The sequence below is a fragment of the Melitaea cinxia genome, chromosome 13, assembly GCF_905220565.1.
Source record: "Melitaea cinxia chromosome 13, ilMelCinx1.1, whole genome shotgun sequence".
In the NCBI taxonomy this organism is placed as follows: Eukaryota; Metazoa; Arthropoda; class Insecta; order Lepidoptera; family Nymphalidae; genus Melitaea; species Melitaea cinxia.
This window is the reverse complement of record NC_059406.1, coordinates 11,121,094-11,193,182: the sequence shown is the minus strand read 5'-3', so window position 1 is coordinate 11,193,182 and position 72,089 is coordinate 11,121,094. Positions and strand designations below refer to the sequence as shown.

The window sequence follows — 72,089 nt, the reverse complement described above, 5'->3', positions numbered from 1 at the left end:
GCCGCCAAGGCATGTAAAAGGACGTTACGCAGGACTAGATTCAACCATATCAGCCGCATTGGGGCCAAACTAGCTTCTTACCCTTCTGGGAGCAAAGCGTTTTGGTCCCTGGCAAAAGCCGTTGAATCTAACTTTTGTCGGCCGTCACTTCCACCATTGCTGAGGACTGATGGATCACTGGCCCACTCTGCGAAAGAGAAAGCGGATTTGTTTGCATCTCTTTTTGCTGAGAACTCGCGTCTGGATGTTGCAGGAAAAGCTCCACCAATCTCAACTCGTGCTGACTGCATTATGGCAGAAGTACGCATACGCCAAAAAGAGATCCTTAAAATCCTGCAAACTCTAGACGTGAACAAGGCCAGCGGACCGGATGGTATACCAGCGATAGTCCTGCGTACCTGTGCCCCTGAGTTGTCTCCACCTCTTACACGCCTGTACCGCCTGTCACTTAAGACTGGCAAAGTGCCGAAGTCTTGGAAGCTTGCCAACGTGCAGCCTGTGCCCAAAAAAGGTAGTCGTGCAGACCCTGTCAATTACCGTCCCATCTCGGTCACATCCATACTCTGTAAGACTATGGAACGTGAACTTAACAACAAACTCTTGGCCCACTTGGAAGGTAACGATCTCCTCAGCGACCGGCAGTACGGTTTCCGCCAGCACCGTTCGACTGGGGACCTTCTAGTGTATGCCACACATATTTGGAGTGAGGCCATTGACAAACACGGCGAAGCACTTGCCGTGTCTCTCGATATCTCGAAGGCCTTTGACAGGGTTTGGCACGCGAGCCTTATAAGCAAGCTTCCTTCATATGGTATTCCACCTGGCCTTTGCACTTGGATTTCTGACTTCCTGAGCGAACGTTCAATACGAGTTGTCATTGACGGGTACTCGTCGGACCAAATGGCTATCGACGCTGGTGTTCCTCAGGGATCAGTCTTGTCCGCTACCCTCTTCCTGCTGCATATTAACGATCTGCTCGTCCCCGGTACCTTTGGGTACGCTGACGACTGCACAGTGACGGACAGATACTTTTCGAGTGCAGGGGCTAGTAAGGATGTTATCCAGTCTTGTCGAGAGGATATGGTCAGCCGCTTGAACGTCGCCCTCCAGGCAGTCTCCGAATGGGGCGATGCCAACCTGGTCACGTTCAACGCTACAAAAACACAGGCGTGTGTGTTCTCCTCTAAACGGAGCCCTTTACACCTGGCTCCGACTTTCCGGGATGTTTCTGTGGAAATTACCGACTCCCTACAGCTCCTCGGTGTAGAGCTATCGTCCAATCTGAACTTTGGGCAACACATCGAGTCCAAAGCAAAAACTGCAGCAAAAAAACTAGGTATTCTCTCTAAGGTCAGGCGATACTTCACTCCAGAACAGCTGCTCCAACTATACCAAGCACAAGTTCGGTCTTGTATGGAGTATTGCTGCCATCTTTGGGATGGATCCGCCAAATACCAACTGGCAACTTTGGACTCGGTGGAAAAACGAGCTAAGAGACTCATAGGTGACCCTACTCTGACAGACACCAAGTTGCAGAGTCTCGATCATCGGCGTAGGGTAGCTCGTCTGTCGGTGTTCTACAAAATATATTTCGGTGAGTGTGCGAAGGAATTACACGATCTAATTCCCCCAACAACCTTCCGCCATCGGGACACTAGGCGCGGTCGATCGTTCCATCCTTATGTCATCGATATGCCACCTACGCGCACAAAACGCTTTGGCTCTACTTTCCTGATGCGCACAGCTAAGGAATGGAACTCGTTGCCCGCGTCTGTGTTTCCCGAACGATACAATCTGGGTGCCTTCAAGGCCAGAGTGAATAGGCTGTTATTAGGCAGGCATGCTCCACCTTCGACCGCATCGTCACTTAACATCAGGTGAGATTGTGGTCAAATGCCTGCCTATTTGTCGTAAAAAAAAAAAAAAAAAAAAAAAAAAAAAAAAAAGATGTTGTCCTGTGTTGCCAACTGTCAAACCGTGAAGTTTAAATACGCATTATTTTCTGAAATTTTAAATTTTGTTATTGAAGAATTTCCTCAAATTTTCATAGCATAAAAACATTATAAAAAGTATTGGTGGTATTTAAAAAAAAATAGCAGATTTGGTTCAGCCCCTCAGTTTAATGGAGTATTATCGTAAAACGCTATCATTTTTGGTGTACATTATTGATCGTAACTCATAAAAATGCAAAGCTCTTTCTAACAGAACATGCATAAGATTAATAAAATAAAATTAGTGTAAAAAGCCAACTACACCATATCGCATTGTATATATTGCTCTTTAGAATATTCTGGAATTACGTCGAATAACCTAATTATTATCCTATACACAAGGCACAGAATACTATCGTAAACTTGCCAATAAATTCTTTTACCTTTTAATAGCAGCAATAAAATGCCTCCCGTAACTCGCCTTAAACTCTAGAATTTTCCTCTTCGGATTTCTTCTTAGCTTGAAAACTGGCGAACCTTTGAGAATAAATTTTAAATTCTACTTTAAATTTAAGAAAAATCTCCGATTTTACGTATATTGGAAAAGGTTTCGCGAATCAGACAGTTGTCGAATCCAAGATGATTTTTTTTTCTTTCTATTTCCTTGACTTTTTCTAAATTTACAAATTTTCAAAATTTCTATGAATATAAAAGGAAACAAAAATTCTAAGCCTAAAGTACCATAAACAGCAAATTTAATCTAATATTACTATCACACTATCGACTGAACATAAAAAGACATTGAATTAATGGTATTTTTTCTGTTTTTCTATTAAATCACATTCTTGACACACTACTGCCTACTATTTTTTACTTTACATAAATCTTGTATATTTTTAAATGATATATTTATTATCTATCCAATCGTTTTTTTTCTAATTTTCATTTATACAAACCTTGTCGTGACAATAATGAACACTCTCACTATCTCACTGCTTCATATCTGTCTAATAGAAACTAACTCGTATCAATAAACGGAACGAAGTCTTCTGGATGTGTGCTAAAAATGGGCGTTCCACAGAGATCGGTACTAGGTCCCTTTCTTTTTTTAATATATATAACCTAGCAGCTGTGCCCAAGACTTCGTCCAAAGGGAATTTAAATATAATTATTGTTCAGTTCGCAGAATTATAAAATAAATAAATTTCTAAAATTAAAGTAGCCTAAGTTACTCCTTATTATATCAGCTATAAGTCAGATATGAAGCAGGCCAGTGAAAGATCCGGTAAAATCGGTCCAGCAGTTTCAGAGATTAGCCGGAACAAACAAACAGACATACAGACAGACAAAAAATTGTAAAAAATTTTATTTTGGTATATGTACCTTGTATATATCCTTATGCATTTAATAAAAAGCGGTTATTTTAATATTACAAACAGACACTCCAATTTTATTTATCTGTATAAATGATCTGCCATTTTATGCTGAGGATATTTGTGATATAGTACTATTTGAAGATGACACATCGCTTATATTAGGTCTTTGCCTATGAAATTGTCGTTTCGTCGTACTGGCTATTTCAAAACTAAAAAAAAATTCGTTAAGAACTTGGATTCCAAATAATTTTTATTTTTAAAATATAGAATTCTTTTTTTATAATTAGTCGTTTGATTAATGGTTAGCGTTATAACTTAGGGATATGAAAAATAGATGTTGCCCGATTGTCAGACCTACCCGATATGCAGACAAAATTTCAGCGGACAAAAAAGCCGGTTCCATATTTTGAGCAAGGAATTTTCTGCTGTGCCCTACACCTTAGTTAAGTTATGTGCGTACACACACATAAGCGATTCATTTTTGTATATATACATTACTTTCAGCAAAACGCTGCTCACATACACCTTAAACATCTACTTTTCAACTACATTAAAATATATAGTTATGTTTACTCGCTTATCTGTTTCTCAAAACAATATCAAATTAAAATCAGTTTAGTAATTTCTAAATAAAAAAAATTAAAACAAATGTACATACTTTCCTCTTTAAGGACAAGATATGTCGTAAAGGTTACAGTCTCGGTAGTTTCACAATGAACGGAATCGCCTCTAACGTTCGCTTTTATGACGAAAACCTTTATAAAATGTTTCATTTTGACACATTACTTTGAAAACATGTATCTTGTTACAGTGTTCAATAATATGACCAGAGCTTGGCAGAATATATTATACTAGCTGTTGCCGTGTCTTTGTTTTTTTTTTTAAATTATTATCTATACGACTAGGTCGGAAAACAAGCGCTTAGTTACCGTAACCTATAGATGTTGAGCTCGGCAAAATATAACGATTAGTACATTATTTTAGCTGTAGCCACGACTTCGTTTGCATAGATTTTCATATTATCTCATACATTAGGAAAAGGGAAAATAAATTTCCACATTTTTGCAACATTTTTCATAAATGCTCTGCTCTTATTGTTCGTAATGTGATGATTATACAGCCTGACGCCTTCCTAGATAAATGGGATATCGAACACTAAAAGAATTAGCGAAGTAATGTAAACAAACTTCTCAGTTTTGTACTCGTAATATGTATTAATACAGATACACATTTTCGGCATTTCTAGCCCGTTTTAACTATTTACGACTTGTAATCTAACCAGTGGCTTTATACGTAATAAAATGAACCTAGCAGTAACACGTCGCACGTCTTGCATTAGACTAGGTTATTAAAAATAGCCTATTATACATAATATTTTCTTTTCAAATGTTGTCGGAGGTGTAATTGTAGTAAAATTGAGATGATTAGTTTCTAAGTCTGAATAATGGTATAAAATAAACATACATATTCCGTAAACATGCAATGCTGGCTATTTGTTTTGAAAAAAAAATGAGCCCTTCTATTGTTAGTAAAGGTCGCAAATCGTAAAGTTAAATCTTGTATAAGTTGTTTGCGCTGTTACCTACAGCGATTGCCACCCTTGATACTGGGTCCCTGACATAAGACGGAGCTAGCATGTCAACGTAACTTGTGCAACACAAAATCATCTGCCATCAGTTAAGTGATTTGAAACGTTAGAAAAGATGCGTTATTAAGTGAGCAAAACAAATGAGCGGTAATTATCAGTTGGCCATTGGATCACGCCCCATACTTTGTCTTTTTATTTACTTTCTGACTTACTTTTAAAAATCATGTTACTTCGAAAAATATATCACACATAGCGACCCATATTAAAAATACATGAATGAAAACTGTTCTCGTGAAGATTGATTACTTCCATAAATTAATCGTACCAAATAAAGGAACCGATATGGCAACCAGGGCCTATGACATTTAATGATAATTTATTATATTTTTTAAGTAGACATGAAAAATTTTAAAGAACTTGATCATAGTGATTTGAACTTAAAAGAAAATATTTTTATTTTTTTACAAAAATTGTACTTATTAAATTAATTCATCTTCTTAAAAATGTAAGATTATTTATCCTAAGGACATCACCTAGTTACGAACAACTATTATTATTTATCTATGTGTATAAAATGGTTGATTCATCACGAAATCTCAAAAATCGTCGGTCGCATAAAGATGATGTTTTGCAGGGAGGTAGTTTATAGTTAGTATACGTTCGCTAAGAGCGGATTTTTCAATAGGGCTGAATTAAAGGGGTCTAAAAGTTCTCACAAGTTTATAATGAAAGTACTTAATTTTTTGTGCTACAAGCTTGAAATTTGCTTATTAACAATTTCTACGCGAGCGAAATGGCGGGCAACTACTAATATGTATTATGTATATATATGGTATAATAATACAATAAAAAAAAAACTACAAACACAAATATTTTTCTTGGTCGTTTGATATTTTGACAATCCGTAGAACTTGATCATGTATCATAACATCAAACCTATTCCAGTGTTATATTTCCGTATCAACTTTTTATTGTCTATAACTTAAAAAACAAATAACTATAACTGCACTGAGACCAGGCACGTTTTTAAAATTAATTTTTATTTCAAAAGACTCTTTCTCATGCAGATATGAAAGAAAGCTCCTTACTCTCCCAAGAGAAATCTAACGCTTCTACAGACTTCAAAGGGAAATCGTAAAAGAAAAAGAAGCACCAACATTAATTATAGCAATTGAAATGGCGAGTGATAACTATTGATTTAGAAAAAAGGGTATATGACTTTTAAGCAAAACTATATGTGTATTACTCTTCTGTTTCAAATATTTTTATATCGAGATAAACTACCACCACTTTAAAGAATAGTGTTTTAACCATTACCATCTTCTAAATAAATTTCCAATAAAGTTAATTGCGTTATTTTCATACTGAATAGGTATTAAAAGATAAAATTGGAGTCCTTAATGTAATATATGTCCAAGGTTCCAGTATATCGAAAGAACATATAATAGTTAATAATTTATCACCTAGCAAGGGGTCGCTATTTGTGTGAAGCAAAGCTAATTTCAGTATTTAGAATTTCGTCAAATGAGAGAATCTTTATTACATCGTTCATAAGAGTCACAGTTAGTTTCACTAAGTAGTACTATTTAGTGATAGTCTACGATATGAACTAGACGTAATCTTCACCCATCCGTTTAATGAATAAAAATTAAACAATTATCTTCTTTAACATGTTAAAAATAAATCGCGAAAAAATTTTCTAGAAAATTCCTGGCGAGGTTATATTATATTCGGTAACCACTATTCAAAACGGACTTAGCAAGCATCCCTATGTCATCGTATTTGCAAGGAAATAGCGCTTATTTTGGTGTAATGTTTATTTATTAAACATGAGGGTGAAAGTAGCACAATATATATTAATATACCTGTTCATACCTGCCAAACCAGTAGTTATGAGAGGCAAAAATAGACAACCTAATATTATCTTTTTCTACTGGTTTCATACGTCATTTCGCCGACAGGTATTATATTTATTCTGTATTCGAATTAAGTATACTGGCCAGGATTTTCCAATTAACGCTTACCACGATTATTTTTCTAATATACTAAAAATAAAAACTTATTCTTCACTACTTTGGATCTCCGACTATATTATATAATAACTAGCTGTGCCCGCGGCTTCGCCCGCGTTGAAATCAGTTTGTCACAAAGTTTTCCCGGCAAACTTCCGGTGAAACTCTCATCAAAATCGGCTTTGCCGTTCCGTAAACCTTCCTCTTGAAGCCCTCTCTCCATTTGTGAAACCGCATGAAAATCCGTTAAGTAGATTTTGAGGGAATCGGTCACATACGCTTTTGGGAACTTTGTTTTATAATACACTAACTGTTGCCCGCGACTACGTCCGAGTGGTTATGAAGATATGCATTACTATTAAGATGCTTAACGCAAATTATTTTTTTATTTCAGTCACTTGAAATGCTTATCACTCTGAGTAACTTTTTCAAAGGCACAATTTAGTATAATTTAATAGTTATTTTTATAAAACCTCTCTATACACCACATTTTTAGTTTTATTTTCAGGCTGCAGTATGAATAACCTATCAGGCGAACTTGTTGCTACTGTATATGTTTCATACAAACTATCAACCCCAATTAAACCCCTTTAGCGATGGAATATCGCAAAATCCGTTCTTAGCGGACGTCTACTAACTATAATCTACCTCCCTGCCAAATTTCATCTTTGTCCATCTTGGATGGATGGACCATCCAGCGGTTTTTGAGTTCTCGTGATGTCAATCAGTGACCTTTCTCTTATATATATATAGATTACGATGTATTATTTGGACACTTCCTTGCCATCTATAGAGCATACATTTTAAATTTCAAGTCTCTTACCTTAATAACATATGACTTTCATATAAACTTCCAACCCCCGTTTTATCCCCTTATGGATAGAGTTTCGTAAAATCCGTTTTCAACGGATGTTTACGCCCTATAAGGAACCTATCTGCAAAATTTCAAGTTTGTAGCTGTTATAGTTTCAGAGATTTCGTGATGAGTGAGTCAACATACCATACCCCATTTTAACCCCAAAAGGGAGTTGATTTCTAAAGATACATTATTTGAACACCTTCTCAACATCTATAGAGCATACATTTTAAATTTCAAGTCTCTTACTTCAAAAACATAGGACTTTCATACAAACTTCCAACCCCCGTTTTATCACCTTAGGGGTCGAGTTTCATAAAATTCGTTCTTAGCAAATGTATATGTCTTATAAGGAACCTACTTGCCAATTTTCAAATTTGTAGCTGTTATAGTTTCGGAGATTTCGTGATGAGTAAGTCAACCTACCATCCCCCGTTTTAACCCCAAAAGGGAGTTGATTTCTAAAGATACATTATTTGAACACCTTCTCACTATCTATAGAGCACACATTTTAAATTTAAAGTCTCTTCCTCCAAAAACATAGGACTTTCATACAAACTTCCAACCCCCGTTTTATCCCCTTAGGGGTAGAGTTTCATAAAATTCGTCTTAGCAAATGTATACGCCCTATAAGAAACGTACCTGCCAAATTTCAAGTTTGTAGGTATTATAGTTTCGGAGATTTCCTGATGAGTGAATCAACCTACCATCCCCCGTTTTAACCCCAAAAGGGAGTTGATTTCTAAAGATTCATTATTTGAACACCTTCTCATCATCTATAAGGTATACATTTTAAATTTCAAGTCTCTTACTTCAAAAACATGGGACTTTCATACAAACTTCCAACCCCCTTTTTACCCCCTTAAGGGTCGAATTTTGTAAAATTCGTTCTTAGCGGATGTCTACGTCCTATAAGGAGCCTACTTGCCAAATTTCAAGTTTGTAGGTGTTATAGTTTCGGAGATTTCGTGATGAATGACCTTTCGCGTTTATATATATTATAGATAATATTAATAAATAACTTTATTGCACACATTAACATATAACAATTACATAAGAATAAAGCTTAAAGGGAAAAAATAATAATTACGTCGTACGATGGATAGTACATTTTAAATAAAACGGGAACATTATCTAATAATTACGTATATTATTTATAACTATTACTACTACTATTACTAATATTAATTATTTATTTTCATCACTTATTTTTTTCAGAAAGGTTTTTCGTCTGAAATAAATATTTCAAATAATAAAAACGCTTCACAAATTGCGCTCGAAACCTACGTTACTGACACGTGCCCCAGTTGCAAGCTCTAAAAATTTAATTTCAAAATACTTATACAAATTTGTTCGCTACAGCCAACCGCAATAAACTTAATTCATTTATAATTATAAAAATAGCAGAGCAGTGTTTTTATTAATTATTTTCCTTATCGATATCATATTCGATTACGTAACTGATATCCAGTAGGCTTAAGACATAGATAAACAATACGAGTAATAATACGTCAAATGAGGATTATGTCGAAGTACATAAACAGCTATAAAAATTAAATCGCACGTTACATGCGCTGATACAATACATACGATGATTACCTATCGACAATAACTCAGTCAGTCATTCAGTCAGTTCAGCCTTTTGCACTCCACTGCTGGAAATAGACCTCCTCAAGCTCGCGCCAGACATCCCGGTTTTACGCAATCCTCCTCCAGCCTACACCGGCAATCTTACGTAGATCGTCCGTCCAGCGGGCCGGAGGACGTCCCACACAGCGTTAGCCAAGACGCGGTCTCCACTCAAAAACAGGTCTGCTCGAAAATAACTCAGTAATAATTTTTTTTTTTTAGTTTAGTTTAATTTTATTTTTATCACGATTAATAATAATCATGAATTCGACACTTTATCAGTCGCTAACAGTTCAAATTTATAAATAAAAAATTTATATTATTACCATAATAATTAATTGGCGTTCAAAATGTAAGCTCCAATTAATCAAAAATGGAAGCCAGACGTTGCTGTTCCTAAATGCACCGAATAACGTAGCAATTTTCCAACCCACAATTTAGAGGACGACAAGCGAAATTGTGCCTAGTAGGTTTATTTTAAGTAAGTATTTACAATGGACGCGTTGCACTGCGGATTTTCGGAGAGTACCTAACAAGTTAGACAAATAAATATGAATTATATTCGTTTTCGTATAGGTCGTTCAACTCGTATGCATTTGTTATTAAAAACGTTACAGATAGTTAATATTAACAACTGAACTATTATTTATTAATCTCTCTCTTCTTCGTTACATAAATCGTAAATATTGTTCATGGACTAAAAATTGTACCAGTTACTTGCCGATAAAGACAAAATTTCGTAAAGTATTGGCGCCATTTATTCATAGAAGCTTACTGAAAAACGACTTTATAAAGTTCGACGACAAGGAGGCTGAACAATCATTGCTTTTTTCGGCAATGAGATTTTATCGAAGACAAAATAAAATCGTCACCTAACGCATTGAACATGAGACAAAAAGTAATGTCTTATGAATTAATAAACATTTACTTCGTTCCCGTTTGTAAAAATACATTCTTTAATTATATAAAACCGTCAACACTAATCGAACCTTATGAGAGTAATGAGTTAGGTAGTTGGTGGATTATAAAAGATTATTTTACAAAAGGTAATATCAACTATGCTTGTATGAGCTTTAAATAGGGGAAACCATTAAGCGAATGTAGAGGCTCGAACAACCTACATATTTACGTAGGTATATAAGTGTTGCTCGCTGAAACGATGAAAGAACACAGAATGAAAAAAAAGCCTGCAAAAAGGTTTCGTTCGATATAAAACACTATGTGAGACAATTTATCAATCTGCATTAGTCGTTTTCGTATTTATGTATTTATACTTGTATGAATCTTTAGGCACGGTGTTACTGTTTTATATTGTTGTTATACTACTATAATAAGTTCGATATTACCTACGCGTCGATAAAAATACTGTGGTAAAATTCCAATCAAGATCTGTATACATTTTGAATGAAAAACAAATGAAACAAGTTTAGCTACATCAAATCAATGGTATTGATATTTATTTATTTTTTTGTATCGCAGGGGAAACTATTTACGGGTGATATCCAGGATGCCCGGGTAGGCATTCTTAGACCGTATGTCAGCTTCAGCACTTGGGGGTGCAATACAGACCAAAACCTCTGTGGGAGCCTTTAGCCGCTTTAATTGGAGGGTCCCTGCTCTGCAGACAACAGGATCCCTCCAGCGACAGGCTGGCCTCGGTATTCCTTCTTACATAATCAAATGAACTTTTTTAGTTCGCAATTTGAAGCATGCAGTGTTGAAAATAATACGCCTCAACGCTTTGAAAATTAAAATGTAAATAAAAAAGGCATGGGCATTTAACAGTCCATGGATGTTAAAACTTAAATAAAAAATCAAATGAACTTGTATCTGTCATGAGCTTAGAGTTCGTTGGTAACGCTCACGTTATATCCAATTGTACAAGCTTTGTAGAAGTATACGATTCCATAACGACAGAAAACGATTTCTTGGGACGAAAATACAAAGCGGCTACATAGACTCAGTAAAAACGGCGCGAAAACATCATTACACACCTGTGACGCTGAGCAAGGACATGATGGGACGAGTGTCCGTCTGGCCTGGCTGGCCCGTCGACCCGAGGCGGTCGGCGGGGCCGGCGCCTCACCGGCCGCCGCGGGGCGCCATATCTCGCACACGCGCGCCCGGCTCTTCGCGGCCCGGCGACCGACTGACGCCCGGCGCCTCGCCGCCGAGCCATCAACCTACAAACCGCAGGACATGCCTCCGCCGGCCGGTGCCCCTTCGAAAGGCACGACTACCACTCATCACAAGCCTCGCACGAGCGCGCACATGAAAAACTCACTGATATGTCCTCACCGATATAGTCACACTCGCGACCGCGCCACCACGGATTCGGATGCGACGAAAGCTCGTCGTGTTAGTCCGAGTAGTAATAAGGCTTCGAAAGCGCATCCACACATTTTTACGTTCACGTTCACTACGCAGGCGCACTGGAAACGTCTTCTGACATCACCGGCACCCGGATTATTTTCGCCCGGCGAGGTAAATACCCTCACATCGATCGGACCCGGTTAAACTGGATGCAATTATTGCACTGGCCTAGTCTCCTTACTGTTACAGTTTTAGGTACGATGGCGTAACATGCGGATTTTGAATCTTATTAAAAAATACACTAACGATATAAATAAAAATAATTTAATGATGCGTAGCGGTCTCGTAGCAAAGTTCGTAGAGGGACAAAGACTTTGAGAATCTTATAACAATTATAAAAATTAAAATTATTTTTAAAATGATGTGACCCAAAATTAAATTATGTAACACACACACTTTGGTTGTTTATAATTATAACTATCATACTTGTTAATCATACTTTTGCGGTTATTCAATTTCTATATATTGCTTTAATTCCATATTTTATACCATATTATTGAGAAAATATAACTTAATCAAAATAATATTTAATGACCTATTATACCAGTATATGTGTACTGTAAAAGCTATTAAGTTATATAGCCTTTTGATAATAAAGTCATTGTACATAAACACTTATCACCTACCACGTAAATGCATGACTCGCAGTTTTTGTGGAACCCTTTATTTTAAACAAGTAATAAAAATGTTTAAGTGTCAATTAAAAATATGTGGTACATCTGATCCAGTTATAAGAACAGAAATATTGTTGAAATATTGTTAGTAATAGATGATAACAACTGACTCTAAAATAAGATTTCGCAACAACTCATTATGCATTTGTTTCATATTCTTTCTAAATAAACAAAATAAAACTTTTTTGAATAATTGATATAGTTTTTTAACATCTGTTACTTTAACAAACTATTTACCTACACGTCGTATAAATAGCTTAATGCTTACTATTTATTTTTCTTGCTAATCCAAAAATTTTAATATGAATAAAATTTTAAAATCTCTCAAGTATTTGCAAATAGTTTATTAGTGCCATTAGTGCGAATGATTTTTTTTTCGTCTTACGTATAAAAGCTTAAGCTTGGTATTTAGTTACGTATACCTACTGTTCAGTTATTCGTGCATAACAAGGAAACTTAGCAGGCCTGATTAAATCGCAGCTACTCGAGACATCCTTTCATTATGCAGTAGATGTCGCTGACACTACATGCATTAATATCATTTTTTATACGAAAAATCTCAGTGAATCATTTCGGTGATGTGCACTGACCAGTAACATCACTGCTTCGTTATACAAATAATATTTGTCAATGAATTGGTGTACCTGCCAAAAGTGTTACGTAATTCGCACGTGGTGTCAGCGTCACTCGGCCCTTCCGACTTTCCACGGAATCACTCGAAGTCTAATAAGAATATCGATCGAAAGCCCGCAAACGCGCGACACAGTCGTGACGTCACAAACAGTATGAATCATACGATATTATGTACACCAAACCAGTATTGTATTCACGACCCTTTGTAATAGGGCGAGCGTTCAAAGTTGAATCATCAGTTTCAAAACATAATCGATTGCAAGGAGTAGTAGATGCTCCAACGATACTACCAATATGCGAGCCTCCTGACCCATATTAACATATTTAACTACCCTAATACTGCGTAACGCATGCAATCTATACGGCTTGTGTTACATATATTGACTACGTAAATTCTAGACATCCAAAGGTAAATGTGATATCAATTGTTAGTATGTACTTTCAATTTTTTAATACAGCGAGCACAAACTTCTCAATAATTTTGCTCAAACTAAAATACATTTATTCTTTTTTTTTTATTTAAGATATAGTTACTCTTTTAATGTTTGTGATTACAGTACATTTTAGTGCAACAAATACCCAATATTTTTTTTTTTGTTTGAAACTCATAATTTAAATGTTTTGCATTAAACTGAACTCGAGTTTTTGTATATTTATTAAAAATAGATTAATTTGATTATTACATAATTCAGTACAAAGTAAAAATTAAAAAGTTATATATGTGTATATAATTATTTCGGTACAAAATTAAAATATATACTCTATATATTACTAGCTGGCCTGGCGAACTTCGCACCGCCATATTTTTCTTAAATATAATAATTACATAAATCAGAATAAAATATAGTCTATCTTTCAACTGCACACGGTGTGTAAATTTGATTAAAATCGGTTAAGTAATTTAGGAGTCCATCGCAGACAAACAACGCGACGCATATTTATAAATATTAAGATTACTATAGTAATTAAGTGAGTGAGTAAGTGAGATAATAATTAAATATATTGCTCCAAGTAATATAAAGCGATATTCACAATATAAGTTTGTTTGACCGTTTAATTTTATTATTTTATGAAAAAAAATTATTTTTAAATACATTAGGCAAAGTCAAGGCAAGAAAGGAAAAACAAAAAAACGAACGTGATTTAGACGACGCAACTGAAGTAAAACTTACGAAATGTAACTTTCTCTCTTTCTATCTTCACTAAATTATATCTCCCTCTCAACTTCCGTTCGCCTCGCCTGATCACACTTTTCGTAAGGCTCGCATCACGCATACACCAGCTTACTCCTCAAGTCAAGCGTGCACAAAGTAGTTTTATTTCAAAAATAATATTACTTACTTTATTTGGATGATATTAAACTTTACACTGTAACTCGAAGAGATCAAATTAGAAAATGTGCCTTAAAATATTATTGCGCGGTTTTTTAAAGGAAAAGCACAGTTAAAAAAGATCTGTATGAAGAAAGTGGAACTAGTGGTTAAAAAAATTACTTTATCATACAAATAATTAAATTGAATTTAAATTTCAAAAGAGCCATACTGACGGACAGTATCCATAAAAAGTAACAAAAATCACACTTTTTCTAAAATTAATTAAATGGTTTAACTATAATAACATTAATATACTTTAAAATACATACTTTTATACAAAATACATATCAAACTATAAATTTAATATCATTTAAAGTCTTTTTTTAATACTATTATAGTAAAAAGAATCGATTAAAAAATATTTTTCTGGACCTCGACGTTTTGGGTGTACGGATGGATAGCAAAATAACACGAGGACCGTTTGGTGAAATGAGCTGCTATTTTTTAATGTCAGGAAATTAGAAGCCTCTTGAATGTCTCAAATTTTTTACAACATACATTTTTACGATTCAACCACAATAAATAAATTTTTGATGATTACAGAATAAATCTCCATTAAATTATCTGTATAATGATATGCAAACTATCCTGGTTCCGTAAATTAAAAAGCGTAAAATTAGAAAAATAGTTAAGGAAAACAGGCAAAAATACTTTCAATCATAATGCACTCTCTAATGCTTCGCATTATAAGTCGTGCAATGTTTAGTTCAAATTAGTTGAATAAATGCTTATTAATAATTGTTTAGTGATTGAAAACAAAAGTCTTCGAGCAATGTGCGTCCTGCCTGTTTTAGCATACGGAGCCGAGACGTGGACACTGATAAACTACGACGACTACTACACTGACGACTAGTCAACAAGTTTAAAGTCGCTCAATGGAACGGGCTATGCTTGGGGTTTCTCTTAAAGATAGAATTAGATATGAGACTATCCGCGAGAGAACGATGGTAACCGACATAGCCATAGAATTAGCAAGTTAAAGTGGCACTGGGCTGGTCACCTGTGCTGCAGGACCGATGGCAGTTAGAACAGACGTATCCTGGAGTGGAGACCGTATCTCGGCAAACACAGTGTGAGACATCCGCTGGACCGATGTTTTATGTAAGATTGCCGGTGTAGGCTGGATGAGGATTACAGAAAACCGGGATGTTTGGCGCGAACTTGGAGAGGCCTATGTCCAGGAGTTTACTGCAATAGGCTGAACTGACTGACTGATTGACTGAGTTTAATAATGTTTAGTGATGGATAGAGGGCAGAAGGGAGACATTTCATCACATTGAAGGTGTGCACTTTTGGATTTTCCAAACTTTTGTTATTGGGACGAAGTTCCTCACGGCAGGCTTGACATTTGGATGGGTGACCGAACTGGAAAAAACGTGATACTAAAACGTAAGAAATATATATAACGGAAGTGACGTAATATTAGTCACACGACTGTATAATATGACGTTTGTAAAACTAAAATATTACTAGTAAACTTTTTTTTAAACTCTTTATGTAATTTTATACTGTCGACAAAAATAAATAAAGACACATGCTTTTTTGTTTCACTTAATAGTTTGAATTATTTTTATTTTGTTTAATTTATTTTATTTTACGGTATTTGTTATTTTTTAAATACTAAATTTCCTAAATACTTTTATGTAATTAATTAAAAACCAATCAACAAATTTAAAAAAAAATCAAGAACTAGAAAATAAATATGAAATTCAACATTATTTTTTTTCAAATTGTGTTGCTTCTATACTATCCGAAGTAATTTCGTTCCTACCTGTTGTCCCATGACACCACATAATTTTTTCTTTAAACATATTGATAATTTATCGATAGCTCTGCTATAAGCTCATCACTAAGAACAACCACAGAGAAAATGGTTAACAGTGACCAACTAGGGTGACCAATAACGTTAAACGTCAAATTTTGAATTTCATTCGGCTAGACATTTGATATCAGTAATTAACTGTTTTCCTAACATAAATTATATAAAATGAGAGCTATTTCATTAAAATGATGTTGTTTTGACATAATATGCTTATTTAAAGTACGGCTTGAGTACATAAATTAGTTAATTTATATTAAATGAACAATGGAAGAACCTACGTTACGTTATGAAAAGATAGACTTTTTGGGAGAGGGTCAGGTATGTTTATCAAATTAATGTTTTCATTTGTCACAAACATATTTTGTTTATTATTGTAATACAATTGACAATAAATGTTTCAGTTCGCGACCGTATATAAAGCGAGAGATGTGAAAACTGACAAAATTGTTGCTGTGAAAAAAATCAAAATTGGTTCAAGACTGGAGGCACAGGATGGTATTAACAGAACAGCTCTCAGAGAAATCAAATTGCTACAAGAATTACAACATATCAACCTCATTGGACTTCTAGGTAAAAAAAGTTGTTTAATCTTACCACACAAATTAGTATTTGTGAAACTACTTAACAAAATACCATGAAATATTTTGATAAGTAACCTCTTAAACTCAGATTTTTATAAACACTAATTCATTTCTAATAATAAAAATTGTACTTGCAGACGTATTCGGACAAAAATCGAATGTTTCTTTAGTGTTTGACTTTATGGATACTGACTTAGAAATAATTGTAAAGGATAACAATATTGTACTTACACCGGCCAATGTAAAGGCATACATGATTATGACTTTAAAAGGTAAGCAGAAGCGTATACATTAAACTAAAAAATTAAATGATCTTTGAAAGTAGTAAACTATTTAAACCGCTAATTACTTATAATATAACATTACACTTACTACTTACGGTAACTTAAACTAAATGTTACATGCCAAAAAGAACATTATGAAAATTTAAATTAGTAGAAACATAGCATGAAATGGCTATAATATAAATGTCCTACTGACATTTAGAACATATTCCTGTAATCCTATTTTTTATTTTTGTCTTCAAATTCTAAGTCTATGTAAACTTTTTTGACTATCATGCTTATCCACACTGAAATAAAAATCTCTTGAAATGTTTTTGTATGGATTCGGGTTGTAGTGATGCTATAGATACAGTTGAGTTTGTACCTTTGTAGTACATTAACATTATTAATCAAGAAGTACATAAGGTTTATGTTATATAGTTATATTGAATAATTTACTATTCATTTGTTTAACAGGTATAAAATTTACAATTATTTTGTAGTAAATTTTTTTATTATTATTTGAGATTCAGAATTATAGTAATTAAATGACTTTAGTCTTAATTTTATTGTCTTTAATCTCCCTATGAAGATCTCTTCCTTCTCACAAACACAGATTTCAGAGAGCTGACTTTCAAGAAGTTGACTTTGCATTTAAGATTTGTGAGCTAAAACTTAATAATAAATATTATATATCCCTACTAATATTATATATGTGAATGTAAGCTTGTTTATTACGCTTTTACGCGAAAACTATAGAACCGATCATTTTGAAACTTTGTACACATATTTTTGATGCTATTAGAAATAACATAAGATACTTTTTATTTTTAAAAAAATTCAATGCGAGTGAAGCCGCGGGGCAGGTAAAAGCTAGTATTTTATAAATTAAGTCTCATAAACTTTAATAGACCATTACACCACAAGCCTGCTCTACGGAAAGAAGATGGTAGCTGGGCTAGGACCGCACAAAGCAAAGCGGAAACCTTCGCAAAACATCTAAGCGAAGTGTTTAAGCCGAATAATATGCCTGATGCAGACGAGTCGGACATTGACGCTATTCTCAGCCAGGATTTCCAACTTGATCGCCATCTAAAGTTGGTTACGCCGGGAGAGATAGCCCGGCAAATCAAATGTCTAGCGAACAACAAAGCACCAGGTTACGACCTCATTGATAGGAGGGTCCTTGAAGAACTGCCACGTAAAGGAATAGTCTACCTCACCATGCTGTTTAATGCCATCATGAGGGTGGGACACTTCCCGGAACTCTGGAAGGTGTCCCTGATTACAATGATACACAAACCTGGCAAACCTGCACACGAAGTCGCTTCTTACAGGCCTATTAGTTTGTTGCCGACTATGTCAAAGCTCTTTGAAAAATGTTTTCTACAGAGACTTAGCAAGGTTCTGTTGCAAAATCGTATCGTCCCCAACCATCAGTTCGGATTCCGGAAAGAACACTCAACCGTAGAACAGGTCCACAGAGTTTGCAAAAAAATAAGATCTTCATTTGAGAGGGGCGAATATTGTTCAGCTGTCTTCTTGGATATACAACAAGCCTTTGATAGAGTTTGGCACAAGGGGTTGCTGTGCAAAATAAAGTCATTGTTGCCTCACCCTTTCTTTGGAGTACTGAAATCATACATTTCTGATAGAATATTTCAGGTGAGAGAGAACGATTCCACATCGAAATTCTACGAGATAACGGCAGGCGTACCGCAGGGCTCCGTCCTGGGACCAGTTTTGTACACTATATACACGTCGGATTTACCACAGGGCTCGGACGTTACTGTTGCAACCTTCGCGGACGATACAGCTTTATTGGCGTCGAGTGAAAGTCCGACTGAGGCGTCATCTATACTCCAAAACTCTCTTAACGAGATAGAAGAATGGTTGGCCAAATGGAGAATGTCAGCTAGCACCACCAAATCCATTCAGGTTACTTTCACGCTTCGCAAGGAGAACTGTCCACCGGTCACCCTAAATGGCACACAGCTCCCACAACATGACACTGTCAAGTATCTAGGCATGCATCTTGACCGAAGACTCACCTGGAAGAAACACATTCTAACGAAAAGGGATGCAATCAACCTAAAGTTCAAGGATCTCCATTGGCTTATGGGTCGAAACTCAAAGCTGAGCATCGACAACAAGCTGCTCATCTACAAAGCCGTTCTAAAGCCGATTTGGACCTACGGCATACAACTGTGGGGAGTAGCGAGCGCCTCTAATTTGATGGTACTACAAAGAGCGCAAAATGGCATACTACGGCAGATGTCGAACGCGCCATGGTTCCTCAAAACCTCGGAACTCCATGAACTGCTCCACATTACAACCATCAAAGAGGAAGTAGCTTTCTCGTGTCGTAGATACAAAACACGATTGCAGAAACACCCAAATCAACTTGCGGGTCAGCTGACGATACCGGAAAGTAATCGCCGTCTGAAAAAGCGACGGGACATGTTTGACGATGAAGACGGCTGGTCAACCTGATTGGCTGTAGCATACTAGAGGGCTGAACTTCGATGGGAGTTGCACCCTACACATGATAGACCGACACCGCATCTGCTCATGGCCTACCAGCCGATTGCATGATTAAAACCAGAAAAAAAAAAAAAAAAAAAAAAGTCTCATAGACAACAAAATCTACCAATGAAATAAGTGTGAAAACTACTTATTTACTATATGAATTGTTTTTTGTTTCAATTTGGTTAAACCTTTGTGTGAGTGTAAAAAGTATGAGGAAGTGTAAATGAGACTGTTATACACATTTTATTTTGAAACACAAATAAAACAGCATTGTGTAAGAAAGTTAAGTTAAATATTATGACATCTCTCACTTGTACCATTAATAATTAGAAAATAGTCTTTAATTATGGCATCTGTAATGTAGCATTTTTTTTTAATGCAGAATAAGCAAATATCCTTACGGTGTCCAGTGAAAGCGGGCTGAAAACAATTTGCACAAAAAGTTTTTACTTTTTTATTCTGTTTTTAGAATATCACGTAAAGTGACTCCTAATTCTTGAGGCATATTTGTACTCACTCATAAGACACCTTATGTGCAATTCCGCCAATTGTAACACAAATTTCCTGAAATAGTCATTTCAGGAATTAGAAGAACAAATTTCCTGAAATGACTGCTCCAGTATTTATTAGCAGAAGTTTTTGGTTTTGCGTCAATATAATATAATAACACCATAGAATTGATGCCATTGATCCAGCATGCCATAGTCGTATCAAAGTAGCCAAGATCTGGTGTTACTAGAGCAACTATGCATTTTTAACCGACTTCCAAAAAAGGAGGAGGTTCTCAATTCGACTGTATTTTTTTTTATGTATGTTACTTACTTCAGACTTTTGACTGGGTGGACCGATTTCGACAAAAAATTTTTAATCAAAAGGTGGTGTGTGTTATTTGGTCCCATTTAAATTTATTTGAGATCTAACAAGTACTTTTCGAGTTATATCTAATAATGCGTTTTTACTTGACGCTTTTTTCGTCGACCTACGTTGTATTATATCGCATAACTTTCTACTGGATGTACCGATTTTGATAAGTCTTTTTTTGTTTTAAAGTAGATATCCCTAGTTTGGTACCATGATAAGGAAACTAGGATCTGATGATGGAATCCCAGAGAAATCGAGGGAAACTCACGAAAATCCGCAATAACTTTTTACTGGGTGTACCGATTTTAATAATTTTTAATTAAATCGAAAGCTGATGTTTATCATGTGGTCACATATAAATTTTATCGAGATCTGATAACTACTTTTTGAGTAATCTTTGATAACGCGTAGTTACTTGACTATTTTTTCGTCGATCTACGTTGTATTACTACGAGGTAATTTAAGTCGGTCTTTTTTTCGTTTGCGAGCAAACAATTATTTACATAACACAACTGAATCAATAATTGGTGGCTAAATAAAATTATTATTGCTTCTATTTGTTCGCTATCATTTCGATACTTATAGCGTTGCTTCTCCCAAGTCGCTGAATAATCGCATATTATTTCTCCACGGCGCTTAACTCGAATATGGTTAAATAGGTAATCAAACATGTCCATTCTTATCTCTCAACAATTAGCCAGCCAAACATGAGCCAGCGACACTTCCTCGCCGTCACTACTTTCATAATTTTAAGTAATGTCCTCTTTCTCCGATGACACCGGAACATGATCGTCATTCTCACTCGCATCACCGTCTTCTGAACCGCACGCATTTTCCGAGCTAGCATCAACAATACTTAGCAAATGGTATTGAATCTGATTATCCGAAATAGAGAATTAATAAATCAAATTACTTTCAGTGAATTGCACCCACTCCAATTAAAGAATATATTGAGTGTTAAAATGTTAAAAAGAGACAAAAACAACTAAATATTAACACCTTTTTATCGAGTAGTGTGTTCATTTTATTTTGAAATATTTTTGCAGGTTTGGAATACTTACATCAAAATTGGATATTACACAGAGATTTAAAACCTAACAACTTACTTATTAATAGAGAGGGAATATTGAAAATTGGTGATTTTGGTTTAGCAAAGGCATTTGGATCACCCACCAGAATAAACACACATCAAGTAGTTACAAGATGGTACAGGTAAAGAATTGAACACTGAAAAGGATTAAGCAATTTTCCATACTAGTTTCACATACAAAATATATTATAATTAAAATCGTTTTTTATTTGTAATTTATTAGGAGAATGGCATTATTATATGACAATTTTTTTTTTATTCCATCTTAGATAATATACAATTTTATTTTAAAACATTGAATATTACTCCAAATACAAAACAATAGTCACTACATCTCCTATTAACCTAATTGGTTTTTGATACAGATCACCTGAGCTTTTATTTGGAGCAAGACAATATGGGACCGGAGTGGACATGTGGGCAGTGGGTTGTATACTTGCTGAATTATTGCTCAGAGTGCCCTTCTTACCAGGAGAGTCAGATCTCGATCAACTATCTCGTATCTTCCAAGTATTTGGTACACCTACAGAAGAGACATGGCCTGTAAGTTCTAGTAGTACAATTATGTGTTTTTAATACTTTTGAGCCCTAAGGCACAGCAGGAAACATCTTGCTCAAACACAACTGAACTGGGAAAATATCTCAACCTTACAGAAGATCACAACTAAATAACAATGCTCCTCAAGCAGCATCGTGTTCCTGTGGTATGAAAGGTGGCTTGTTTGCCATCTATTGTTGTTAAAAAGCATCAGTGATATCCCATTGTAATATTGTCATATAATATTATATGTAATTATCGCTAAACTAATATGATAAACTTGTATTTTAGATACAGAGACACTTGTAGTTATTGTTTTTTTTTTACTAACTAGCTGTGCTCAGCAGTTCCATCTTTGTTAATTTGATGAAAAAGTGTACATTAAAATATGATTTCGCTTATAAATCAAGCCTATAACCTCGGTAAATGCATTATCCAACAAAAAGAATTTTTCAATTCAAACCAGTTGTTCCTGATATTAGTGGGTTCAAATGAATAAAAGAACTGTCAACTTTATACAATTATTTTAATGTATCTACATTAAATTTATTATTTTTTGTCAGGGTATGAAGACTTTGACAGATTATGTTCAATATAAACAGTTTCCTGCCCAGCAACTACGACATATATTCAGTGCTGCATCAGATGATTTGATCCAACTGATGGAGAGCCTGCTTGCATTATATCCACCTCGACGCTGCGATTGCACTCAGGCATTACAAATGCCTTATTTTAGGTACAGTATAGACTATATTATATACATTTGTTCAAAAATTTAAACATCCACACACACACATACACAAACAAACAAACATTCACACTCAGACATTTGTAACCTTATGTGATATAACTTATATTATTATTTTTTGTTCTAGTACTTATTTGAACAGCTCTCGTTTCTACTTTGTAAAATATCTTTTAATTCTATAATTAATGTAATCTTTGTGGCAATATTTTAATTTTAATTAAAAACTATATAAATATACATCTTCTTCCTTGTCTGAAATCAATAAAATATTATGTTTCTATAAAATATATATAATTATATCTTGTTTTTTTGGAAGAGTCCTAATTGGTAAACAAACCGCTGTCAATCGTAATTCACGTTTTTTCCGCATTTATCACTCACTTTCACAACATATTAGCTTACGGACATTTGTAAAACTCCATTTACTATTTATTTCACTAAAAACAAATATCAATTTATCATTTTAAACACATAAAAACTACAAAATACGAATTCCGAGAGTACAGATAACTAATATTTTCGAATATGACATTTCAATATCTTTTTTTATAAGGCAAATAGGGATGTGGTCATAATATTTTTAGAAGTGAATGAGTATAAGTGAATGAACAGCATGAGCGATGAAATAGGCCATGTTCTTTAACTATATTTTAAAATTTCACGAATTATAACTTGTTAAATAATATTACAGTAAAGCGATTTGTTATTTATTTGTATTTTGTTATTAATTGTTTTTTTTCTTCTTTTTTTTTATGTTGAGCGCACAAAAAAAATGCTTACAAAATATTGCAAATGTCAATCATTTATGGTAAAGTGTTCATTGTAAAGGTTTTATTTTATATTATGAATATTTCTGAATATCAATTTCATCCTGAACATTTTTAATGCTATCCCATATAATATTAAAGTATACCACATAGCAACGGCATAAACGTTTACTGTACTTCACAGGAAAAAATTTTGAGACTTTAGGATGAGACTTAAGATTACCCAATGAGAGCTTCGTGGAGTACAATGTTATTAGTCCTTTTTTAGATGTTAGAGAGAGTGTGCCGCCGGCGCAAGGTTTTTTATTCATAGTAAATACAAATAATGTGACAATAATATTAATAGGGTCGACTTTTTTTAGACACAGGCGGCCCCTTTATTTTGTTGTAAATTTTATTTTTGGCTTTTTTTTTACCGACCATATCACATAAACGAAATATATAGGGGACTGTCCACTTTGTATGGGGGTTTCGGCCCCGAGTGGACAGTCACTGAGAATAAATAATAATTATATATTAAGTTAGTAGTACTAACAAGTATGAATTAGAAAAATGATATAGTTTTGTATCCAGGTGTTTCATTTTTTGTTTTTTTGTGGATAATTACAAGAAGGTTTCTGAAATAAAAAATCATTGTTTTGTTATTTTTGTTTTACTAATCGGATTCGTACGTTAACAGAATGTTATCTAAAAACTAGGCAGGTAGATTTATAAAATCTTGAAACCTTTTTCAGCCCAAAAACCAAATAATTTCATGACATGGCCACAACAACCTACTGTCCGTCGACCAACCATGCAGTTGCAATAATATTTTTTTGTGGCTTCTTTGCCTGACCTTTATTGTTTACATATAAAATAAATACAAAATATATTTTCCTACTTATGAATATGCCTACTGTGTATTTTACGTCGCAGTAGTGATGAATTCTCGGTTGACGGAAAACCTTACAGTAGGTTGCTATATCACCATGAAAGCAACATCCAAGTCAAATGAATGTATGAAACAAAAGTCTGTAGTTTAGGGTTGCCATAATAAATAATATTTTCAATAAACAAATAAATCGATTAAATCGATAATCGAATTTAATATAATTAATTGCTTGCTTTTTATTTAGTCAATAACAATGTTTCTAAAATAGTTTATTTTTCACCAAAGTTAAATGTTTTTTTACTAAATACACTTTTATAGACTTTTTTTAGACTTTTTTCTTATTAATTCGATTTAACAATACTTTTAATCGATTTTAACAAATAATTGATTTAATAATATTTTAAAATCGATTGTTCGTTAATAATAATTGTTTGTTTAAGACTGGCAACGTGTTGTAATCAAATCACCAACCGAAAATAAACTAGAAGTATATAATTAATGAATTAAAATACTTATTAAATAAACTTTTCATCAGTTTATATTGATAAAACTGCAATTCACGAATAAACATGATTTAATTTATGAAAATTATTGGTATATTTGTTTTTTTGTATGAATTCTGTTCACCTTGGGCCAAAATGGACAGTCCCCTTTGTTGCCTTTTATGCTCGATGCTCGATTAATATTTTTTTTTCGTAATTCTGTACCTCTACTAATTCTTAGCAAAATTATTTAATATATTATTAGTTTTTGAAATAATTTCAGCAATATGGTATCATTAAATATTTCGATGTAAAATTAATTTTACTTTGTCTATGGCTTATTGATATTGTTCATTCATTTGCTCTTTGTGTCACTTCACTAAGCTACACTATACTCTAATTGTCTGTGGTCATAAGTACGCCATATTTGTTTACCAATTAGGACAATTCCAAAAAAACAGACCTTATATATTATTCAACGTTTGTCTTTTTTTAATTGCTACAACAGGAGATCAGACAGTAATCAGTTTAAAATCTATAATGTACTGAGATAAAATAAATATTTCTTGTTTTACGATTATTTATCAAATAATAATTTAACATAATTCATTTAAATATTTTTAAATGAAGAAAACAATGTTGTTGGTTACCATATTTTTTATCTGTACTAAATCACCATCTATTGCGTATAAAATGTAGGATCAAGCATTGGCCACGTTCCACTAAGCGTCCGCAACGCCCACATCATGTTTTCACCAAGCCGCCATATTGCGAGCACACAGCTGACACCTGACACTTGACAGCGCCCAAATATTCGCCCACAACGCTCGCGGCGTTTTTACGTGGAACGGCAATTTCAGCGGTCGTGATCTATGGCGTTGTGGGCCTTAGGTGGGACGCGCCCTTTGTTATTACCACAAATGACGTCATGCGCTCTCAGATGACATAACGTGGCGTTTTGGCGGGATTTTTAAACAAACAATATTAAAACATAATTTTGAGTAGCCTATAAATAAATAAAATTTTATTTTTTAAGGAAATAAGTATCTGTAAAGATTAATTTTAAATGCTTTCTAAAAATTTGTCTGATCCCATATTTCAATTAATCAAAAATTCGCAGAAGTGAGATGGAAAGAACCACCTTATTTATTTATTATTTTGTTTAGTGTAATTATGTTTATTAGTAATCTTAGAAGGTTTTGTTTTTTTTTATCTTTAGCAACAAACCTGCGCCATCAGTGGGATCGAAACTGCCGATGCCTTCAAACATAACAAAAATAGAAACAGAGAAACCATCGCTCAAAAGAAAATTACTTGATAATATTGATGGAGGCTTGCTCGCTAAGAAACTTCAATTTTAACATTTCATTTTATAAAAAATGTATAAAAATTTCCCATAAATTATCTTGGCATAATGTCACTACCTAAGATGATTGATATTATATCAAAATGCATATAAGATGAACGTGCAATTAAACAGAGGTATAGTTAATGAATTTTATAAATAAGACTGTGTTTTTGTGCATATATTGAAGGGTGAATAAATAAAAGCTGGACTCTGAAGAAGTCAACTTTCATATGTTAAGATTAATTTGTAAGACAAATGATATGGAATTATATATTTGATAAAAAGTCTTATTATTTCATTTAAATACTTTAATTCATAAAAATAATATATTCTTTAGTATTTATTAATTTTTATGCAAACAATTTTAATGCACATTTTTATTTATTTATAGAAACAAGACAAAGCTTGAAAGAAACAAATAAATACATATATCAATTTTAATAAAAGTGTTTGAAAATTAAAAGTTACGAGAGTTTTCATTAAACATTCGCTTCAGTACAATTCGATCTGTAAATAAGATTTTTTATTCAAAATACTTCTTTTTACAAACATTGCGCATACGTATTAATGACGTCACATTGTAACAGTATAACTTCCAAAAATAATAAAACTAGAAATTTTAAATGAACTTTTAGCGTCCTAAAAATTAAGGTATTAAACTGGGATTCTTCATTGTGAACTGTGTTATAATCTGAATTATTTCTTCTAATATTTCTAAGGTTTCCTTGTGATGTCTTCATTTGCCGCTCAGGACGAGACATGTTTGAAATTGGTTAATATAGAACTAAACAATCAATACTAATCCAGACAACGAAGGATTCTTTTGTTATGGATCGACAAAAATCTGTTCCTTTGGTTAACAAGAACAAAACTAACCGTTTTTCTTTTATTTTTATTAATTGACTGCTTTACTTCAGGCTTCTGCAGCTACTTAATTTTTTTTATCTTTTCTCTTTGAGCATATCCATATTCTAAATCAAATGTAATAGTGTTTATTACATCAGTTTCTGCAAAAAATAATATTAATAATTTTGTTTGCTCGCAAATGAAAAAAAACCGACTTCAATTACATCGACGAGTAATACAACGTAGATCGACGAAAAAATAGTCAAGTAAGTACGCGTTATCAAAGATTACTCAAAAAGTAGTTATCATATCTCGATAAAATTTATATGTGACCATATGATAAACATCAGCTTTCGATTAAATTAAAAATTATCAAAATCGGTACACTCAGTAAAAAGTTATTGCGGATTTTCAAGAGTTTCCCCCGATTTCTCTGGTTTCCCATCATCAGATCCTGGTTTCCTTATCATGGTACCAAACTAGGGATATCCTCTTTCCAACAAAAAAAGAATTATCAAAATCGGTACATCTAGTAGAAAGTTATGCGGTATAATACAACGTAGGTCGACGAAAAAAGCGTCAAGTAAAAACGCATTATTAGATATAACTCGAAAAGTAGTTGTTAGATCTCAAATAAATTTAAATGGGACCAATTGACAAACACCACCTTTCGATTTAAAAAAATACAGTCGAATTGAGAACCTCCTCCTTTTTGGAAGTCGGTTAAAAAAATTAAGACTATTATGAAATGCCTATCATATTATATAAATATTATTTTTTAACAATTTACAAACAAAAGCTACTTTTACACGCCTTTTTCCTGACTGTCTTCCTTTGAATATGAAATCTATACTTGTTAGAAAATGAAAGACAATAACTTTTATTGCAAGCCAGCGTCATATTTCTATCGCGACATAAAAGAATAATAATTTTCACATGCATATACTTATAATAAGTACAATATTACCTTTGGAGAATGGGACACTACTGATAGACGGCCATAAACGCCATACTTTCTTTCATCTTCAGGCCTTAAGGTACCCATTTTTTTCATTACCAAGTAAATCTATAGGGAAAAAGAAATTAATTTAATCCAAAGCTTAGTAAAAGGCCGATAAAATATTAAGATTTAACTATTAGAGAAATCCAGTTCCTGTAGTCTCTGAATAGGTATGTCGCATACAACTATTATCTTATTCTGTATAAGCTATAAAACATTTCGAATCAATGGGGTGCCAAAGTTGTCTGAATGACAGTAAGGTTTTTTAAACCACGTAAAACCTGGATCGAGAATTTTCAAATCGATTGATTTTTCACATCCTAGTACGCTATGCTTGGCTTGCGCCGCCCCTCGCAGAATATCGCCCCAGGCCGTGGCAATTTTGGACCTAGGTAAATACACCCATGCTACAACAGATTCGGAATGTAAATTCTGCAGAGAAGAATCGGCAAGAAGCTCCGCAGTTATCTTTTTTTTTTAAAACTGTGTTCTATGATAAAATAAATTAGTAATATCTTCCACTACCTACAGTACCATTAAATCCACACATATTTATAGTTAATATAATCTTGAACCGAATAGTATGCTTTAGCTATCAAATTATTTTTAACAATTATCAACGTTTCCAAATACCTGTTCCAGCATGCCATAACTCCGTATGAGGAAATCACGCTGCGCTAGTAGGTTCACGCGTTCTCTTTCTTCTTTTTCCACGATGGGGTCAGGCTCGTACGAACACAGCACGTATGGAGGTTTTGTTTCTTTTTCTTCTGGCGTAGTGACCTTTTTAGATAGCTAAAGATATTACTTCTAATTGTTAGTACTGATTAATTGTCGCAACTATGGTGTTTAAATGTCCCTTCTACATTCAAATATTTATAGCAGCCATGCTAAATATAGGTACAGCTCATCGAGCATTATTCTGTATCCCGAATTGATTTTGAAAACAGCCCAATAATTTTTGTTACTTCGTGCTATTTTCACTTGAAAATTTATAAGGTGCTATAATAGTACGTTTTTCGTATCAGTAGTTTTTCGTGTTTAAGATTAGGTTTTTTGCACCAACTAAGTAATCAAGTCGTTTAAAACGTATATCAGTTTAGGTCTTTAACAACCAGTTGTATGTTGTTTACATCTCTGTTATATAAATCATTGTAATTACCGATTGTTGGGCCAGAGAAGACTTGGCGACGAGTTTTCCTTTGTCTTCTTTCTCTTTTTCCTTGCGTTTGACTTCTTTTGGACGTGGTTTTATCTTATCATCATTACTATTTGTAGCCCCAGTCCCATCTTCTTGCTTGTCCTTCTTCTCACCCTCTTTAGGCTTCGGTTGTGAAGGCTTCTTCAAGGCCTCCGCCTTTTCTTTCGTTTGCTGTAAAAATATATTTTTTTCTGGTTAGGATGAAATAAACTTCTTCACGTAGATACATTTAGCAAATATATATTAATAATGCTTTTTAGGTGTTTTCCGCAATCCACATCCAGCCTACCGACAATCTTTCACAAATCGTCGGTCCAAGCCAAAAAGTGGTCCACACTGCGTTACCATTATGCGGTCTCTAGCCCAAGACACGACTACGATACCACTCTTAATCGAGGCTAGATTATACCTGGCACTTCTCTCGTTGACCGCGTGTGCAGTCTCCACGCACAATGCGTTTGCCAACACGCAGTCTCTACTACAGTCCACTACAGGACACCGCTTCACAGCAATGTAAATCGATGCTAAGTAGTAGAGCTACCTGGAACTCCTCTCGTTGGACTCTTGTGTAATCTCCACGTGCCCGTGATGCTGCTGTTCCTGCGTACAGTGACCCTGCAGGTTGCTGAAACAGTGCTGCATATTGCGCACCCGCAGGGTACACGCGTCTGTGATACAAGACATTTTTTAGGTAACCGGTTATGGCAACCGGAACTACCTAACTAAGTAATCTAATTCTATCGGTAAGATTCATTGAGGGGCACAGTAGGAAACATCCTTCACAAAATCTGGAGCAGCCCGTCTGGGGAAGTACCTAGGGTTGCCAACTTTTTTTGACAAAAAAAACGTATAAAATGGTTTGGATAGGAAAAAATAAAGTATTTGGAAGAAAAAAAAAGTATTTTTCAAATTTTATGTTTTTATTGCTTTAAAAACGTATTTTTGTGTGCCTTTAGCACATGCTAACAATTTTTTTTTATGTTTAAATGTTTCAAACTTGTTTAACAATCAATATTTATATTTATATAAATAAAAATTCGTTTCTAATTAAATTTATTGACGCTATATTTCTCTCTTCTCGCTACTTTAGATTCATTACTAAAAAAACCCTTTCAGTGAAAGCTTAAGTAGTGGGAACAGAGAGTAAGTAAGATTTTTTTTTTATATTTGGTAAGCTATCAGGTGCATTTTTAAGTATATATTGCCATTTTTCAACTGTACTTTTCACTGAAAATTCTTTATCATCATTAGTGATTTGTTTTTGGATCTCTTTAGGTCTTATACATTCGCAATATATATCCTGCATCTTAATATTTAATCCGTCTTGTAATTTAGTTTTTATATTTATCATTTCAAAATGTTCAAATTTAACCGCATTTTTTAAGGACACGTTAGGAAGTATTGAAAGCCAGTTATCTTCGCTAAGGTCAAACCATTTTTCCAACTATTGATTCCTTAACTACATATAAACAAAGCCAACGGTCAATTTTTCTACAATATCGTTGATAGTGAGTAGTGACATCTGTGACAAATGTCAGATTGTCACCTGTCCTGTCACATTCAAAACACCACATCTGACATCGAACATTTCGTTCAGTAATTTTAAATCCTTTCCATCATCCGTTTTACCTTATGTGTACCGTTAAATAGTTAAGTACCCATAATGAGTATTTTGTTTCACGCATCACAATAAAGATTGAAAATAAAGTATTTTCATATACTTTATTTGTATGCAAAAGTATAAAGTATATTTACCAAAAATAAAGTAGAATACTTTATTATAAAGTATGGTTGGCAACCCTAGAAGTACCTCAACTTATAGAAGATCACAGCTCGGTCAATCGGTCGGTCGGGTCTAAGGGTCGGTAATGTGTTTGCGATAATTCTGATTTTGCAGGCCTCTGTGGGCTACGGTAACCGCTTCTTCTTAATAGGCATAATTCTCCTTTTATATTTATATCCTGTAATAAAATATCGACAGTACCTATATACATAATCTATCTATATTAATAAATAAAATTAAATAGCAAAGTGTTTTGCTAAGCTCAAAACTCGAGATCAGCTGAACCAGTTCAATATTTTTTTGAAAGTTATAGATATTTCAGAAAACGTAACAATATCTCAAATCTCAATCTCTAAAATGAATAATTTCTGTAATCTTCAATTTTTATCTTTTTGCATTTATAGGACATGAGTATAGATAATATAGGAACGAAGAAACGGGTATAACCATTTTTACCTAAAGTTACCCAAATGTGTTTCTTCCCACTGAATTTGAGTCTGCCAAGGACTTCTTTCTGATTCTTTTTCTTCCATTGGTGTATACTCAGCAAATCTACAAATTTTTTGGTTGTTACTTACCATGGAACTAATTTATTTTTTTATATAATAAAAATAATTACTTCGAGACATCATTATCATCATCAAAATAAACTTACTTGTTTGTCTGTAGCAGCCTTTCTCTTATTCTCTTACGGTCTTCTTCCAGAACACGCTTTTTATCACACTGCCAGATGTTTAGCATGGTAAATGTGTCAGTTAGCAAGCTCTCCTTTACTTCCCGATCAAGTTGCGTGTCTGTATGAAAACTTGGAGAGTGATTTACCTGAAAATATATATTAACTATAGATTAAACACGTTTTACCCCAAAATGACATATTTCTGCGAAGACCATCATTTAATCCATTTTTTATAATGAGACATAAAACTTATATGGTTATAGAACAATCGATAATAGAATTTACTTCTAAAATATAAGGATGAAGCTTATGGTCCAGAAGAATATCAAAGCCCAGTATCTCGAAGCAAGCATGAACCTGAAGAAAAAGTTAAATATATACAACTTATAACAAAAAAAATAGAAATACAAATAAATCCTTCTAACTATATCTAACGTCTAAATTAAACAAATTAGGTAAATAAGTGTTCAAATACTTGAATAGGCTAGAAAGTAATAAATTATAAAAGCCTAATATGATTTTGAAAAAAAAAGGTTACTTTATTACTAAATACTGAAATAAAGAAACCATGTCATGCGACGGAAAACAGGCGTGGTAGCTGTGCTTAAGTATGGGCCAAGCAGATATGATGGTCTTCACGATCACTTGGTCTATGGAGTGCCACAACTGGTCAAGATCTACGCCTTGCGATAGCAGAACTTTATTCAATGTCGATATTTTCCTGGTTTATAGAAAAGTGATTTTTTAAGTAGGGTAATGAATTGGGAAGTTATATCAGTAAGTCCATAACTAGTAAGACTATTCTTTACGGCCAATTTAATCAACCAGATTTCTGCTTTTCAATTTACGTTGGGGCAGGATAAAAATCGCATTATCTTGTGAAATAGTACCTTAAAAAAGATCACAGGCAAATATAATAGTGTTTTTAAGCAGTGTTGTGTTTCTGTTGTGAATTTAGTGAAAATCTAGTTCTAGAGCTCCTAGGGATGCGCTGCGGTGAGCAAGGTTAACGTCGGCAATGAATTGTGATTTACAAGTTACGTAAGTTTACAATACATAACCCTCACAAGTTAAGGTACGAGTGAGTGAAAGCTCTGATGCTCTTGGCTTTAAAGAAATCTGTTTACTACGGTAACCGCTTACCATCTGATGGACCACATGTCTATTTGAAACCCTAGTGGTAGAAAAATTAGATGATTGCTTATGGTATGCGAAGCCGTCATCATAGACAAGCCTTGAACTTTAAGTAGAGAATCTTAGATAAAAACAAATATTAGATGAATATAGCCCGCCTAGCCCGTTGGCGCACTTTGTAGTGACCCTGCTTTCTGCTCCGAGGGTTGTGGGTTCGATCCCCACCCCAAGTCGGGGTGTAATATAAATATTTATTTATATATTTATGTATGTATTATTTATAAGTAGGTATGTTTATCGAAAAAAAAAATGTAGCTATACCAGTCGGCTGTTACCTATAACACAAGCATTAAGTTGCTTACTTTAGGAACAGACGACCGTGTGTGTATTGTGTAAATATTTATTTATTTTATTAAAAAATTCTTAAATGACAGATTTATTCATTTACCAATTAATGAGACCAAAAAACGTGTCGCTTGGTATAAAGTGCACTTTAGACTAAGCGACTGAAGTCAAATTCAACTAACGTAACTCTCTCTTTCTATCTTTATTAAATTATATCTCCCTCTCAACTTCCGTTCGCCTCACCCTATCATTCTTATCATAACGCTCTTGTCGCGCAATCCCTAGCTTACTCCCCAAGTCAAGCGTACGTAAAGAAGTTTTACTTAAAAAAAGAATGGTTCCCAGAACTTTCCCATTTAACGGAACATTTAACATATAACATTATTAAAGCATAAAGTAAAATAAGTTGTATTGTTTATTGACATAATAAATAAGTGAAAGAAAACAAACCGCTTGCTTCCCGCTTCGGAGTCGTACACGTAAGTTCGACTGTGCTTGTTGAGTGCGTAGTTCGTGAGATGCATGAACACGTTGGTCGTATTGTTTGCATTAGGGTCCGCGTAACGACTCGTCGCGAACCTGCAAAGATTCTTTAGGACTAACCAGCTCATGGTCACTAGATGTCAAAGCTCTTAGAATAATTATCGTCGAGAACTTACAACAAGTCATTAGGACTACTGATACATATTCACCAGATCTTTAATGCTTTTAGAATTATCGTTGCAAACTTCAGCAGTTCGTTAAGAGTATCGGATTATAATGACCAGATCCCTGTTGCTTTTAAAATTATCGTCAAAAACATACGACTCCTGGGAACTACCGGCTAATTTCTACCCGATCTCTACTATAATTTTGAAACAAGATATTTTTCAGCTCAGACCTCGTACAACAGATGCGGGTAGTTTCATAATCTTTATGCGGTTAAGTGTTGTAGCATTCATATTTTTTATAAGTACTACAGTTATTTTAGCATTAGGTATAACTTACCTGACGAGACCTTCATTATACACAAAAATCCTAAGAGGATCGCAAGACGTTATAAGTGTATATACTCTGATATCAAATTTATAACCATCCACGAGATATGGTTTTGATAAATAAACCTAAAATTTATAAGTAACTAAGTAAATATTACAAAGTAATAAAAAGTTAATAATTAACTGAGGTAGGGCACAGCATGAATTTTCTGCTCAAAATATGAAGCAGCCCGACTGGGGTAGTAGCTCGACCTTACAGAAGACCACAGCTAAATAATACTGTTTTCAAGCAGTATTGTGTTCTTGTTGGTGAGTAAGGTGACCAGAGCTCCTGGGGGGATTGGGGATTGGGTCGGCAACGCGCTCGCGTTGCTTCTGGTGTTGCAGGCGTGTATAAGCTACGGTAATTGCTTACCATCAGGTGAGCCGTGCGCTTGTTTGCCGACCTAGTGACATAAAAAAAAAGTTAGTTCAAAGTTCAATTAAAAGTCAAATGTAAATAGCGATATAGTGTAACGCTGGTAAGGAAAACTGCTAAACTTAACTTTAAATTTACATAAATACCTGACAAATAAGTTTATCGGTGGGTTTGATATCTTTTAAAGATTTGGTAAGATATATGCCTCGCCCCTGACTACCGCATTCCGGCTTTATTATAAATGTTTTATTCTTGCGTGACTTGCTATAATTTAAAGCTTCCCCAAAACTAATAATTTAATAAAAGATTAAGATAAATGTAACGTTTTTATTTTATTTCAAAAAAAAAAATTTGTACAAATAAAGAAATTAACTCATATAACTTACTCAGCAGGCAAACACCACGTTTTCGGAAAAAAACTGTACTCTTTCGGATAAATCTTTTGCATTCTATTTAAATTTCTAGCTAACAAGTCTTTCCTGTTCGACATACCAATTAGTTAAATTTATGAACCTAACATAATAAAATTAGATTCAAAAGTTTTTAGTTTGCTTTATCAGTAATACCTGCAAATCTCAAGCATTCCAGGAAAGTGGTTGATACGTTGAAATCTTTTCATCTCTTTAGCTCGTTCAACAGAAACGCTCATGTCGGTCCAATAAAAATTCCAAGCTTCGTCTTCAGATACTTCGCGCATACCAAATGCACTAGCTACTTTTCGTATTGATTCATAACGACAATTCGTAAGACAAATCGTTATTTGAGATCTAAAATAATACGTATGTGCAGATAAAAGTACTTCGTATGTATTTTTAACCGACTTCAAAAAAGGAGGAGGTTACTCAATTCGACCGTATATGTTTTTTTATATGTATGTTCGGGGATAACTCCGTCGTTTATGAACCGATTTTGATAATTCTTTTTTTGTTGGAAAGGAGATTTTCCTAGTTTGATATCATGATAAGGAAACAATTATCTGATGATGGGATCCCAGAGAAATCTAGGGAAACTCTCGAAAATCCGCATAACTTTTTACTGGGTGTACCGATTTTAATGATTTTTAATTTACTCGAAAGCCAATGTTTATCATGTGGTCACATATAAATTTCATTGAGATCTGATTACAAAATTTTGAGTAAACTTTGATAATGCGTATTTACTTGACTATTTTTTCGTCTACCTACGTTGTATTACTTGTCGATATAATTGAAGTCGGTTTTTCTTCGTTTGCCTGCAAACACAATTATTTTATGATAAGGAAGGCAAACGATCGGACGAAGCCAACTATATATTGATAAATGAGTAGCCATATTGGTAATCCCCGATGAACATCTACAACATTAGAGGAGTTGCGGGTGCTTTGCCGGCGTTATACTTGACTACGAGTAAAACACAACCCCCCCCCCCCCCCCCTCCCGCACATAGAGTACGTACTGCGTTTACTCATCGTCCTATATAAATAACTTGTACGTGTTGCAAGGTGGACAAGACACAATCACAAAATCATAACTTCCATATTATCTATAGTCTTCTCGCGTTAATTGGCCAGTTAAAATAATCCACTAAAACAGGAGTTCTAAGTTACTACCATTTAATTTTGCGTGCGTCGCTAAGTTAAATGACAGCGATGTCTCGCTACTTCCTTAACGCGAATAAACTATACGGCACAGTACCTCTTTCTTCTCTTTTTCTTACGTGTAGCTTCAGTGGGAATTATAGGAGCAGTACATGAAGTAGGTTGAGAAGTATCGTCTTCGTCATACATCTTACTTTCATAAGTTTTCAGCAGTATCGAGGTTATATTATCCGACGTATCTTCTTTCGCGTGTTTTTCGGTCGTTACTGACAGAATAAATACCTACTTATTCCTTACTTATCTTAAAAAGATAATCTAACAATTGTCTCAATGTTTCTAATTTAGGTATATCTTGAAAAATGTTATGTATCTATGTGTATTTGAAAGCCTGGTCGTGGTTTCTAAATATAAAGTAGTTACCTACTTGAAATTTGTATATACAAAAATATAAGTAACATAATTAAATAACAGTTGGTATTAGACCATGGGTCATAGATCTGTAAAAAATAATATTCAATAAAAGTTCATTAAAAGACGTAAAAGAGATGCAACGAAGTTTAACGGTTCGTGAACAAATCGAATCATTATCTAAATATAGAAGATAGTTTTCAGTAAGGTGAGTTGTATAGTGGCGTAGCGAGCTTAACCACCCCCCTCCGCTAAGCCACTGAGTTGTGTATAATGCTTTCTGTTAGAAAAATATTTTTATAGCATCAAGATTAATGTAAATTTATTATTGAACATAAATTACCTGCAATTTTATCGTTTTTTCGTTGAGATTGTACATCATAAGTGTGTTTAGAGCTATGCGAGTTTTGATCCTCATCGTCCAAAAAAGTTTCAATATCGAGCTATATATACAAGAATAAATAAAAATTTAGCTTTTTTATATTCAGTTCGCATTATACAGGTGTCCCAAAACTCAACGTCAAGCCGAAACGGGGTGATAGGATTGATTGTAACTATCATGAGGAAAATCAGAAAAAAAATCTACACCATGCAGTTTGAAAATTATGGACATTTAAGAAAAACTTAGAAATTTGGTTAAACTGTAACCATTTTTCGGTTAGGCTAAGATCTAGACTAGGTAAAACCGAATTAGAAAAACCGAATTATGGGGTTTATTGGGTGTGGAGGGTGAAGGGTGTAGGGGAATATATACAAGGTAACACTGTCACACCTCAAAACCCCATGGTTATGGAGATATCCATGGTTAAAGTTTTGAGGTTAGAAGAAGAATTTAAAGCTATTATAATACCTTTGAGCTCGTACTGTTTGCATTGTGTGACAAATCGACACTTTTAAACAAAATAACGCGTCAGACATAATATTCTAATAAAATTAGTAACATTGCGTGCTAGAATATAGGTTTAGAAATTCGAAAAATACCCAAAACCGAATCGGAGCACCCCACTGTCCACGTGGTCTTGGTCTGTCCTACCCCTAGAGTGTTTTTTTTTGTGCCGCGGAGGCGCGGAGGGAGGGCAGCCCTCGCCCGCCGTGCTTTCGCACGCAAGGGCGGAAGGGCTGCACTTCCCGCAGCGCCGGAGCCAAGCGTTCCTCTAACTTTCGAAATTCTTCTAACCTCAAAACTTTAACCATGGATATCTCCATAACCATGGGGTTCTGAGGTGTGACAGTGGTACCAGGGGTAGCGTTCCCCACCCTCTCCCCCTCCTTCCCCTCAAGGTCCCGAAATTCGGTTTTACCTAATCTAAAGCTTTACCTTCGGTTATTGTGGTTAATTTTTATGTTCATTTAAACTTTGAAACCGGAACCTTAAATAACATTTCTAGAACTACAGTTAAAAATAATAACACTATTGCCCCAAGTTTTCTAGAATTAAGACTATTTATTGAACTATGAATTTAAATTTTTCAATATTAGTCGACTTTGAAAGGCCCCCATTAAAAAAAAATACTGAAGTGCCTTAGCAAGTGCCATTAAAAGTTTGCGCATTTAATCAGGATTATAAAATGGTACAATAGTTGTTAGTTTCATAGTAAAAAAACGAGTAAAAAATAGTAACCTCAAGTAACCCGATTTTTGCTAACCCACTTTACTCAGTTCAAATGTTTTTGATTCGCACAAGCTCTTGGTAGTTTCTTAATTTTACGACAAAATGATGAGAGAGATGGATAGTGGACTGTTTGCCATGAGCGAGATTATCCTGAAAGGTTTTCTTTTTGTAGAACAATGCTGCAAAGGCATAATGAAAATCCCCAATTCATCCAAAAAATTCTCTGGTCAGATGAATCTGCATTTAAAAAAGATGGTTACATAAACTTACATTATTTTCACGGGTGGCATGTGGCGAATCCACATTTAATGCGAAAAGGCAGATCCCAGTATCGCTTTAAAGTAAACCGGAGTAGATTTTTTTTTTCTGATTTTCCTCATGATAGTTACAATCAATCCTATCACCCCGTTTTGGCTTGACGTTGAGTTTTAAGACACCTGTATATACCTACTATATAAACTGAATAAATAACACGCTTGTAGCATAAAAAAAAATGAAGAACTTTCAAACAAACAACTACTCTGGTGTAGTAGTGCGTGTGCCATGTACGTGCCTAAACGGTGGCGTTTTGTGGCTTCGATTCCGGATGGATATTTGTATTTGTATAAATATTTCTTAAACGTTAAGTTGTCGGTTCCGGTTGCTATCATATACACTTGATAGCATTCGTTCTTCTTCTTCTTTAGGGTTTTCAATAGTGCCAAATGAGCACAGATGATTTTGCCAATGTCACGTAGAATGGAGAATACACGAAGGAGATTGATCGTTAACACTCGTTACTCACAGTAGGGGAATAATGGAATATGTCCATTGTGACTACGTTCTGGATTGAGTTGATTCTTCTCCTACATGGAGAAAGAGGCCAATGCCCAGGAGTGTAATGTTACAAGGTAAATCGCAAATACATAGGTAAATTTACAAATAAAATATTTATAGCCAAATTAACTAACCTCCATTTATTTTATTAAAATTAGGTTTATAAATAGATCAACAAATATTTGCACAAGGCATTCTCTGAACTCTTCGCTGAATTCAAATTCGATGTTCCGAAATTAAAAATTAGTTATAAGATGAAGATTTGCTGAAAATAAAATTTAACGGAACAACATTTTTCTCACAGTATAAATAGCGATGTTAAAAAATTATAAATAGATAGATACCTAATTTAATTTGAACGATTTCATTAAAATTTTGTTAGTAAAATTGCATTTTGGTACGCCGGTTTTTGTTTTGTCAGCTGTCACCAAACAACTATTATTAATAATAATTTTATCATTTTACCTTCATTTTACATATAATTTCAAATTATATAATAAAATATGTGATATAAAATAAAATTGTTCAAAACAATAATTGCTGTAATTTTAAAAACCAATGTGTGTGCTAAATTGATAATTCTATAATAAATCAGATTATGAAAATAATAATTAAAGTCAAATTAAATTTATAATATTAAAGAAGCTAATCAGCCCATTTTTGTTAACTCTAGTCTCTCTAGTAGTTTGTCTCTCTTATATATATTTCGTAATTGACTAGTGAAATTACTGCTATGATGATAAATGAAGTTTGTATGTAACGTAAATTTCAGAACGCAACTTTATGTATTATCTGCTTGTATCGCAAAGTCGTCAAATCGAGTGCTACTATTTGCTATTCCGCCAAAGTACAGAGTCATCTAGAATTGATAAAATGGCAGAAGGCCAGGACGAACCCAAAAAGATCACAATTACCGTAAAAACGCCTAAAGAAAAGCAGCAAGTAGAAATTGAAGAGGATGCCGATATTAAAAAAGTGAGTACTGAGACGTTAAGCTACTTATTTATGGCGTAATAACATAGATATTGCATACGCAATCACTGATGACATTTCTTTAATTATTCGGCAAGAAAGTAAATTAATGTATAATTTCAGCTTAAAGAAGTGCTATCTCCTAAATTCAACGCTGAACCGGAGCAGCTATGCCTCATTTTTGCTGGAAAAATAATGAACGACGCTGACACACTAAAGCAGCACAACATTAAGGATGGGTTGACAGTTCATCTTGTTATCAAGACCCCTCCAAGGCCAGAGCCCGAAGTTGGGACTCGTCGTCCGCCAGGTAATTTAATGGGATCGCCATGAATATAGTGTGTGATTCAATGTATGCGAGTGTTCTTGTGTCTGTAGAGTGAAGTTTAATATGTCAATTTCATTCACCACTCTTTCGTATTAGACCAACCATTATGAATAACATAACTCCTAATTTAGATTTACCAATCAAAACGATATATAATTTTGTAATTTTATGGTTTTAGCCGATATTGGTGCAACACCATTTGGATTAAACTCGCTTGGAGGTCTGGCTGGTCTCGAGAGCTTGGGTCTTGGACAAAGTACATTTATGGATCTACAGGTAAAGGAATATCGAGATTACTAAATTTATTAATATTATAAGTTCAAACAGTGAATTATTTTTTTTTTTTTTTTATATTTTAGGCCCGCATGCAAAATGAACTTTTGTCCAACCCAGAAATGTTAAGACAAGTCTTAGATAATCCGTTAGTACAACAGATGATGAATGATCCAGAAAATATGCGTACATTGATTACATCTAATCCGCAGATGCAGGACTTGATGGCGGTAAGTAAAATTATAAAACTTTTACTAGTATAGTAAATAATAACATAATTAACATCTTAAAACAGTGTCAGCCAATTTTATTGTTTGGTTTTAAAGTGTTAAAGAACTTTACAGAGAAAATTCTATTTTTTAAGTTTAAAATTAAAACAATGCAAACATTTTATAAAAATTATCTTAGATTCATTGAAAATATGAAACCGAGCCAGACTTAAAAAAAAATCTTGTAAGGTTTAGTTTTATCTAAAATATTCTATTAGTTCATTTTGTATAAATTGTATATACTATATGGTAATATTATATGCAGATTTTGTATAAAAACTTCTTAATAATAATCTTTTTCCTTAAATAAATTAATTGTATAAAATTTGTGAATAATAACATTAATATATAGATATAGTTACTGGACAGCTTCTAAGACGTTTTTAAGAAAATAAATGAAGTAGGCTTATGTCATAAGCACTTTTTCTGTTAAATAATTTTAAAATATAAACTGCTGACCTTGATTTTAGTTGGTAATTATTAATAACATCTTATAGGACCTTTGTCATCAGTTGTAAACTATCAGACCTAATTATAGCAGTATCTAACAGATAAATGTTATTTAACTGTTTATTTTATATCATAAAACTTCTTTACCATTCAGGCATATCTATCTGAAAGTTATAGTTTATTAATTTAAAAAATAATAATTCAGGTGGACCATAGGTGTGTTCCCCATACTTGTGGTATTAAAAAGTATACACTCACTTCAAGAAATCAGATATGCAACAATATTGCTTGCACTACCAAAGTCTCAAATTTCAATAATTTAATATGTTAAAAAATAATGATGCCAAATTGTGTCATTCCTACAGTTAAAAAACATGACTTAGTCACAGTGGTGACTCAATCATGGTGTGATATTATTAGTATGAATTTAAGAAATTATGAAAATTTTCAACATATAATTAAAGAAAAAAAAAATTCTTCTGAACTCAATTTAATATTGTAGTACAGTTCAGAATTGTGTAAAAGTTTCTTTAAACAGAAGCTGATAAAAAGGTGTTAAAAATTTATTGTTCACCACAAATACATTACAAAGTACAAACAAAGCTTAAATGTGGTACTTACATATTATGAAGACCAATGTTCAGACTTATGTCTACTTAGCCATTTCTTCCAGAAGACCCAAACATAAAAAGAAAAACTTAATATCTAGATTGGATAGGTGGTGTAGCTGTATAATAAACTTACATACAAAATTTCTACATTCTAATACACTGTTTCCCAAAGTGGGCGATAACACCCTCTTGTGGGCGCTGCAGTACTAAAGGGGGGGTAAGAGACCTAGAAAAAAAAGGTGGCATTGTGTAGAGGCGGGGGGGTGGGGCGATTTGTCATTTAATCCATAAGGACTCTCGACTACAACTTGTGAACATCAACTAATATTCATTAAAAGATTGCTCAAAGGGGGCACTATAAAATAATTTATTCTCTTAGTGGGCAGAAGACAAAATAAGTTTGGGAACCCCATCTAATACTTAAAGAAAATACATAAAGAAATAAAAAAAATGTAATATATTTTCTATCATAAACTAATAAAGTAATTAATAAATGTCAATTGAAGATAAGTAAAGTGAAATAACTAAATACAAATATACATATAAACAAAAATTCTAAAAAAAGTTGCATCATATAACACTATTTAAATGGTTTCTATCTTAAGATAGTGATCCTTTATGTTGTTTTTAAAAGTCATAACAGTGATTTAGCCTCCCTCCCTAATGGGTCAGGGCAGACTAGTCCATAATTTAATAGCCTGAACAGTAATAGACTGACCAAAATACTTGGACTTATATACGGGTAGCTTCAGCATAAGTCTCCTAAATATAAACCGGATGGCAGGATTTTAAGTTTCTAAGCTTGCATCTGCATGACCAAGAATAGATAAGAGAGGAGAGTTTGCCAGCATAATTTTAGAAGGGATTGGTAGAACAGATTTAAAGCGACATAACTAGCTCAATGCTGTATAATTTTTTTTTCTAAATGGTTTTAAATGATCCGACCATATCAGTGTCTTGTCGTAATTAATGCCGAGATTTCTGACAGTGAGGCAACCTAGTACCATTATAAAGAATAAGATAATAAAATGTTTATTTTTACGATCACGCCTAGACTGCCGATAACAATGACTTGCGGCTTACAAAGTTTGATACTAAGTCCATATTGCTTACTCATTTCAAAAAAAATTTCATAGTCCATATTAATTGCGCTTACAATATCCTGTGTGGAATGACAATAAAATTGAATATCGTTTGTATACGTGTGATACTGAAAAAAAAGCACAGTAATTGAATTAATAAAAATTGAAAAAAGGAAGGAAGAAAGGAAAAACGCCGGCTTGAGGTACAGTCCCCAGATTAGACGTCACACCATGAGGAGAAATCCTTATCAGAGCATATGCATTGACGATGCCCTTTGAGGTAACTGAGAAACCAATCTGTCAGAGAAGTTAGCAATGTGAATAAGTACCACCATGAGGAGAAATCCTTATCAGAGCATATGCATTGACGATGCCCTTTGAGGTAACTGAGAAACCAATCTGTCAGAGAAGTTAGCAATGTGAATAAGTACCACCATTAGGAGAAATCCTTATCAGAGCATATGCATTGACGATGCCCTTTGAGGTAACTGAGAAACCAATCTGTCAGAGAAGTTAGCAATGTGAATAAGTACCAAACTTTTTTATTTGTAAAAATGAAGAGTAGAGATCGGTCGGCAATCAGAATCAGTGGCAGCATTAGCTTTTTTAGGAAGCAGAATAGTCTGAGCATCTTTACACTCATCAGGGAATTTACAATAAGTGATGGTATAATTTAGAATGTGTACAAAAACAAGAATAATAATATCTATGATGAGAATAATCATATTACGGCTTATACATATAAGTACGGTACTAACCTCATTCGAAGCAACATTTGGTGAAACAAGAAGAGGTAAACTGTGGAAAATTAGAAGTTGAAAACGATGAAAGGAAATTTAGCCTTTGTTGTTTTTTAACATTATCAACTAAAGTAGAAGAGGACAAATGTTTATTTAAAAGTTCAATGTCGCTATTAACAGAAGTTTTTCGAGATGCTTTACCAACTATAAGTGATTCAAGAAATATTCAAGTTTCAGAAGCGTCTCCGTTTTCAACTGATTTTTGTAGGAAAAGCTTGATAGAAATGTTTGTGTTACAAAGAAACGGAAGTGTATATTCCTCAAAAGAAATAGTAAAATATACTTTGAATTAAGCCCTCTTCCCTTTTAATAATATCATTTGATCAACAATATCCTTTGTACATTTCAACCAAAAATAAATAACATTATATTTCCATATTACATAAAAGACACCCCCTCTCTTCCCGTGGGTATCGTAAGAGGCGACTAAGGGATAACACAGTTCCACTACTACCTTGGAACTTAAAAAGCCGACCGATGGCGGGATAACCATCCAACTACTGGCAATGAAATACACAGGCCGAAGACGGGCAGCAGCGTCTTCGGTGCGACAAAGCCAGCCCTGTGGTCACCAACCCGCCTGCCCAGCGTGGTGACTATGGGCAACACACATGAGTACACACCATTTTTGGCGGCCTATGTCCAGCAGTGGACTGTAATAGGCTGAAATGATGATTACATAAAAACATTATAATGATAGAAGAGTTGAATAAATAATTGATTTGTCTTAAAAGAAAACGTATTTTTAGATTTAGATGTATTACAAACATTCAATAAGTTTTTATCTTTACTCTTAATACAAAATTTCTTTGAATAATATTTAAAGTAAATCATTTATTGTAATTTTACAGAGAAACCCTGAAATCAGCCACATGCTAAACAATCCTGAACTACTACGCCAAACTATGGAATTGGCACGAAACCCTGCTATGCTACAAGAATTAATGAGATCTCATGACAGAGCTATGTCTAACTTGGAAAGCATACCTGGTATTACAATAATAATATTTATATACTCCTTAACTGAATTGTGAAAATTAAAATTAATATGTTTATAATTTTAAACATATTTAGGTATAATATGAAAGTTTGTTGTTTTTTATATAATAAAGTAATATATGGATGTTTAATGTATACATTGTACATAACTTGTGTACAATGTAACAATAATGTGTCAAATACATATTAAAAAAAGTTATATTAATTTAAAAATATTTCCAGGTGGCTACAATGCTCTGCAGCGTATGTACCGTGACATCCAGGAACCAATGTTAAATGTAGCTAGCAGCATGGCAGGAAATCCATTTTCAGGACTTGTCGACAACTCAGGTAATACATAAGTCATTAAAAAACTAATATTTAATAAAAAAATTAAAGGCCATTAAAACATGAATCATGCCTCAAACGTTTTAAGTAAGTCACACAGATGCTTAATTTTATATGTACATGTTTAATTTTCATCTCACAACAATATACATTACTTCTAGATTGCTTACATCATTTAATATTATGAGTACTTACTACAGTAACATATTAAAATAACGATCCTCATAAATTTCTTAATATTCTTCACCTTCAAGATGACGTAATCTTCTCTTTCATTGGATATTGTTTGAATAAAGTTTAATAGTGGTGTAAGTTATCACCTCAACAGGACCGAATGTGTTTACAATATAGTTATTATTATTGGTACAAGTATTTATTTCTTCACTGGGGTGTCTTTGTATGTCTCACTGTAACTTGCAGAGTACATAAAACTTTATAATGGACAATGAATAGCGACCTTTACTCACTATACGAAAATTATTCCGCCAACCCACAGTAGAGCTCTGTGGAGGGTTAAAATCCACAACGAAAATGTGTTTGGCAATCTGTGGGACGTTGTTGGCTGATTTAGTTCGGTTTACTAATTTTAATTGTAAAATTAAAGTATAAATAGACTGATTCTTTTTTAGATACTTTGTATTACAAATAAGTAAAGTACATAAATGCGTTAACCTTTGCACATTTGACTTTCATTAAAAAATTCGCATTAGAATGCTTACTTGTTGAGAAAGTTTATAATCTATAAATAATATTGTTATCTTTTTACAAAAAACAAAAAAAAAAACAATATTATGACTTTACAACAATACCTGTAGAGGAAGACCAGATATTTGTTAATAAAATACCTTTAATAAATATGTTTGTTTTTCAAATGCAGTAAATAAGATAATTAATCAAATAACAAAATTGACAATATTTTATTGTTTTAGATGGCACAAATCCCCAGCAGGGTGCAGAGAATAGACAGCCATTACCAAATCCATGGCAACGCGGAGGTTCTAATCCTACTTCTGGTGGCGGGGGTGGTACTGTTCCAGGGTTAATCAACACTCCGGGCATGCAATCTCTCCTGCAACAAATGTCGGAGAACCCACGCCTCGTGCAGTCAATGCTATCTGCTCCATACACTAATAGTATGCTACAGGCATTCGCTGCCGATCCTGAAATGGCATCTCAGCTCATTAATCAGGTAATAAAAAAAAAATTATAATTATCCTTCTGAAAGTTGAGCTACCTCCTAAGTATAGGACTTAACAACATATATTTGAATAAAACAGCTCATGAATTTATAACTAGTGAATTAAAAACAGTAAACATAAGCATGTAGACTGATATTCGATCATTGCCTATAAATGTGACATTGCTTGACAAAAGAGTTGAGACAAGTTGAATCCAGAAGGATGTTGAGAGATCTCTTTTTAAATAAATATAGAAATATTTATACATATACCGATTTCTCTTTTTTTTTACAGAACCCAATGTTTGCAAATAACCCACAACTACAAGAACAGATCCGCACAATGATGCCACAGATGCTTGCACAGCTACAAAATCCTGAAATGCAACAAATGATGTCTAATCCACAAGTAAGTTACACACCTTATTTTGTATTGTATAGTTAATTACTGACATCGGCTATTGGACGGTGACCTTCAACCTGTTCAGAAACGGTGAATTTTTTGTCTCTAGTGCTAGAAGTGAGGCTCAAGACATGAGGTAATCATATTGTCGTACAAAATTATTGGTCAGTCGCTCTTAACGCCTAAAACTTGTTACTCATTCGCCTTTCGTGTTTGGTTCCTTACCTTTAGGCGCTAAAACTTTGATATTAATCCTACCTTAATAGGAGGTACGTTGGAACGACAACTTTAAATTGATGCGTTCTAATATACTTCATTTTAATTGATTAAGGGCTGTAGCTAAATTAAGGAACATCGACGAGTCACTATATTTTTAACGCGACTATACTATACGTATAATATGACGGCGTCACCGGTGGCAGAGTGATAGAGCTGTCATCATATTCGATATTTGTAATAAAAAATGACGTTATGGCGTTTAACATTATCTTCGCAGTACAGTAATTAAACCCATAACTTGTTATTCTAACAATATCGTCTCACACGACGTACAATACTTTCACAGTGCTGCCCTTACAATAACAATCTTAAATAACTTTTTCAACGCCCCGACATTACAATAACAACAGTATAGTTTTTTTTTTTTAATCTTTATTTTTTTATAGAGAGTTTGTTCACAGGTTGAACATGTCACCCTCATTTTTACATACTAAATCTTATACATGACGCTTAAGATATAGTACCTGAGTGACCGAGCTTAGCTCGGTATTTTTAGTAAATCGTGTTTTTTGGAAATCATATTTAAATACGAATTACATATTGATAAAATATGAATAATATTTTCCGATTTTACCGAAAAAATAATAAAAAATATGAACTAGTTATTTAAATAAAAAACCATGAGTGCAATTAGAAAAAAAAAGAAAAAATAATCGATCAGGAGTAAAAAATAATCGATTTGAACCGTGGTCTCCTCGATTGATCCCGATCGGCCGCTTTCCTAACTGAGCTCTTACAACTTTATTGACAATTGCGAAATCCACCTTCCTATTCTAACGATATTGTAGCCATTTTTTCATTGTCCAAAAACAGGGATAAAACGACATTTTATAAAAATGAATTCTAGCTATATCAATTTAATTTTCGCCCCCGAAATATCCTGCATACTAAATTTCATGAAAATCGTTGGAGCCGTTTCCGAGATTCAGATTATACAAATACTAGCTGTGCCCGCGGCTTCGACCGCGTTGAAATCACTGTGTCACAAAGTTTTCCCGGCAAACTTCCAGTGAAGCTCTCATCAAAATCGACTTAGCCGTTCCGTAAACCTTCCTCTTGAAGCTCTCTCGCCATTGGTGAAACCGCATGAAATTCCGTTCAGTAGATTTTGAGGGAATCGATCACATACACTTTTGGGGACTTTGTTTTATAATACACTAACTTTTGCCCGCGACTACGTCCCCGTGAAGCGCGCGTCGCGTCGAACATAATGGTTCGTTGAATTCGTCAGAATTATGGTATGAAATAATGTAGTAATAATTAAATACTAGTATTGTAGTGTAAATATGTTTAAAATATACTGCATGCAATTTAGTTTTTAATATGGTTCTACGTAAATATATGCCACGGAATAGCGTAACGCACGCTCCTCCGTGACTCCGTGACGACAGGGTTGAATAAAAAAGTATTCTAGTAACGTAAAGGTTAGATATTGTATAAAATATTTTTTTGTCTTACTTATAAGTGATCAATATTAATGTTTCTTGAACACATAGGGTTGGAAACGCGGTTATTTTCCTTTAAACCGACCCTGCTGTATATGTTTCATAGAAACTATCAACCCCAATTAAACCCCCTTAGTGGTGGAATATCGCAAAATCCGTTCTTAGCGGGCGTCTACTAACTATAATCTACCTCCCTGCTAAATTTCATCTTTGTCCATCCTGCATGGATGGACCCTCCAGCAGTTTTTGAGTTCACGTGATGAGTGAGTCAGTGACCTTTCTCTTTTATATATATATATATATATATAGATTACGATGCATTATTAGGACACCTCCATACCATTTATAGACCATACATTTTAAATTTTTAAGTCTCTTACTTTAAAAACATAGGACTTTCATACAAACTTCCAACGCCCGTTTTATCCCCTTAGAGGTCGAGTTTCGTAAAATTCGTTCTTAGCGGGTATCTACGCCCTATAAGGAGCCTACGGTACTACCAGCCTAGTAACGGTTTTTTCGTATGCAACCAATAAGAACTCTGACAATGACCATTTAATGATGATACGATTTGCATTAAGCCATAGCTATTAAAAGACTTTAATTTTAACAAAATTTTTCCCGCCAAATAATATCTCCGTACGCGTAAATGCTATAAGTTAACCTCTTATTCCATCACATGAATAGCAGTAGTTCTTAAAAACCCACCAATTACTCTCATACATTGACTTTAAATTCTATCTAAACAGCAGTATATTGTTAATCCATAAATTAGCAACGAATTATTACACAATATGGCTTACCACGACAAATGTTTTATTTATCACCACTAAAAGTTTGTACAAAACTGGTCGAAATATGTGGCAACGCGTTCTGAATTTCATTTTCATTCAGCAAAATCTCTCTATAATCTTCTGAAAGATCTTGGCCTGTCGAAAACTGCAGTAAGTTCTATTTTAGAACAAGTATCTAAGGCTGCACTAACAGGTTCCTACTAAGTTTGGCTAGGCAGAGCGGGCAACTCGAGCAGTGTAGATGAGCGTTGATGCGCATCTCAAAGAGGTCCTTCTTAAACCTACACCTAGGTTGCAAGTCCTGGGAACTGCTCTGAGTTTCTCTCTCTGCCACACGATGGACCCGGCAACCGCACGATGAATCCATGGAATGCTAAGAAGTTTGTCTCTCTTTACGATTTCCTTATACTCCCTTGATCGACGTGGATAACTTATCTCGGACCGATGGAAGTGACGTGGTCACTGTGTGATAAAAATTAAACAAATTATATTTATTTTGAGTAGTTTTATTTGAGATAATGTATACACATGTGCTGTGTGGCTACGGCACTAAAGAATTTAGCCACCCCCTCTCTTCCCGTGGGTGTCGTAGGCGACTAAGGGATAACAAGGTTCCACAACCACCTTGGAACTTAAGAAGCCGACCGATGGCGGGATAACCATCCAACTGCTGGCTTTGAAATACACAGGCCGAAGACGGGCAGCAGCGTATTCGGTGCGACAAAGCCAGTACTGCGGTCACCAACCCGCCTGCCCAGCGTGGTGACTATGGGCAAAACACATGAGTTCACGTTATTTTTGGCGGAAACTTGTGGAGGCCTATGTCCAGCAGTGGACTGTATAGGCTGTAATGATGATACACATGTAAAGATAAAAGTATACAAAATGGAATGACCTTCCTCCTGTTTTCCCTGAACGCTATAATTTAGGAGTTTTTAAGCATTAATTTTACATATAGACATCTTTTCCCTAAAGGCTGGCAAAGCACCCAAAACTTCTCTAATATTGCAGATGTCCATGAGAGACAGTAGCCATGTAAAATCAGATAGCTGTTCTGCTTCCCTTATTATAAAAACTATTTTGTATAAATAAACAAATTGCAGGCACTGAACGCGTTGCTGCAAATACAACAAGGCATGGAACAGCTACGTTCAGCAGCGCCGAGCCTTGTAAACAACCTAGGATTCGGTCCGGCCGCTGCCGCCGCTCAACCGCCCGCCGCCCCCACTACCCCCGCTACTCCCGCAGCCGCCCCTCAGGCACGCCAACAACAGAACTCGGAGCTCTTTACACAGGTACATACTTCATTTTTCTGTAGTGTGTAGTAGTACGTGTGCCGTGTCGGCGCCTACACACCAGCGGTTTCCGGATACAACGCCCTGGGGATGGATATTTGTATTTACAAATATTTCTTTCCAGTTTGGATGTCTGTCCTTGTTAATCTCTTCACTGTGCCTCGAAGAGCACTTTAAGCTGTTGGTCCCGGTTTTTATCATACACACCACCAATCCACAGTGGAGCAGCGTTGTGGATTAAACTTCAATCCTTCTCCTAAACTAACCTGCAGAAAGTGGCCTGTGCCCAGCTAAAGGATATTATATATAATTTATAATAAGAAATGTAAAATAATAAAGATTTTATTAATAATATTAAAGAAACCCTTCTCAGGTGACCCCTGGGCTAGAACCATATACACACTTAGGACATTCAATTTAATGGTATTTCCTATACATACACCCTTTTTTTACGTGTGGAAAATCCATCATGGATACCCTCCAGCGTGGGGGCCAGAGGGTTATGTCAGACTCCTACTGACCACCACGTGTGAGCAGTCGTCTGCCTGGGTGGGGCGAAATGGGGTTGCGCTAGCATTCGCCACCTTCCTGTACATACACCCTCCATTAACCATTTATTAAGCAAACTACACTATAGTGATAGTTAAAACTTTTTATTTTATAAATATTTTACAAGTTTAACATTATTTTAGTTTATATAAAGTTTTAAATTATTTCAGTTTATGCAAAGAATGGTGTCGGCAATGGCAAATAATCAAAATAATTCACAACAACCACCTGAGCAACGCTACTCTCAACAGCTTGAGCAACTGACTGCCATGGGATTCCTTAACCGTGATGCTAATTTGCAAGGTATGTAATTTGTAGAACAATACTGCTCCTTCACTGATTCAGACAAGGATTGTTGACTTTTGATACTTTTATTTGACTATTTGTTGTTATATGTACAGTTTTAATAACATTATTAAGACAAAAGTCAAAACTTGTTACATTGTTAAGTAATTGAAAATGTTGATTTAATTAGTTAAATGTACTTTGCCTTATTGTATTGTCTATTAGTAGAATATCGTAAGTACTAAATATTTTCAAATTGACAAACTTACACTATAGACTGATTTATGTTAGTTGGTAATGGAAAACAGATTTATAATATGTTACATATTCATACTTCTATTTACAGCTCTTATTGCAACATTTGGAGATGTGAATGCAGCAGTGGAAAGGCTACTGGCACTTGGGCAGTTGTCTATGAGCTAACATCCGCGCGGCCGCCATCGTAACCCTTACTCACTTAAACCACAGACTTGAATTAATCACGATTTTTTATTCAGTTTTATGTTGAATAATTATAAAAAACACAAAATGTGTGTAGCGTTCATTCACACTATATGTCTTACTACTACTTGTACTTTTCTTCTCGGACAGCAAAATGTCATATTATATTATTTTAATTTCAAAACGTGGTGCAGGTGCGCTATAATTAAAATGATAGAAAATCAACAAATGGAATAAACTCAGTCAAAGACACTATCATAATGTCTGTAATTATCAAATTATTTCTTAAATTAAATAATTTAAATTCATTCCTTCTTATTTTAGGTATATTAATTTGTTTCTAAATAGAAATATACCATCTTAAATTTTGGACTAAGGTTATATAATAAACGTTTCATTGTTTAGTATATTTGAAAGTAATATATAATTTTATTACTTAAATTTATTTTTCCTGTATCTTCAATCTGTAAAGGTACATTAATGCATAGTTTTAGTTCACGTATATTTAGGTAAACGATGTAGGTTATGTAAATAGTTTTGCTTTAAAAATGAGTGATGAAGACAGTCCTGGCAATTAATATAAATTAATTTTGTGCTATTATAATTTACAGTATTTGGAAATTTGATAATAATAATTTTTAAATTTCTAATGCTTATAATGTACAATTTGTATAAATAAAAATGCTAAATACAAAAAAAGCTAAAATTGATGATAAGAAATATTTTTTTTTTTTGTTATTGAACACTAATTTATTTGTGTTGCTACCTAATTAAACAGGATTGGCAAAGTAAATTGCTTCTTTATTATAGGGGTTAGGAGGATATTAAACTTATCTGAGTGGGTATACATTAAATCCCTAATGGTGTTTATGATTGTACAGTTATTTTTGTATTTTATTCTGAAGTGGTAAAACTCTAGAATTAAGCTATTGCTTTATTCTATTACATGTGTAACAAGTTTTAATTTGTAAAAACAATTGATACCTGTTGCTCACTTTTATTGGTGTTTCGTTAAATTTCCAAGAATTATATAGAATTACTACTACAAAACTATGTATCAATAAAGTTCGAAAACGCTTGGATGCCTTTTTCTTACTCATTCATATTTTTATGACTAAAAATTGTCATAACCTTTTATTCTATGATGGAATTTTACGTGGTGCGTACAAATCAATATATATAATGATAATTTACCGGTTGGTTTGTCTGTACATGGAAGATATATGCCAAAGAATGCTGGGACCTTTATCAACGCAAATAGCACCCAAAACAATGTTTGTTAGAATTTTTGTCTGTTTATCTGTGCGTTTGTGCACGCTAATCTCAAAAACAGCTTATCCGATTTAGATATAGTTTCACGAATTTATTGTGGTAAGCTTTACTTAATACTTAGTGTTTGTTTCATGTCAATCGGTTCATAAATAAAAAGTTATGCTAATTTAAAGAATCAGTTAAAAATGTATATAAGGTCAACCGGGGCTAATGCGTCACAATACTTTGAGTATCGTATTTATTTGAATATAAAAAATATATTATAAGCCCTCATAAGCTGTAACTCATGATACATCTTAGGAAATTTTATCAAATTTTATATTTTATTACAATTTCATGGCATTTTTAATAACTTCTATGTGTAAATGACGTTTTTACCAAAGCTGGGATTTTTATACGCAATAACCCCAAGTGGGGCGAATGCGTCTTTCACTAGTATTATGAGCTTGGAAAAGCGATTCACAAATTTAAATAGAGATAATTTAAGGAAGTACTAGTAACGTAGCTTATTATTACCTTATAAACTAAATACTGCGCTAAGTTAAGGATAATTAGTTCAGCAAAAATATTAGGGGCTATGGCGTCTAATTTTTCTTGTTTCTTGTAGACGCATTCACCCCATCCAAGATTCCAGGGGTTGCCAATATTTTTTGTAATAAGTTTGGGTATTTATTTATTTAAATTTAAAATCAAACCACAGCCTAAAATTATAAACTGTTTATTGGAATAATTGGAATAAGAGTCAGATGGTATTTTGCCATTATAATTTAAAAGTTACAAAACTATATAGAGTTATAAAAACGCGTGAGATCTTTTTGTTCATTTGACTTTAAGCTTATATTCTATGTAACATAATTATGTTAACAACATTTATAATATAATTATCAATAAACTACAGTCTTATTTTATAATACTTAATAATCAGTGCTGTTTTCTTAAGATTAATTAAATTATAGAATCTCATTGTCACTTTCAATGAATAAGTTTAACTGAACAAAACTTTTATTTGAAACAAAAAAGTCGAGTATTAATGTAAGTAATTTTAAAAGAACTTATATCAAAATAGCATTACCACAACATTATGTATAACAAATAGTACATTATCGAAACATCACTGGATATTGTAATTTTTAAAATTTTCTTTAAACGTAACATGACCTCTACGAGATATATCAGGCTTCTTAAGAAACATAACAATATCATCGTAATGTTTAATTTCGGATATATCCTCCACGTCCGGGTAATGAAAAGACATAAACCTACTATTCTTTATTTTTCTCAAAAATTTGACGTTGGGTGTATTATTTTCATTAACAGAAATTATGTTCCCAACAAAATACTTCACTGACTTTTTTGTTGTAAATCGCACTAGTATCCAATCGTGGACTTCTGGATTCCTTCTGCCGACATCTTGTTCAAATTCGTCTACTATATTCGCGTCATGTTTTGAAAAACAATCTTCAGTCTCATTTTCATTTCCCGCATACAGTGAAAAATTATCAAAATCTTCCATTTCTGCTAAATACTGTTCACGATAACGATCTAAATCTTCACAGCTTTTATCAGATTCATCAAAACTAATATCTGATTCATCTTCAGATTCTTCTTCGTAACCTATGTATTTTTTTTGTTTTTTGACCCTTTTTTTAGTTTTTTTACCAGTCTTTTTCTTCTTTGATAAGTTGATATGAGTATTTCTCTTTGCTTTTTCGTTTTCATCTGATAATTGGGCTTCCTTGCTGCATTGTGGATCTTTGTTTTCTTTTTCTTTTTTTGTATGTTTTTTTTTAAGTTCTTTATTTTCTTTTTTTGTTGTCATTGTTTTTTCTTTAACTGCCTCTTCTTTTCTTTTTTTTTCTAAAAACTCTTCCCTTGTTATAACTTTACAGCCTTTTGATATTTTTGTTTTTTTCAGTTTCACTGTAGAATCACTTCGTTTTATTTTCTGCAGTAATAAAGTTTCGAAAGAAACTTTTTCTGAAGCAGGCAAAATTCGATCTTCAATGATCTTAATCTTACTTGTGCTTGGTGTGTTTCTGTCATTCAAGTTACCTTCAATATTAACATTATTGTTTTCATTCAGTGTGATCTGTGTTTGCATTTTAGGAACCTGGCTGCTACTGTTTATCGTGTGGAGTACTTTTTGCAGAGTCAGCTCTTTCAAAGTGGGAATTTCTTTTCTGGATGTTTTAAAATGTTTGAATCTTTTTAGGGACTCAGGGTCAAATTTGTCTTCTGGTACAGCGTGTCTGTTGAATGGGTATATACCTCCTTTTTTGAAGCCATTCCGGATAATAATGGGATTCAGTTCACGCCACACTTCTCCAATAATGCGACTAAATTCATCTTTGGGCAACCTTTTTCCTACATTTAATCGTTGCCATTGCACAAGTTTTTCGTCCCAAGTATTTTTCATTGATTTGAAAACTGACAAGTCTAACGGCTGTAACAAATGACTTGCATGCGATGGTAACTTAATAATCGTCACTCCGCGTTTTTGTGCTTCTTCCAAAATTCGCAATTGAATGTGAGTAGAATGACCATCAAAAATTAACAACGCTGGTGGATCTTCGCCTAAGTGCGGCAGCACTGTATTGAACATGTACTTTTCAAATACTATTGAATCTATCCAGCCATTTTTCGTAGCAGCATAAGATGTGTTTTCGTAACCTAGTTCCGACATCCATTGGTCCCATGTATTTTTTCCACGATTGATAATTAATGGTGGCAATTTATCACCAACTGCGCTGGCAGTGAATAAGATCGTGACGTTATCTTTGCCAGATGAGGCGATAGTTCTTGTACTGGCAAATCCACGGGCGCCAACAACTTTTGTTTTATCTGGGTCATTTCCAAAACTGGACTCGTCAAGATTCCAAACTTTTTCTGGTCTTCCTTTTAAACCCAGTTCATTCAAAACCTCTTCAAGGATATCAAAGTACTCGTTTACTATAAAAGGGTCACAAGCAACTTTCCTGGACATCTCAACTGCTTGTGGCTTTTTTAAGGACAAATTGTGTCTCTTTTTGAAAGAAGCAAACCAATCGTATCCAGGTTGGTTGTTTTTAAACGGGGTTAAGTACTTGTTTTCACTCACATGTATGCTGACTAACTCTAGTGTTTCCTTAGACGTAAGTCCAAACCCGTACTTCTCCATAACTCGCAGACCATTTGCTAGTTTGAGCTCGTTTTCTGTGTTAATCACGGTAGGTGGTCCACGAGTGTCTTTTACAACACCTCTTTTTCCACTCACTCGATCACATATAGTCGTGCGAGGTATATTGTATTTCCTTGCCGCTTGATACGAGTTTATTTTGCCAGTTCGTACTTCATCTACAGCTTTTTTTAATGTTTCAAGATCATATTTAGTGGTTGTTTTTCGTTTATAGTGTCGAACCATGATGGAAACCCTAAAAAACAAATGAAATAGTTTATCTATGATAAAAAAACAATTTTCATCGACTCAATTAGATAGATATTATGTACCAGTATAAACATAAAATAAAATGTTTATAACCTCTGACAATGGGGCTATTGCGTTACATAGACGCAATCACCCCGTACGCAACGGACGCAAAAGCCCCTAAAGAAAAACATAACCTACAAATTTTAAATTGCGGATTGTCTCCGAATCATTAGCTTTTTCTATAAAATAATCAAAACAAAATGTAAAGCAATAAAACAGTAACAGTACTTACAGTTAAGAAAAATAGATACTTTTGAAGAAACGGAGATTTAAAACGATTCACAAAAACGTGTTGGCAACCAGGAAGTATCCGAACGAAGTGACAGATTAAAGATGGCGGTTATTTTTTTTAATGTGTTCGGTCACGACATCTGGTGGTGTCTTTTTGAAGTTTTAGTACCAAAGATGGAAAACAGATGGCACCAGTAGTTCAAAAATACGCGATTCGTACAATAAATGGATTCGTCGCTTTAGCCCCGTAGACGACATAGCCCCGGTTGACCTTACCCAAATGACTGTGGTTATAATCTAAAATAAACCAAATGATATATCCAAAAAATGCTGTCCAAAGTTAATATTAGTAGCTAGTATATATATATATATATATATATATATATATATATATATATATATATATATATATATATATATACATACTAGCTGCCCAGACACACTTCGTTCTGTCAAAAGTTGATAAAAATGTACCTTGCCCACAACAAGTTTTTTTTTTTGTTTTGTAAGTGATATGTCCACAGGCTTATAATGCCATTCTGGTGCTTTTGTTATTCCATATTTTTTAATTTTTTTTTAAACTTGCATCGGTACTACTCCGCAACTTTAGAAAACTTAAGAACTAGCCTTATAGTCTCTAAAAATCGACGCGAGTCCACTGACCAAGACTATTAGTTCTCTATACTAAGAGTACTAACGTGCAAAAAAAAAATTTTTTTTGCCCTCAATTTAGGTCTTGTCACTGTATCCAACTGTAAGTTAAGCAAAGCTAGTTACTTTTATGGGCTTCGCAAAAGTTTTTGATACGATAGGGTAGACCAGTGCTATCTTGATTAAGCAAAGTTACAAGGTTACAAGAAAATAGTTAACATCAAAAGCAGCGATGTAGTTTCTACTTACCTGACATAGCAAGTACCCATAGACCTACTAACTAAAACAGCAAAGATATGAATAAAATCCTCATATGTATTTTTTGTGGAATTTAGACCAGGATGGTTATCATGAACACTGAATAAGTGTTCTATGGAAATTTCTCGATATTTATAATGGTATGTATAAAAAAAAACAACTCTGTGAATGCAGATAATAAATAGAAGTGACGCGGGTTTTAAAAATTAACATGTACTAAAATTTCTGAGACATCTTTTTGCCTGGACTGGCTGGAATTACTAGATGAATCGTATTTTTGTTTCATTTTACTATGTGATTAAACTATATGTAGACATTAAAAACGCTGAAATTTTATTGATCACTACTTACACTATTCATCACTCATCATCATCATCATCACTTCAGCCTATTACAGTCCACTGCTGGACATAGGCCTCCCTATGCTCGCACCAAAAATGGCACGAACTCATGTGTTTTGCCCATAGTCACCACGCTGGGCAAACTGGTTGATAACCGCAGGACTGGCTTTGTCGCACCGAAGACGCTGCTGCCTGTCTTCGACCTGTGTATTTGAAAGCCAGCAGTTGGATGGTTATCCCGCTATTAGTCGGCTTTATAAATTCCAAGGTGGTAGCGGAACTATTTTATCCCTTAGTCGCCTCTTACGACACCCACGAGAAGAGAGGAGGTGGCTATATTCTTTAATGTCGTAACCACACAGCTGTAACACACACTATTGCCTTTGCCTAACTAGTGGGAAAATATTGAAATGAAAATACAAAATTAAGATTTATTACTTTTTAAAATATATTATTCAATATCGGTCGATGGTACCCTTCACGAAGTTGTTCAGGATTATATTTACTTAAGCCATACTATCCAACTGGGGGCTGCAACAACTTCGAGAAGGAGACCGATAGGAGGATTCGGTTAGGCTGGGCGGCGCTTGGCAGGCTTCGTCGAGTCACTTCGAAGCTTCCGCAATGCTTGAAGACAAAAGTCTGCGCCCAGCCTGTGTTATCATACGGAGCCGAGAAGTGGACACTGACGAAGGGACAAGTTTAAAAAAGTATTATTTAGTATTCATTTATTAAAGTAATTGAAATTTTTCTAACTGACAACACAGATTACATATTATGACATTTAGCATTGCATAGCATTGATCTTTGAATTCATTCATAATAAATTATTCTTCAAATGTTAATTTGTATCCAAATAAAATTATATATTTTTTTTTGTTATATTAGAGTAATATTGAAAACAACATAATTAGATAAAATATATTTGGCTGAAGGAATATATTACGACAAACATAAATGACAAAAGCAAACTACAAAATTTCAAAGTGGTTAGGCAATATCAATATTTGTTTATAGTTAAGAAAATGTATTAGAATTATTTGAAATTAGATTTTAAACATTTTCCAGATAATGTACACTCCAAGACAAAAAATTCTGTGGTTCGCGTTCAGTTCCAGGGTTTTTATATTGTTTCTTCAAGCTGTTACAAACGCTCTTGTACCGGACCATGATGCGAATGTGTTTATTAGTCCAGAAGATCCAACACTGCGTAAAACTAAAGGTGATGTGATTGTTGATATCATTTTAGGTGGTATCAAAAGATGGGACGCTCAATATTTTATACATATAGCACAATATGGATATACATATGAAAATTGTTTGGCATTTTCTCCTTTGTTTCCATTAATTGTAAGATATGTTGCTTATATTTTAAATAGTATTTTAGGTTCCTTTCTAAATTTTCATAGTGTTTTATTAATTTCAGCAACTCTTGTTAATTTATTAATTTTTATCAAATCCGCTGATGTGCTACATCGCTTAAGTATAAGGATACTTAGAAGTGAATGTAGGGCATATAAATCTGTTATTTTATATTGTGTTAATCCAGCAAGTATATTTTTTTCAGCACCTTACTCAGAGTCTTTGTTTGCATTGATGTCTTTTTACGTGATGTACAAATGTACAGAAAATGAAACTTTGAGGTTTGCTAGTATAGACATTACAAGTTCATTACCAGCTGCTTTCTCCATGATAAGTCGGTCTAATGGCATTGTTAATTTAGGGTTCATCTTGTACGCTAGCTTTAAGAATGTAATAGAAAGAACATTACCAGAAATTGTGTACAAATATAAAACCATAAAGCATAGATTAATTTTACCATTCTTGCTACTGCCACTTTTTACATCTTGTGTTGCATTGTTTTTGACTGTAGTTGTGGCACTCATACCATATGTTATGGTACAAACTTATAATTACTTTAAATTTTGTATTCATAGTGACCATAACTTACCAGAATTCTTGACTAGTACAGAATATTTATTACCAGGTACTGCAGAAAGTCCATGGTGTAACAGTTCATTACCTATGTCTTATTCATACATTCAGAGTCACTACTGGGATGTAGGTTTCTTAAAATATTATAAAATAAAACAAATACCAAACTTCATTCTTGCCTCACCAATAATTTTTGTTATTTTGTATCATTGTTTGTCATATATAAAAAACAATTTGAGACTGTGTTGTCGACTTGGACTAAAAGATAATATATTTACTTTTGGGTATTCAAGTAAGGTACCTTATAAACAAAAGCAACATTCTAAAGGATTTGGGACCAATGATCCTGTTTTATTTGTGTATATTGTACATGTATTATTTTTATGTATTTTTTGTATATTATATGTTCACATACAAGTTTCAACCCGACTTCTAGCCTCTGCTAGCCCTGTTCTGTACTGGATATGCTCAAGTAAAATGAATGTAGGTCCTATGCCAACATCAGATCAAAACACAATAAATGAACATTTTCGCCGTATAGGTATAGGAAAGAGAATACCATCTCACCATTTGTCAATAGCTAATTTAGAAGGTGTTGAAAATATGTATAGCAAATGGAAAACTTTTATAATTTCTAGGAGGATGCCTGATTTTACATCTATACTAATACAATGTTATTTTTTAGGTTACCTTGTTATAGGTACAATTTTTTATTGTAATTATTATCCATGGACATGAATATTTTTCTTCTCATTAGGTATTGATCTCATGACATATCATTGTACGATTATAACACTTTAAAAAAGTTATTAACTCGAGTGTTATACAAATAAATATAATTATTTAAATTATTTCTTACATATCATCCTGCATTTAAATATTTTAAGCTAATTTGTAAGAGAGAGATGATTATTAAAATAGTAATTTTAATAATGATAGTACAATGTTAAAAATCTCTGCTTGGAGTTTAATAATGCATGGGGCCTTTTTAAATGAGTCCATTTTACATTTAGACCTGGGGTTGTAATAGATTCTTAATTATTTGTAAAATGCTTATATAAAAATTTTATAGATAGATTCAAAAAAATTGGCTTTATTAGTGTAATGTTTTTAATTAAAGATCATACGAATTCTAGTCATATGTTGCTCTAGTTAGGATATGTATACAAATCTAAGATTGTATACAGACCAAAATATATAATAAGCATGTTAATTTTAGCACTTCAATAGTTTTATTTATAAGTTTTATTGTAATTTTAAAAAACTAGTTGAATGTAAGTTTTCTCTACATTTTTCTTAAACATACCTTCCAGTCAGTATGTATTACATAAGAAATTTTAAAAAACATTAATAACCATTGTATATTATTAGATTTTGTTATTGTTTTTTACTATATATTTAATTTTTTATTTGTATGCATGTGATTTAAATTTAAAACCAAATGTTCTATTTCATAATATTGCTTCTAAAGGTTCTGCTTCATTAAATAAATTACCAAAACTATTTTCTTTAAATCATTTATTTATAATATAATTAAATCCAAATACCAAACAATATGGCATGTAGATGTAAATTACTACATTTTATAATACAACTTGTAGTATTTCAGAATAAGAGATACGAAAATGTGTTTGTTACTATGCGATAGTATTTTCCAAATTTCAACAACTTAGTGGTCTAGAATCGGATCTAAACTATCTTTGTTTTTATTTTGATTAATAATATTATTTAAAAAACTAAGTAAAAACAGCCGACTACACTAAGTAGATACAAAAGTACACTATACATACAAATAAATAAAATAAATAAATAAATATCTACACAATACACACACGGTCGTCTGTTCCTAAAGTAAGCAACTTAATGCTTGTGTTATAGGTAACAGCCGACTGGTATATAGCTACATATTTTTTTTTTCGATAAACATACTTATAAATAATACATATATAAATATATAAATAAATATTTATATTACACCCAGACTCGGGGTGGGAATCGAACCCACAACCCTCGGAGCAGAAAGCAGGGTCACTACAAACTGCGCCAACGGGCTAGTCAACAAGTAGGTAGCATATTTTTTTAAAGCTGTTCAATTACTTTACATATCTAAATCCATAACAGTATTACTAAGACTGCTGTTCAATCATCAGTCTTGCAAATTGTTACAAAATATTTATGATCTTATCAGTCTTATCACCAAATATAAATATTTAAATAATTAAAAAAGTACAAAAGTTGTCTGATTAATGAGCTGATCAATACTAAATACAAATAAAAAATTTGTTTGAGATAACTTGTCAATTTTTGAAAATATTAGCCTCTATAATGTCATCTTTAGCATCCTACTTTTATTACTAAATTATTCCAGAATTTTGGAAGAAACTGCTACACATAAATTCAAATTATGGGATCCTGTTGAAAATTTACTTTTCATTTAAATAAAATAATATTTATATTATAAATATATATATATATATATATATATATATATATATATATATATATATGCAGTGCCACAAAGTTTTTCCGGCAAACTTCCAGTGAAACTCATCAAAATCGACTTAGCCGTTCCGTAAACCTTCCTCTTGAAGCCTTCTCTTCATTGGTGAAACTGCATGAAAATCCGTTCAGTAGATTCTGAGGTTAGGGTCAGTCAGTCAATTCAGCCTATTGTAGTCCACGGCTGGACAAAGGCCTCCCCAAGTTCGCGCCAGACATCCCGGTTTTCCGCAATCCTCATCCAGCCTACACTGGCAATCTTACGTAGATCGTCGGTCCAACGGGCCGGAGGACGTCTGACACTCCGTTTGCCAAGACGTGGTCCGCACTCCAGGACCCGTCTGCTCCAACGGCCATCGGTCCTGCGACAAAGATGAACAGCCCACTGCCACTTCAACTTGCTAATTGTGTGGGCTATGTCGGTTACTTTCGTTCTCTCGATAGTCTCTTTTCTAATCCTATCTTTGAGAGAAACCCCAAGCATAGCCCGTTCCATTGCACGTTGAGTGACTTTAGACTTGTGGACCAGTCCCTTCGTCAGTGTCCACGTCTCGGCTCCGTATGTTAACACATGCAGGACGCATTGCTCGAAGACTTTTGAAGTGAAAACTCCACGAAACCTATCAAATGCCGCCCAGCCCAACCGAATCATTCTGTCAGCCTCCTTCTCGAAGTTGTTGCGGCCTAGTTGGATACTATGGCCTAGGTAAATATAATCCTGAACAGCTTCGAGAAGGGTACCATCGACCGATACCGGTCTCGGTATGACTTGGTTGTTAAACATATCTTTCATTTTGCCCAAGTTCATACAGAGACAGACACGTCGGGAGGACTCGTTTAGGATGGCCAGCATTTGGCCTAACTCATCCAACGTCTCCACAAAGATGACGATATCGTCAGCGAAACGAAGATGAGGGATAATAATTGTGTTTGCTCGCAAACGAAAAAAAAACCGACTTCAATTACATCGACGAGTAATACAACGTAGATCGACGAAAAAATAGTCAAGTAACTACGCGTTATCAAAGATTAATCAAAAAGTATTTATCAGATCTCGATAAAATGTATATGTGACCATATGATAAACATCAGCTTTCGATTAAATCAAAAATTATTAAAATTGGTACATCCAGTAAAAAGTTATTGCGGATTTTCGAGAGTTTCCCTCGATTTCTCTGGGATCCCATCATCAGATCCTGGTTTCCTTATCATGGTACCAAACTAGGGATATCCTCTTTCCAACAAAAAAAGAATTATCAAAATCGGTACATCTAGTAGAAAGTTATGCGGTATAATAAAACGTAGGTCGACGAAAAAAGCGTCAAGTAAAAACGCATTATTAGATATAACTCGAAAAGTAGTTGATAGATCTCAAATAAATTTAAATGGGACCAATTGACACACACCACCTTTCGATTAAAACAAAATTTGTCGAAATCGGTCCACCCGGTCAAAAGTTCTGATGTAACATACATAAAAAAAATACAGTCGAATTGAGAACCTCCTCCTTTTTTGGAAGTCGGTTAAAAATTGACAGCAGGGAAAAGTTTTTTCAAGAGTTGGTAACACTGTAAATCGCCTTTGTGCATCTTGACAGCCAGCGCTCTTTTTACATGACGCAAATTATACGTTATAAATATATTTTTTTCAATTTTCTGTGTAAAACTATTTCGTAATTTAAAACTTTTGTGCGCGATAGTATTTTGAGTCGACGTCGAACTGTCCAACCAATAGCACACCGGCAGGCATGCGGCATGTGATACACACGCCTCGCGCTCTACCTCATACCATCAAATAGGCCGATAAATCGCCTTTGCGCAGCTTGAAGGCCAGCGTTCTTTTTAGATGACGCGAACTATACCTACTTATAGTTATTACATCTATAAACTGATTTTAATTAATACCATTTTGAATGGTGCCAATTTGTTTATTGACTAGTTTGATTATGACATTTGTACATATAAACTGATTATTCTAAATGGGATATTTTTAATTTTACATCAAAAAACTTATCACAGCAATAAACAGTCCACGACACAACTTAGAACACTACACTTTATTATTACTACGCTTACTAGCAATAATTTTTTAACTTTTTAACCGACTTCCAAAAAAAGCAGGAGGTCCTCAATTCGTCTGTATTTTTATTTTATTTTTTTGACTTTTCTATTAGACTGTTAGTGATTTGTGTGTGAAAGGCATTCATGAAACGATTAGAAACAGGCAACTATTATTTAACTATAACCCCATAGGTTCCGAGTAAGGTCGTGCCGCTCGATCGGCGAGACAAAACTATAGCACACTACCCTGATCTGAATATTGAGAAAAATTATTAGGGTAAGTTAGCATGTGCTGTATACACAAATGGTAAACAATTTAATAGTGTTAAACAACTAAAAATGCTATTCGATATAAGTAGAAAAAGTTGATTCAAGATTGATAAAAACCTACCTATATCAAATTTCGAAAAGACTGATCGAAGTTGTAAAAAATAAAAGAAGATGTACTCATTACTAAAATAAAAATAAAATAAAAAAATATCCATCAGTATTTTATTTGTGTGCTATATGTAGTTTTGTGACTTCGTTCGAGCGTACGACCATACTTGGAAGCTATAGTCAAATAATAACTGTCTCTTTCTAATCTTAGCAATTCTAACCATGCCTTGACTGAACAATCTTTAATGATGCAGACAAAAGTTTAAAAAATATTCTTACTAAAAGTTGTACTGAAATTTGTGAGTGTGCTAAAATTTTGTCGCGGAGTGTATATCCATCAATTAAATCATTTTTACATCAAATACATATATTATTTCACAGCAAATAAACCAATTGATTATTAAAACTAGCACTACAAATATTTCAAAAAATAACATCAATAGTTTGTGTTGTACTTTTTTCTCAGATGTGAAGCAAAAAAGTTGTTAAATACCGATTGCACAGCAAATTTAACTCTTCTTGTAGCAGTAATAGGTAACCATTCTTGCATGTTTCCTACTGAGCATCTCAAAACTTGCTTGACATAAAAATTTCAAATGACACGCTCAGCAAATTTATGTGTTTTTAACCGACTTCAAAAAAAGAGGAGGTTACTCAATTCGACCGTTTATAAATATATATATTATATATTTTTTTAATGTATGTTCGGGGATAACTTCGTCGTTTATGAACCGATTTAGATAATTCTTTTTTTGTTGGAAAAGAGATATTCCAACTGTTGTACCATGATAAGGAAACCAGGATCTGATGATGATTCCATCATATCCCAGAGAAATCGCGGGAAACCCTCGAAAATCGTAGTAACGACTAGCGCTATTTTTTTTTTTTTTTTTTTTCGTCTATTTACGTTGTATTACTGGTCGATGTAATTGAAGTCGGTTTTTTTCGTTTCCAAACAAACACAACTATTGTATAGCATTATGTCTTTTAGATTTCATGGACAAAGTAATAAATTGCATTTTATAAAGAATGCTCAAGGCGGAATACATAATTATAATTCGAACTGCCGTATCACACGGCCCCGATATTGTGAACATCGCCATGTGGATTTCAGGCAATCTGATAAATATTTAATACACAGATAAATCGTAAGGCAAATGTTATTGTGTAATCAAATGATTAGTTGTTTGGGGTGGTTTAGGTTGTTTTTTTTTTAAATAGTATTTCCATTTTGTCAAGATTTATTTTTAAATAAAAAAAATAAAAAATTATTTGTATTATTATATATACTATTGTATATATATTTTTTTTGTAGTTCACACTAATAAGCGCCTAAATGAATGGGCCGTACTTACTCCCAATTCTTCAAGAACTGTATTATGTGCAAATGTTATTGGGCTAAAAAAAAAAGATAGCGTGGACGTCCAATTAAAGCAAAACCCGCTCTTATAATTCAATAATACTTTAGAAAAATAGAAGTTTCTCACTATGCTATTTTAACTATTTATAATTAAGCGTTGACTTAAAGGTGTTATAATTAATTAATATTTAGATGATTTTTTTAGATGAAATGCTGTTCCACTTAGATAAATAGCAGTAAGTTATAAAAAATTAGAAATCGTTTTATAAAAAAAATATGCAATACTGCGATTGACTATTGATAAATATTTTTTCAGAATGTTAAATACTTGTGTGATAAATTAATTAAATAACTGTGTTTGATCGCAAACCAAAAAAAAAAACCGACTTCAATTACATCGATCGAAAAGTAATACAATGTAGTTGTACACGAAAAAATAATGAAGTAAATACGCGATATCAAAAATTTGAGGTAAGAAAGAAAAGTAGGCATTACATCTCAATCTAATTGGGACCTTGTGGTCAATTAGTTGCTGTGCTAAATTTGACAAGCACCGCCTTTCGATTAAAAAAATCATCAAAATCGGTCGACAGTCGAAAACTTCTGAAGTAACACACATAAAATAAAAATGCAGTCGAATTGTGAACCTTTTCCTGTTTTGAAGTCGGTTAAAGTGATTAGCCACGAACATAAATTTTTGCTAAACGTACAACATTTTGCTGTAACTATTTTGCTGTGCAATCAGTATTTTTGATTAGAATTAGGTTTTGTTCTTAGTACAAAATGTACATTTTTTTTAGCTAACCTGGGGAACTTCGTGTTTTTTTGTTAGTATATTTTTTATAATTTACAAGCGACCCGCCCCGGCTTCGCAGGGTTGCAAAAACTATCAGTTTTCCTCTACTATATTATGCATGTATTATATGTATAAACCTTCTTCTGGAATCACTCTATTTACTAAAGAAAACCACATTTAAATTCGCTGCGTAGTTTTAAAGATCTAAGCATGTTGACAGCGGGAAGCGACTTTGTTTTATACTATGTAATGATACAAACCTTGTACTGACAGTAACAAACACATTAAAAGAATAATCCAATTTAGTGCAGTCGGCCCGAAAATGTACACATACGTTTGTACATACCGAGATTATTTTATTAATTTCCAGCAAACGCTGCAAATTACAGTACTTAAATAACTTATCCTAATATTTTATAATAATTACAAATACTTAAGATTCAATTTTAGCACTTACGTCACGAATACATATTCTTAACTAACTAGTGCTATCGACGGTGCACTCGGAATTGGGTTTTGGAGAATCTGCCGTGGAGTCAGGCAGCATTTGTTCGACAAGGTCGGATTCCGAGTTGGCGGCGGAGGTCCCGTCGCCGGCGTTTTCCTATGCGGCCACTAGAGCTTCTTGCAGTCTAAGACGAGCTCGCTTTACTCTTTCCTCTTGACGTCGAAGGTCTTCCTTCGTTATTGTCACCGCAGCTATCAAAGGTTGGTCAGGGTTTAAAAAAACACCCGGATTCTCCATAATAGTCTGTTTTGATCCAGATTGACCTGTAATTTTTCATTAATTAATGAGAAAGAAATAAAGTTTTATGAAACTGTAAAAAAATTATTTAGTTGAGTCTAGCTGCCCGGACAGACTTCGTTGTGTCAAAAGTTAATAGTAAAAATTTAATTTTTTTATTACTTTTTTTAGTATTTAAACCTTCCGTGGACCTTAATGAACATATATAAAAATAAATTAGCCAGCTGGTCGAGCCATTCTCCAGTTATGCGCTTAGCAACATTCATTTTTATTTATATAGATAGATAGATGTAACAATCACATAATAATAAACTAACATATCTCCAAAACTTTTCACTTCTTATTAAGAATCTATTACTTAAATTATATATACCAGTTATGGGTTGTGATGAAACATGTAAAGCTGTGGCTAGAGATTGTATTGTCGTAGCATCTGATGTATAGGGTCCCAGAGGCTTTATATATTTGGGTAAGGAAGTTGTTCCAATTACTCCATTTGCATCACAAGCAGTTAACCCCTATGAACAAATTTTATTTCATTAATTTACAGGAAGTATAAAAAATTTAAATATAATTTTAAAAAAATTAAAGCAATACCTCTAAACGCTTTTCCCAGAATAGTTGTTTAGGTTTTTCCTGTGTACCATGTTTCAGATCAGTTTTAACTTTACTCTCCTGAGTCTTGTAAACTGTCACGGGCTGTTTGAAAATTGAAGCTGTCTGACGTATAGGTGGCACGAGTGAAGCATCAGATCGAACACCCCTACATAAAAGTTAACAAACGTTACATAAATGGTGTGTAACTAGTAGTAGTATTTTATCAAACTGAAAACTAAGTTACAAATCAGATTGCACATATATATTAATAATTATTTATTAAATAATTTTAAAATTCTTATATTAAAACGATAAAACAATACAGGACAAAAAATGTGCCTACTTTACTTTGAACAAATGATATGAAAAATAATTGTCACATGCAAAGTATTAGTCATGCTAAATGATTTCTAGGCACTTGTTATATACAGTTAGATCTTAGATTAAATGTGTACATAGATGAGATCCATTCATTTGTCTATATGAATTTTTCTCATCATAATTTAAAATTTGTTTTGTTTTCAGCAGAGAAGTAATATTGTGTATTATATTGTTTCATTCAAAATTAATTTTAATATTAAATTGCAACAAATAGTGGATATATTTATAAATTATGTACAAATCTTTCGTTTTTGTCTCATACTCTTCTCTCTTAATCTTATTAAACAACTGACTGCGCCCTGCAATTTTACTCGCATTAATTTTAGGAAACAAAATACTAAAATTTTATATAGCCTATAACTTTTTGGTAAGTGAAATATGCAACACAAAAATTATTTTTCAATTTGAATTAGTAGTTCCTGAGATTAGTGCGTTTAAAGAAACAAACATAAAAAACTCTCAACTTTATAATATTGGTATAGATATATTTTAAGAGTATTTATGCACATAATCATAACATTTTTTTCACCACAACTAAACAGTCCCAAACCCTGTTTGGTATTTATGTCATATTTAGGTCATTTGCACTGATGTATTAATGTATGTGTTATAACCTTTTAAAAGAAAAAAAAAACAAAACAAGTTATTGTTAAGCTTGCATAAAAAGAAGCACTGTGCAATAAAATTAAAATATTGAAAAAAAGGCAAAAGCTAATAAGAAACACATTTAAATGAAGCAAAAATAATGGGTGGATCAATATAAACTACAAGAACTTCATTATATACATTTAAAGCTCCTACCTAAAATATAAGTGGATTATAAGTTTCCAAACAATATTACTAAGAACACAAACAAAAGCTATTGAATATAGGGCATAAAAAAATGTAACACAAGCGGGACTGCACTAATGAACACAACACAAGTGAGAAGATATGACACATGTGGGAACCTGTAGTCAAACTGCGCTCGAGCTTTCTTGACCTTGCACAGGAGCATTGTGTTTATTTGACCTTGTTGAAAGTCGAAACACGACAAGTCCACACTATCACCGAGATAACGAACAAGCTCGGGTTTACTGCGAAACTTTTTACCTGTTGGGCTGTAGAAAATTCATTGTCACCACTGACCGGTCAGCTATAAACAGCTGTGTTACAGTTAGTCATGTTAATTATTAATAGCAATGAATTGTGAATGTTTAGGTAGATAATTATATTGAATGACTTTTTTTTGAAATGTAGACAACTCAATATATAAGTCACCTATTTAAAGTTTAATTTAAGTAACAGAAAGTATACATTTTTCCTCAAAATAATATTAAGGTTTTGGCCACCATCCAACACAATAGATAATTAAGAACAAGTAGTTCTTATATTAATATTAATTATAGGAATTTAACACGATTTAATTTGTTTCCAACTTTTTAAACACCTAACTTGCATTAAGCCTTAATTTATGCAATACTTATGCTAATAATTGTTTAAGAATTAACTATTTTGGGTGGTGTTGTAATTCCTTATGCTCAAATAAAGAATCTTAAAATGAAATACCTGTAATAATACACATCGACTTTTCCTGCCGAAAGTCCTGTTTTTCTTATGACTTCTTCCCTTTGCCAACCTTTGGGCAACGCTGCACAATCTGATCTTTTCTTTTCGATTGAAATATTCATTGTAATTATGCTATAAAATCCTTTGTTTAATTACAAATTAAATATATACCGATTTGTAACTATTACTTTAATTACATGTGTATGTTACAAAACAGGATATTTTAACTACTTTTTAATGAGAATACATGCCTACATGGAGAATACAACACCAACATGGACTAGAAACCACAGAGTACTATGCAAAGAGTAAAATAACTTACTTATACAAGTACTATGGTATAAACACTATATAGAAACATACAAACTTGAAAAGTTGAAACCACAGTTGAAACTACAAGTGCCAAAGAGTATATAAGACAAGTGCAGTCAAAACTCAAAAATACAGTACAAGAAAAAGAAGACTTAGGTACTAAATTTTTTTTCTACAAATTATTGCTAATGTTGCTTGCTTATTTTATTTGTATGGTGTACAGTAAAGTGTAAATAAACTAAAACTTTGTCTCGGAGGTAAATTTGATTTCAAAAGTTGATAGTTTCCTACTAATCCTACTTTGAAAAGATACGTAGATCTACGACCTATATTTTTGAAGTGAAACTTCTTTTCGCACGCTTGACTTGGGGAGTAAGCTGATGAATACGTGACAAGAGCGTTAAGAAAAGTGTGATCGGGCGAGGCAAACAGAAGTTGAGAGGGAGATTAAAATTATATAATTAAATTATTTGGTATTTTGCTTGCTTTTAGAGTATGTACGTGGTTTATTTTTTATTACATATTGTTCTCGATGTATTAGAATTTTACTCACAAATTTACAATTATTTAACTTAACTGAAGGACATGTTGGCACAATGACGACAGCAATTGATAATTTAAACTAACAATCGCGGTTTCGATCTTTACAAATATTTATATTGTAATAATCATAATAATCTCTCCCTCGCTTTCCAGGTAACTGAGATAGAGGACAGTAGAAAATTTCTTGCTCAAATTAAGGAGCTGCCCGACTGGGGCAGTACCTAGACCTTACAGAAGATCACAGCTAAATAATACTGCTTTCAACTGGTTGAGCACAACACTGGTGTTGTGTTCCTATGGTGATTAAGGTGACCAGAATTATATTGAGTGATGTTTCATTGTAATTGGTTATATTTTAAAACATAAATGCGTTACGTGTGATAGAAAAAGAGACAGAATACTATTCTGTCTTCGTTGCACAGCATATCCATCTATTGTCATTGTGTGCCTCTGGCGGCCGTAAATTGAAAAGAAAAGCGTAACCATTGAGCCAACCTACCCCCACTACTGTTGTTGCAAGATCTGTGTAGAAAGAAGATCGTGGTCGGGGGTAAAGTTGGCAACGTTCTTGCGATGATTCTAATGTTGCAGATGTCGATAGCTTACGGTAACCGCTTAACATCAGGTGAGCCTTTCACTTGTTTGCAGACCTAGTTGTGTAAAAAAAGTAGCAGATCTATAATATTGATGCCAGAAGAATTAAATATCGACGACGATACGTACTACTTTAGTCTCCATCAGACTTTATAGAAAAGTTCTACTGTTTATATGTGTATTACTAGTGTTAGTAGTTAGTTAGC

At 33.6% G+C, this 72,089-nt stretch overlaps 6 protein-coding genes across 6 annotated transcripts; 3 read left to right on the top strand and 3 right to left on the bottom strand.

Moving 5' to 3' along the window:
• The first annotated feature begins 16,531 nt into the window (after nt 1–16,531).
• On the top strand, nt 16,532–26,629 carry LOC123658902 (cyclin-dependent kinase 7). Its single transcript, XM_045594192.1, has 7 exons — nt 16,532–16,585; nt 16,669–16,837; nt 16,986–17,120; nt 21,548–21,713; nt 21,957–22,134; nt 22,693–22,865; nt 26,217–26,629. The coding sequence occupies exons 1-7, from the start codon at nt 16,532–16,534 to the stop codon at nt 26,356–26,358; spliced, it is 1,017 nt and encodes a 338-aa protein (XP_045450148.1). The 3' UTR covers nt 26,359–26,629.
• A 139-nt stretch (nt 26,630–26,768) lies between these two features.
• On the bottom strand, nt 26,769–37,127 carry LOC123658901 (tubulin polyglutamylase TTLL13-like). Its single transcript, XM_045594191.1, has 16 exons — nt 37,053–37,127; nt 36,399–36,583; nt 35,292–35,492; nt 35,112–35,204; nt 34,872–35,013; nt 34,318–34,433; nt 33,781–33,909; nt 32,419–32,572; nt 32,137–32,208; nt 31,831–31,997; nt 31,632–31,727; nt 29,934–30,060; nt 29,354–29,563; nt 28,825–28,986; nt 28,159–28,257; nt 26,769–27,352 (listed from the first exon to the last, which is right to left on the bottom strand). The coding sequence occupies exons 1-16, from the start codon at nt 37,125–37,127 to the stop codon at nt 27,341–27,343; spliced, it is 2,040 nt and encodes a 679-aa protein (XP_045450147.1). The 3' UTR covers nt 26,769–27,340.
• A 2,794-nt stretch (nt 37,128–39,921) lies between these two features.
• Nucleotides 39,922–52,994, top strand: LOC123658809 (ubiquilin-1). The gene is made up of 11 exons (XM_045594109.1): nt 39,922–40,112; nt 40,233–40,419; nt 40,616–40,713; nt 40,797–40,940; nt 44,774–44,912; nt 45,144–45,251; nt 46,178–46,437; nt 46,721–46,834; nt 50,450–50,641; nt 51,361–51,493; nt 51,822–52,994. Exons 1-11 carry the CDS (start codon nt 40,011–40,013, stop codon nt 51,896–51,898), a joined length of 1,554 nt encoding a protein of 517 aa, XP_045450065.1. The 5' UTR covers nt 39,922–40,010; the 3' UTR covers nt 51,899–52,994.
• A 1,305-nt stretch (nt 52,995–54,299) lies between these two features.
• Nucleotides 54,300–56,588, bottom strand: LOC123658900. The gene is made up of 2 exons (XM_045594190.1): nt 55,208–56,588; nt 54,300–54,955 (listed from the first exon to the last, which is right to left on the bottom strand). Exons 1-2 carry the CDS (start codon nt 56,586–56,588, stop codon nt 54,300–54,302), a joined length of 2,037 nt encoding a protein of 678 aa, XP_045450146.1.
• Nucleotides 56,589–59,206: 2,618 nt separating this feature from the next.
• On the top strand, nt 59,207–61,222 carry LOC123658899 (GPI mannosyltransferase 2). Its single transcript, XM_045594189.1, has 3 exons — nt 59,207–60,342; nt 60,409–60,743; nt 61,191–61,222. Exons 1-3 carry the CDS (start codon nt 59,207–59,209, stop codon nt 61,220–61,222), a joined length of 1,503 nt encoding a protein of 500 aa, XP_045450145.1.
• A 6,276-nt stretch (nt 61,223–67,498) lies between these two features.
• On the bottom strand, nt 67,499–70,778 carry LOC123659079 (methyl-CpG-binding domain protein 3). The gene is made up of 5 exons (XM_045594346.1): nt 70,435–70,778; nt 69,837–69,986; nt 68,506–68,671; nt 68,282–68,426; nt 67,499–67,934 (listed from the first exon to the last, which is right to left on the bottom strand). The coding sequence occupies exons 1-5, from the start codon at nt 70,554–70,556 to the stop codon at nt 67,768–67,770; spliced, it is 750 nt and encodes a 249-aa protein (XP_045450302.1). The 5' UTR covers nt 70,557–70,778; the 3' UTR covers nt 67,499–67,767.
• Between the last annotated feature and the right edge of the window lie 1,311 nt (nt 70,779–72,089).

Bases quoted from the DNA above. Each gene is read 5' to 3' on its own strand.
- LOC123658902 (XM_045594192.1), top strand. From the start codon at position 16,532: ATGGAAGAACCTACGTTACGTTATGAAAAGATAGACTTTTTGGGAGAG. The intron at 16,586-16,668 runs GTATGTTTATCA...TAAATGTTTCAG, and splicing joins ACTTTTTGGGAGAGGGTCAG to TTCGCGACCGTATATAAAGC. The intron at 22,135-22,692 runs GTAAGTTCTAGT...ATTTTTTGTCAG, and splicing joins CTACAGAAGAGACATGGCCT to GGTATGAAGACTTTGACAGA.
- LOC123658901 (XM_045594191.1), bottom strand. From the start codon at position 37,127: ATGAGGATCAAAACTCGCATAGCTCTAAACACACTTATGATGTACAAT. The intron at 31,728-31,830 runs GTAAGTTTATTT...AAAAATTTGTAG, and splicing joins AGGCTGCTACAGACAAACAA to ATTTGCTGAGTATACACCAA. The intron at 28,987-29,353 runs GTAATTACAATG...TAATATCTTTAG, and splicing joins CTTCTCTGGCCCAACAATCG to CTATCTAAAAAGGTCACTAC.
- LOC123658809 (XM_045594109.1), top strand. From the start codon at position 40,011: ATGGCAGAAGGCCAGGACGAACCCAAAAAGATCACAATTACCGTAAAA. The intron at 45,252-46,177 runs GTAATACATAAG...TTATTGTTTTAG, and splicing joins AGGACTTGTCGACAACTCAG to ATGGCACAAATCCCCAGCAG. The intron at 46,835-50,449 runs GTAAGTTACACA...AACAAATTGCAG, and splicing joins AAATGATGTCTAATCCACAA to GCACTGAACGCGTTGCTGCA.
- LOC123658900 (XM_045594190.1), bottom strand. From the start codon at position 56,588: ATGGTTCGACACTATAAACGAAAAACAACCACTAAATATGATCTTGAA. The intron at 54,956-55,207 runs GTAAGATTAAGA...ATACAAAAAAAG, and splicing joins CAGAAACACACCAAGCACAA to AAAAAGAAAACAAAGATCCA.
- LOC123658899 (XM_045594189.1), top strand. From the start codon at position 59,207: ATGTACACTCCAAGACAAAAAATTCTGTGGTTCGCGTTCAGTTCCAGG. The intron at 60,343-60,408 runs ATTTACTTTTGG...AGGATTTGGGAC, and splicing joins CTTGGACTAAAAGATAATAT to CAATGATCCTGTTTTATTTG. The intron at 60,744-61,190 runs GTTATTTTTTAG...TTTTAATTAAAG, and splicing joins TACATCTATACTAATACAAT to ATCATACGAATTCTAGTCAT.
- LOC123659079 (XM_045594346.1), bottom strand. From the start codon at position 70,556: ATGAATATTTCAATCGAAAAGAAAAGATCAGATTGTGCAGCGTTGCCC. The intron at 69,987-70,434 runs GTATTTCATTTT...AATTTTCTACAG, and splicing joins GTCGATGTGTATTATTACAG to CCCAACAGGTAAAAAGTTTC. The intron at 67,935-68,281 runs GTATATATAATT...GAAAAATTACAG, and splicing joins TTCATCACAACCCATAACTG to GTCAATCTGGATCAAAACAG.